Raw genomic sequence first — 72,089 nt, 5'->3', positions numbered from 1 at the left:
AGCAAATTCCTCCCTTCTCTGCTTTTTTTTCCAGTTCCCACTGGGGCGGCCTAACTCATAGAAAATTCCTTGTGTGGCCTGGACAGTGCAAGTCAAAACATGCAGTGAGAGGGTTAAAATTGTTCATTTTAAAGAACATCTTTCTCCCTACTCATTCAGAAAGGAACATCTGTTCCTTAAAAAAAAAAAAAAAAAAAAAAAAAAAAAAAAAAAAAAAAAAAAAAAAAAAAAAAAAAGATATAATTGTGGTAGATTCCACTAAATATATTTCAAAAATATTTATTATACCCTGGATTACTTCTGATGAGTTCCACTTGCACATGAGTGAATTTGTATGTGGAAAAGACTAACCAATGACTGGACAAAGAAACATTCACCACTAAAACAAATATATATATATTTATGTGCTTGTAGGCATATTTTTTTTATTTATAAATCAAATTATCTACATATCAGTTATCAATGAAAGCATCCTGTTTATATCAAACTCCTTTCCCATTTTCACTACCTTTGCCTTTATTGACTGAAAGATATATGAATATTTCCTCTGGATCTCTCCTCTGCAGACCCCAAACTTCCTGGATGACCTGCAACAGAGAACAATGTGCAGCATTTATTTATATATTTATATTTATATTTATATTTATAGTTATAGTTATAGTTATACTTATAGTTATAGTTATAGTTATAGTTATACTTATAATTTATATTTATTTATATGCATGTATATGTATAATATATATGGAGATATATATATGGAATACATATATATATGTATATCAAGGACAATCTGTAGCACTTAACAGAAAAGTGGAAGCAATGCAACACTATGTACACATAGTAAAATTTAAATATGAGCCAAATGTTCTTTACAATGTGATTTAAAATGTAATTCAAAATTATATTCTATGCAAAGGTGAGGACCTTATCTATTTAAAGACAAATAATAATTCAAGCAAAAATCCTTTGCACTTTTCCTGACTCAAAATTAATTTTTGAGTTTTTGAAGGTGTTTTTTTTTTTTCATGGCAATGATAACAGTATACGATTTAATTATTTGATTAAATTCAGAAAATATAAAAAGTAAATGTCCTATCACACATATCTGAAATACTAAACCATGGGACATCCTTAAGATTCCTGTTAGGCAAGAGCCACAAGCTTTCAGATGTCTCTCCACGCTGCAATCAAAAGGTGTGACTTCCAGCTGCATGCACAAAATAAATTCCCTTGCTCATCTTTGACTGGGATGAAACAGCCCAGAATGAGCAGAATAATTCGTCCATGAGAAATAAGATTGTCAGGAGCTGGAACCAAGCATGGAGAAAATGCTCCTTGTGAGGGAGAAAGTGACAGCCAAGCAAATTATGTTCCTGAGTGAGGAAAATCCCCCAAAGGGTTGTTGAGGGATTATCCCAGCTGGAGAGAGTGGGTCCAGGGGCTTCCTGTCAACAACATCAGGAAGCAAATGGAGCAAAGGAGGAGAAACTCTGCATTTTGTGAGTCAATTTTTGCATTGCAGCCACTCACCCTTAATCTCTTAGAATTCAAACAGACAAACAGGGCTTTTTCATCATTAAATCATATAAAATTAACCCCCCTCCACAAAGGCATCTGGGGATTAACTGAATTTCATGTTTCATGCCAAACTGTGACAATCACTCAAAATTAACTGTTGTGTATAACTTTTTCTTCAGAAGAGCGCAAATTTATAGTATCAAGGAAATTCTTAGCATGGGAAATTTTTCCATGTGTTCATTTCATGTAAGCTTCAGTTTCTAATTTCTTTTTTTATTCCTCATCAGTCAAAACAATATTTTCATACACAATAAATATATACCCATATACAATAAGTGAATTTCATTACACATTACATGAAATGTATTGCTGTATCACACGTTTTGAATTTTCTTTCAAGATATATGTTGCTGTAATGCTCTGAAACTTACACTGAAATACAATTTTGTATGGGCTCCTATCATTTATTTGCTAGGACAATTTGATGCCCACAATGCAAAATTTTGTGATCAAGTTATATGTAGAAATATATTATATTTGTTTATTAAAAATTTATGTTATATTATTATTTGCAATTAATATTTCTTTTTAAAGAATATTGTACATAATGTAGTAACTTTGTGTTCATGGTGCCAGAATGAGTATTATACATCTATATATAAATATTTGTTTTATAAACATATCTATAAATCTATATTTATATGTTTTAATATATACCTATATATGTATTACTTTAAAAATAATTCATGTGCATTGGAAATAATTTAAATATTATTAAGTTTGAAAGCTCTGCTTGCCTGAGCTGTTATTAGTTTTAACATATATTTTTGAGCTACACGTTCTGTTTACTTTGGAAGAAGAACACTCTTGGAACCTTTTGTCCCTTTAGAAACAGAAGGACTTTCATTGCTGTCTGGTTTTGTCCTTCTGTGTCATTTTTTTCCCCCTTTTGATGGGAACTGGAATGGACTCCCTAAATATTTATGACCCTCTGATCAGGCCTCCTGCTAGCACTGCATTTACCCTTTAGCACTTAATCAGGATGGACATATTTAAAGCATCAAGCCTGAATCTTGGCCTTCCTGTAGTCAAAAGATATTTTTCCACGGATTTAAACAAGCCCATGACTCCATCCTCTGGGGAAGGTACTTTGAAAAGTGTTTTTTTTTGTGTCACTTCTGAGCAGTTGGTTGCTACCCAGCATTTTGGATTCAGGGGAGTTACAAAGGACAGGGTAAACAATTCCAAAACTCTGCAAAGCAAGGCCAGGGTGACTTTTGTGTTGATTTCCTGATAGTCCTTTATGGGGTTTTTTTTGCAACTTTTAAAGTTTTGGTTTATTTTATATCACATTTCTCAACCTGCAAAAGTTTTTATCCTTACTTGGTTGAAAATAATCACTTCCATATTATTCTGCTATACCCAAAATTTACTTGGATTTTGATACTAAGACTGACTCTTCCTTACTTCTTTACTTGTTTTCTTGTAATCCCAGCACCACAGAATCATGGGCTTTTACATGAATTATGGAAAGATGAGGAATAGAGAAACGTAATTTTTGATAAATTAATTGCAAAGTATAATTCTTATGGTTATTGACAAGTGTCTTCTGATTTTATTAGCATTCTGAATTGTAGCCTTGAAAAATAGTACACAGTGATGGAGAGAAGGAAAAAAATTTGGAATGTCCTTTATATTAATTTTTTCATTTCAATTTGGTTTAAATTTTACTTCAGATCTTTGGTTTAGATAAAAGAAAGGTTTCTGAATCCTGGACTAGATCTTAAACTAGACAGAGTAATTTCACTCTTTCTGTTCAGGGTGTATCAATAGGATTTGATAGATACAAGACCAAAAGCAACATCTGGAATTAAAAAAAAAAAAAAAATAACAGATTTATCAGTCACTAAGACAAATTCACAGTTTGTTTCAAATTACTGCTCTATAAATTGGGTGAGCATTTTTTTCTTTATATTCCCCCTGTATAGAATTGTTGGGCAGCTTCATGTAATCAGATTTGGTTTCTCATTGATTCTAACCTGATATAAGTTAAATTTTAGCTTATCTGGTCCAGCTCTGTTTTTAAAAGCAGAAATGTCAGGTTACACAGCTCACTGGCAGCATGTGATTCAGTATGTTTAAAATAGGTTGTCATAAATACCTCCAGATACAAAAATATATGCAGATGGAGATATGCATGCATTCACTCCACCAAGTGAATAGCAACCGTATTTTTGGTGCACAAAGAGTGGATGCAGCAGTATTTGGCCTATTTTGGCCCAAAGGTGGGAAGAATGAGGCAAAGATATTTATTAATATCTTTGTTGTTAGTGGTCTGTGTGAGAGGAAAGTGAGAAAATAAAACCTGTGCCAATTTTAGCACAGAACGTGAATAGTCTTATAGAGCATTTTATAAACATGAATATAGATTTATAAATATATTTCTATTTTCACAGAAAATCTGCCTCTTGTAGTTCAGGGCAATAACTCAGCTAGGGGCATGGAGGGGGAGTTTATGAGTTCATAAGTTCCAAAATTTGGGTTATGTGAGGTATGCCCTCAGCCTCTGCGCTGCCCTAAGGGAAGATATCTCTCTGCCAGTAACTGAAGGGGCTAACCACTAATTAATCCAGAAAGATGAAAGGTTAAAGACCTCTGCAGACCTTCATACTGTTTGTTTGGTAAAAAAAAAAAGGACCAACACAAGTCTGCTTAAACAAGAAAGATTACTTTTCCTGCCATGAAATTATCATCCTTTCTGAGCAGAGGACCAAGAGAAATTTATTTTTATATTTGTGCTAAATTCTTCAAGGGTGGAAGTATATTGAAGCCCCATTAAAGTAAGGCTCTTAAAATAAGCATCATCATCAGATTTATTGTGAAATAAAATTTTACTATTATTTTCACAAGTGCAACTTTTATTTACAATATTTATAGCATTTTATATCCAGAACTTTCCCCAGAACTGTTATTAACATCTTCTGCCTAGAGCTTGTTCACAAATATCTTGGTATAGTCCTTTCTTTTAAATTCTGACTAGACAGCTATTAACTGAATGGAAGCAAAAGAGTTATACATAATATTATTTCTCTGCATATAATACTTCCATCGTAAGTCAATCGGTTATTTCAGGGGACTCAGCAAGGAAATTGTGTATGATTACTGTTCCTGGCCTCTAATTTTGGTCACTCTCTGCTTCCAAACTACCCACACGGAGGACTACCACATCTAGGAGCTCTCAGGTGCCCAGGATAGATGTTCTCACAAAGTTTTTTATTGATTCTTGTCAGACAGGAGGGTTGTAGTGTGTCATCACTACATTGGAGATGCTAAAAATCTGTCTGGGAAGGGTCCTTGGTGTCCCTGCTTGAGCACAGAGCTTGGGGCAGTGACCTCCAGAAGTCCCTTTCACCCTCAGCTATTCTGTGGCATTCCTTGTGACATCAGGGAGAGCTTGGGTCAAGGTCCTACTGTGACTTTTTTTTAGGTCCTTAAAGAAAACCCTAACATTTTCTTTGAAGTTTTTTAAATATAGAGTCTTAAAAGTAGGTTTCTGTACAGAGGCAGATTCCTTATTGCAGTTTCATTTCAATAATTTTATCCCTGCCTATGTATTCACCATGACTGATTTACAAATTAGTATATTAAGGTATATTCACAATTATCAATGTAACCAGAGCCTGAATAAGCCATATTATACATTCTGAATTTATGAGGGGAGAAAACAAAAAAGTATCCTTCCTGTCTCAGATTCTTCCTGAGGCCTAATCAAAATGCATCTCGTTGAAATTAAAATAGCTCTTCCTGAGAGAAAATAGTAAAACAGTTTCTGAAAATAACCTGGAAAAAAGGACTCTTCTATCTGACTACTAATATATGTTCTGAAGAGACACATCATCACATTAGATCTTACCATTCCCTATATTATCCCTAAATGCATGGCTTTCTCCATATTAATCCACTAGTAGCCTAGAAACATAAAAAGTTTTTTAAGAATTGAAAAATTTATGGACTGTGTAAGAAGTAACCACCAACTTTTACATAAATTACTTTTATGACATAATTTAGTATCCTATTATGTTGTATTTCTCTCCTGTTTTCCTTTCTGTCTTTTTTTACCTGGCATGAACCTCTCCCAGTGACTTTAAACTACTCAGTTCTGAGGGCCAGAATAATCAGAGGACTGGAAATAAAAACAAAAGATAGCTCTGTGGTAGGAGACATAATGAATTGAGAATCAAAATGGGCTCTCAAGTAAAAAGCAAAAACCAGCAGCAAAGCAGAGAGTCACTACAATGAGACAGCACAATGAAGAAAGCTAACAGGTTTTTTTTTTTGGGGTTTGTTTTTTTTTTGTTTGTTTTTTTTTTGTTTGTTTTTTTTTTTGTTTTGTTTTTTTTTTTTTTTTTTTGTTGTTGTTGTTGTTGTTTCCTTCCTCCAGGTAAAGCTCATGGTAATGGTGATGTCAGCACAAGGGTGAAGGTTGCACATTTCAACCAGAAAACTTCATTACTTGAGAGGTCAGCTCTACAGGAACTTGGAAATATGAATCAAGGTACACAGAACTTGGTCAGCTTAGCTAGCCAGCAGAGTCAATCAAGGGAAAAATACAGAAAACATTTACATTTTAATTTAAAGTATTATATATCAGCCTCAAGTGGGAAAAGCACTTCTTAGATTGCTTTGGGTGATGGAGGAGGTGCAGAGTCCTGGTGGGTCTTTAGTATTCTCTGTGGCTCTGTGAAAAGTCTCTCCATCTCACCTTAATGCCAGACATCTATAACATAGGCATTTAGATCTGAACTAGTTATCTGGATGTCTTTTACAATTGCCTGAGAAAAACAAGCACAATTTATTTAACCTGTTTTTAGACACCTATTTAAGGATAAAATTAATTGTGTCTCTACAGGTGCTCTCCCTTGGCTGAAGCAGATACGTGTGTTATCAGACACAAGTTAATATAGTTTTCAAAGCATGAACTGATAAATCCCACCTTGCCACCCACCACTCTCAGCCTTTTTCCACAGTTATCCATCTAAGCTCCAGGATTTCTGTGGCAACTCCTAAATTAATGTGGTGGTGTCTTGAATCGATCAACGAACTACCACGACAGCACCTTTGAACAAGCAAGGCCTTCTCCCACTTTTGAAATTGTTAATGTACTTGGAAATGCTTTCCTGACTTCGGAGTTAGGATAGTTTTATAAGTTCTGTGCCATAAAGAATCTCTTCATCTTGGATGGTTTCATGGAGGGACACACTTGGTGTCTGGTGCTGTTTACACACACAAAATCCTCAATTTCCCATTCATCACTGGCACTATCCAGCATTAATCCTTCCTACAGCTCCTGCAACAGGGTTTTGCTTCCTCAGACCACTCTTTTCTAAAAACCTAACAACCAGACTTTGCTATTTTTCACACGGCATAATCTCATTTTTGTGTCAGTAAAACATAACTGGGAAAACCCTTGCCTAAATTTTGCTCAATAAAATTCCCAAAAAGCATCAAAGTCGTGCCCACTGCTCAGAGATCTGGCTTTGTCTGGAGAAAAACCATTCAGAAGGTGAGGGAAATGTCACTATGAAAACAATTTGCAAAATCTAAAAAACAACGTAACTCTTTCAATTTGCAGTTTTAATTTCACTGTTTGCTTTTCTTACTTACCTTCTTCTGCTGTGGGGTCTGAGTCAATTGAGACTATTTTGGTTTCAGACAAACCGCCTTTTACAACAAAGAAGGAAAAAAAAAGAACTTGTGAGGCTTGCTCAGGCTGCAGCAACATGAAAGAGAGATAATGTTTTTATTTGATCCAGGAAAAATCAGAAAAGTAAAATTATTTCCATTTGCCTCAAGGGAGTGTTGACAATAATGACATTTTGCAGTTCTTCAAGAACATTGGGTTTGCAAACTGTGGCAGTGTAAATCACCTTGAGAGTTAGATTTTGGCCTTAAAACACATTTTATCATTTTCTTCAGTAACATGATTGCATTGGGACCTTTGTTACTACTGGAGAAATGTGACCAAAATGTTTTCTTAACGTCTGCAGTTGTGAAAATATCCTGTTATTTGCAGTGTACAACACTCTGGAAGGACAATCTTGCCTTTGCAGCTGAGTATACCATGCTCAGAGCTCAGTCACATTTATAGTGCTCATGTTTTGCAGAAATTTATACTGGAATTGTACAATACCAAAGGCAGTATTTGTTCTGCTTTCTGTGGGTTTTTTTCCACTTCCCTCCCCTGCCTGTTTATGGAAAAAACTTAACTCCTTGAAATTACTTTATATTGGAAATAAATAGAGCCTAAATTCTGCCCTCAGATGAGCATGAAGTTTTTGCTGATAGAAATAATAAATTTGACTCACATCCTCTTTATACCTCTGCAGAGAGTGCTTAGGAAAAGCAGATGCTATCTGCTTTTCAGAAGTTGTTCTGCCAGGCATAGTCACATTTACTTGTCAAGATGAAAATAATGAAAAATTAATCCATTTCGCATTAGTGGAAAAAGGATAAAACCTCTTAAACAAATGCATCCTATTAAAAAAAAAAAAAAAAAAAAAAAAAAAGCAAATAAACAAAAACTTTTAAAATATTGGACTTGTGTTTTGGCAGAGGGAACTCTTCAGGTACCTGGAAATATCTGGCAGTGTCTGCCCATGTCAGGACAGGGTGTGTTTTCCTCCCTGTTTGTTTTTTTCCCCCCTTACTGTATGTGTTCTGTGAAAAGAGATCTCCATCTGGCCTTTTCAGATGCTAAAATCAGATAAACATGAAGAAGGATTAGGTGGGAATGAGGAGTATCTGCAGACATTAAGGATAAAGAGATTAAAGTTGGTTCATATATGAAAAAAAACTCCTCATATGTTTAGAAAGGAATTTTTCAAAGATTTCTCAGTTTTTCATGATGGACAACCTGAAAATAAAGTGTAAAAAAAAAAAAAAAAAGGGTCTGTTTAAAAATATTTAAAAGTAGATAAGTAGATGCATTTTAATCATATGAATTACAATTAACAAAATTTCCATCAAATGTTGACAAGGTCTCTTTCAGTAAAACGGTGAATTAAAGTGTTCAGTCAAAACAGAAAATTCAGGTAGACTTGTAATGATGACTGCAACAACACTTTCTGCTAATGATGAGCAACTTGGGAAACATAGAAGTTAAATATAGTGCTGTACAAATAAGTTCCTAAACAGAAAAAAAGACAAAACCCCTGTGTAAACATACCTGAATTTCTGTCTATGTTTCCTTCCTGAGAGAGTTCTAGACATGTCTATAAGGATGGCAAAGCTCATCTATTTCATTTACTCCTGTTATTGTGTAAAGTGTCAGAGAGTAGAAATATGACCTTTTTAACTGCCCTGTATAAGAGAAGTGGAAAATATTGAAAGGGTGTCTGGGTTTCTCTTTATTCTGTTTTGATTTTGGCGGGTTTTTATCTGTCTAAAACTTGAACTTTGCGTTAAGAGGCCCTTAGAGAACAAAGAAATTTTTACAGGCATAAATAAATGTTAGAAAATTAATTTTCATTTTCATTATGACAAGAAAGGTCTTTACCAGAAAACAGAGAAAGACGAACTAATACCATCAAAGGGTGTTTGATCTCCTTCTTACATATTTTTTTGAGGAGTTTTCTTGAAAGTTTAACAGCTGGAGCCACTTAAAGTGACTTGATACTTGTGCAATTATGCATATTTTTGGAAGAAATTCTGAAGCAGGCTATTCTGTTGTCAATTATAAATTTAATATAAATATAAACATTGCAGCAGGATGACCCCAGCTAAGAGGGAGGAAAGGAATATGACAATCTTACAGACCTTTACAAGTTCCAAAGAAGTCTTACCATGCCTATTATTGACATCAGAAAATTATCATTGTAATCATTATTAAAGCTATCTTAAATTTCACATTAGCCTCAGTGAGATCAAGGACCTAATTCGTTGCTTTTTGAAGGAGGAATACCTGAGGTGGGAGCAGAAGAGAGGTGAAGTGCAATGAGGAAAGTGTTCAATACTGCAACATAAGAGCAAATTCTACCTAAACATAGCTTTTCAGGCATGTACTGTGACTATATGGAAAATACACCAGCCCTTATCTTATGTTTATTGTAATAAAGTGCCATACAGATAAAGCACACAGGGAAAATACCAGTATTTATTTAAGAACTTTCCCACCCACCTGTATCTCTCACAAAACACCCCATTGCAGTGCTGGCACGTAAATTTCAGAGCAAATGCCTGCACACAATATCCTGCAAATGGTGATAACAAAATATTCAATCTGCTTTGAAGGCAGGGGGTTAGCACAATGGCATCTGCTCCCATATCTGCTCTCACTGTCAGCATGCAAAATGCAAAGAAACCAGGAGATTGGGGAAAAAAAAAAAATCTGGTGTGTTTAGTACAAATGACAAATACTATAAGGAAACAATGTCTCCTAATTTATTATCATGCTGGGATCTGTTCCCTTTGTGTTTACAAATGAATTTAGTTTATAAGTGAAAACAGATTGCCTGGCTGTTTTAAGATAGAAATAAACAGATGCCAAACTGTTATGAGTAATAGGGGGAAATTCCTAAGAAATAGCTTCTCTTAGATCAATGACTCATCCTAACATATTTATTTATAATGCCTACATCAGTGAACAAGGGAAGGGCTGTAGATGTCATTTATCTGGATTTTTGTGCCCCACAACATCATTTTCTGTAAACTGGAGAGGCAGGGGTTTGATGGGTGGGCATTTATATGGGTAAGAAAGTGGTTGGATGGTCCCACCCAGAGGGTCGTGGCCAACAGGTGAGAGCACTGCTGGGTAAGCTCCACAGTCTTAATAGATACTCTATATATTAAAAAAAAAAAAAAAAAAAAATAGAAAGATAAATAAAGATTTTTCAGCAATAACAGGAGGGCACTTCAAGAAGGAGCATTTCACTTAAAAACTGAGGGTCATTGCACTCTGCTAGAAAGCTGATATGCTGTCCAAAGAAAGTTTGCCTCAACAGTTCGTTTTAGACCATGCTTTGAGGCAATGTTTTTTGTTAACTTTTTCTTGTGAAGCATCATAGCATAACAACCAGGCATGAGGAAAAACAAAACAAGACCATAAAAAAGGTAAAAAAAAAAAAAAAGGAGAAATAAAAAAACAATTTGCCTGCCAAATGTAGAAAAACAAAGATTAAATATATACTTTTTATTATATTTTTTTTATTATATTTTCCAAAGTAACTATTATTTTTTAAACAGTACATAATTCCCATACATGATTGTGCAGGTGGTATGCGCTACAAGATTTGTTTCCTTTTAATAAAAAAACCCCATTTCTTCAATAAGGAGATGGGAACCTGATGAGGAAAGCTAAAATAAGAACAGTTTCACATGAGCCATTATTAAGAGTTATAAAAGTTTTGTCATTAAGTGATGCTACTGTGCAGAAGATAAATACCACAAGCCCTTCTTCTCATTTAAGAGAGCTTGCAGCTAACTTACACAGGGAAAAAAAAGAAGAACAGACCAGCACTTAAAACCCGAGTATTTGATGGATATATTTTGTGCAGGGAGTTGTTTTGTTGTTTTTTTTTTTTTCCTCTGTATTTCTTCTCTCTAGGTATTTTTACCAGTAAATTAAACTATAAAAATAAATCTCAGCCTGAGCAGAATGACCCTCATATTTCTCCATGGTCAATCTGACACCTCCAGAGCGAATGCTAAATATTTTAAGCAGAAATTAATGAATTTTGCCACATTTCCAAACCCTTCTTTCACTTGGAGTCAGCAGAGCAGTCCAGTGTACTGCACTTTCTGCTTCACTGACCCTCTGTGCCCTGTGTTTCAGGCCCTGCTTGAGGCATGGCTTAAATTTTTGATGAGGAGGAGTTGGTGTCTGGATCTCAACAGCTCTGACTTCGGGGTTAAGGCAGTAAGTAATAAAGAAATTAAAATATCTGTATTACACTCAAAAATTAGTCATCCTTGCATCACTGAAGCATGTTTGAATGATTCAGAAATGTTAAGGATTACAGGAACCTGAGTGGAAAGAAAATTATTTGGATTTCTATGTAGCCCTTGATGGTATTACAGGACTTGACAAAAGTGCAAATTTTAAAAGGTATTTTTAAAACATGGGTATTATTTTGGCTTAGCCACAGAAATTTAGATGTGGTGGAGAATGATTAATGGAGAGTGAAAAGTTAATGCTGTTTGCACATCAGATGAGAAAATTGTGTCATCTGGCAACCCAGATAGAAATGGTTAATTACAATGAAGCACCATGGGGGAGAGATTTCTCCAAGAGAAAAAGAAGGAGAAAGGTAATGACTGAACAGAAGGGAAGGAGGTAGCAGAACATTGTCAAAAAATGAGCAGTTCAGAAAAACAAGGTGGATTTACAGACAGTTTTGGGAAAATCGCTGTGCTCTTCCTGCCATGTGGGTTGGAATTGTCCCATCTGCCAACGGCAGGATCCCAAAGAGGTTTTTTTGCTGCTTCTTCCTGGAGTAATGGTGCAAGTGGAGAAAAGCAAAGAAAGCTGAAAGCAAAACCAACCAACTGCAAAAAACAAACAAAACAAAACAAAACACCCCCCCAAAAAAAACCAAAACCAAAACCAAACCAAACCAAACCAAACCAAACCAAAAAAAAAAAAAAAAAACCAAAAACAAAACCAAAACAAAACCGAAACAAAAAAAAAAAAAAAAAAAAAAAAAAAAAAAAACAAAGCCACCAAAAAACCACTACAACAACAAAAAAAAAGCTACAGGAAATGAAAAATTGTTTAGAGATTTTGTCCTGATGCCATTGTCATGGAGGACTCAAAGGTGGTTTAGGATCCTTTGCATATTCATTTTTGCCACACCTTCCAGCCATGTGGAAAGGCCATCCGTCCCACCCTGGCTTCTTGCACCTATTTGAAGTCCCAAATTAAACTCCCAAAACCTCTGGGAGTTTATTTATGTATTTCCTGAACTGCTTCTTAATGATGGTGATAGCATGCACATTGGTGTATATAGAGCGCATGTAAAACACAGCAAAAACACTTAAATAATTTAAAAACATGACATACGTAATTTTTTTTGTTAAATTCCCCGTAGTGAGGAGAACTTAATTAAGCTAAGTCTTTTCTCTATTAAAAATGAAGTTCAGATCAAGACATTGCAGTAAGTACAATTAACACTGCTACAGCACAGCAAATTATAGAACAATAATTATATTTTGATGAATTCACCCTCATGTTATGCAAAAATCATGTGTTTCCTCACTGGTTAATTATTAAGCTTTTCTATAACAAAGAGCGCTAAGTAATATATTAGAATAGACAGTAAAATATCCTATATTTTCCTTTGTAATTAGAGCTGAATGGTGTTCCTAATTTTTGTGGCAAAGTGTTTCTATTAAGAATGAACCTATGCACAAAAATATGTATGTGATGAATACAGACAAAAGAAAAAAATGGTTCATGTCGAACTCCTCTCAACCTTTCCTGTGTTAAAGGCTGCATTACATTTTTGAACGCTTTCATCTCAGTAAAGTTTGGAAGTGTTTCTTCTTTATTATGTTTTTTTTTTTTTTTCACCAAAGAGACTCTGTAAAACAAATTTCATTCTCACAGGAATGGTTCTGTCTTCAGAGAAACTTCATGACTGTCAGCTTTTCTTTCCCCATAATTTCTGAATGCAACAGAAAAGAAAACAGGGCTTTCCTTTTTTCTGTCACCTTCTCCTATAAGAAAAGAAATAATTTTGTCCCACACCCAAGCTCTGAGAGCAGCTCACTCCCTTTCAGCACACAGAAAGGACTTCTCCTGAATGGCACAGGTACATAGGGCTACCCTTTTTAATAGATGCTCTTGAAAAATATTTACATTTGACTGCTCTGAATTGTTTAAATCCCCTTTACTTGGAACTGAAAGCCACTGCAGAACTTCACCAAAACAGCAGACCTGCACAGGGAAGGTTTCATGGAGACATTTAAACACAACACACACATGGAGGTATCACCCTCGTTCTCATTTTGACATGATTTATCATCAAGCAGGATTTCCTTCTCCCCTCCAGCCTCCACAGAGCTGATACAAATTTTTTCGCCACTGCCTCGTGGTATGACAAGCAGGAGGATTAATGACAGAGAACAAAAGTCCTCTTGCTACTTAACTGATAACTCCATCAGAGCAAAGTGTGTGTAAATCAATAACTCTGCCCTGCAGGGCCAGGGAACAGCTTGTCTCTGGGGCTCTGGCATGGTTGAAATTCTGGTGTGGCACCAAAGGTGTGTTGTTACATTTCCTCCCAGCTGGCATGAACACATTTATTCAGTGTGGGTCAGTGTGGATGAATATAATGATTGCTGTGAGGAAACAGCCCCTCCTCAGCCACGGTCAACACCTGCATATTATTTGCATCAATTTCCTTTTAGCATCCTATTGAAGTTAGATCAAAGACAAAAAAATATTTTCAGGCTTTTTTTTTTTTTTTTTTTTAATTTTTTAAATTGCTTTCTCAGCCAGCTACAAGATTGTACATTTCAAAATTCTTTCAGATTAAAGTGGTAGGGTAATTCCTGCACATCTTGTATTTGTAGAGTTATCAATGGTTAAATTAGCAATCTGATAAAAACTAGGGGTAAAAACTGTGATAAAAGGTAGGTTTGCACACTTGCTGTGTACTGATTCTGTGCGTATTTGTAATTATCTGAGCAGTCAATAACATGAAACAGTAGCTTTTTGTCAATTAATGGATTAAAATGTAATATCCATAGAATTTTTTTTCTGTCAAAATTAATACACTTATTTCATCAGTACAAAATGTCCCTCCTTAGTTCTAAGAACACTATCTATTTATATTGCTTTAAAAATGAAGTAAAGACATCTGAATGTCTTTGTCCCCCTTTTTTTTTCTTTCCCCCTGCATTTTCTACTATATGGCAAAACATTAAAATGATGAAACCCGTACTTGTTGTCAATGCCTTGCTGCATGGGAACTGCAGGTAGGAACAATTTCTGTAGAGACAGAAACAGTAACATGGTGTTACTGGCCCTGGGGCTCTCTTTAACAAGTGTACTGCCACTAAAGCCACTAAACACCTACTAAGCCTGTCCCCTTCAGAGATAAATGTGAGCAGAAATTTAAAACGTGTAGATGGGCACAGAAAGCTGCTTGGAGATGGTGAGAAATAATCTTGTCAATAACTCTCATAATTTTCCACTTAAACGACACACATCTGCATTAATACATGTTGTTTTTTGGGGTTTTTTTTTGCTTTTTTGTTGGTTTTTTTTTTTGTTGTTTCTTTTTTTGGTTTTTTTTTTGGTTTTTTTTTCCCAGTTCCTAGTAATTTATCCAAGGGGAATTAAAGACTGAACGAAAAAAAAAATGCTAAAAGGTGATTTACTGCCATGGGAACACCAACCCTTCGCTCAGGGCAGTGTCTGCGATTTTAAGTGCTGCTGATATTTGTCAAAATGTGTTTTCTCACCTGTAGCGCCTCTCCGCCTCTCTCCAAAATAATGATCCAAGTGTTTTGTTGCCATTTGAACAGTGCTGGGCAGGCTCAAGGCTGCTGGGGGAAGTGCTGCTCTCACAGCAGTGCTTTGGTGAAGTCTGCTCCCAAATGGGTTATTGCTGCAGCTGGAACCAGTCATGGCTAGGATCCCATTTTTTACAAACAATTTTTGTGACAGAAAATAGAAAAGGGCTTTCACAGGTTTAACAAGGAGGGCAATGTCCCTCCTGGTGACCCCTGCTGAAAGATGGGGTGCTTTAATCCTTGTTGATTTGGGCTTTCTCCATTGACCTGTCTTTTTCTCAACCCTAAACTTTTCTCACTTTTGCCTTTCCAAGGTCTCCCTCCAGCAAGTGGCTTTGTGGAGCTCATTTGCCTTCCAGGCTTAACCCACAACAAACAGAAAATAAATGCAAAAAAAATTTGGATATAGACCTTAAAAAAAGGGATTTGAGATCAGGAAACCTACACTCTAGCAAAATGGTTTAATGTATTCATTTGGTGAAGTGACAGCAGCAAAGACATCCTGCACATTTAAACATATATATATATATATATATATGGGTATTCACCATGAATTATTCAGCTTTTCAAGCTTCTGACAACTGACTTGAGGATTATGGAACAATTTTCCCTTTCCACTCACAAATTCTAGGTATTTTTCACTGCCAACACCTTACCTAGACTTTGGGCATATCTTTTGTTGGGCTGCTGAAAACTGCCAGCTTGGAAAACTTTTCTTGCCCCTCACAGCTGTGCACTCAGGGTGCTTTAATGGGTGATCATTTTCTCTTGTACATCTTCCTGTTTCACTGATTTTTTTTTTCACCCCTCTGTGAATATGAAGAAATTATCAAATACAAAAAAAAAAAAAAAAAAAACACCCGAAACACCAAAGCATGTCGTTTGGGAGGATGAACTGCATTGAGCCTCTTCATTAAAAAGCTGTGAAACTGCCAGGTGAGATGAAGAGAAGCCAGAAAAAGAGGTCTGATCACAGATGCCATTTAACAAATCTTCCTTTCATCTGTGTGAGTATTTACCTAAGACTTTGGTGACCTGAGCATGGTTGAGCAGGATGGGCTAAGAGTAAGGAAAGACAAAAATAAATTACTAGGATACAAAAGTTTGCACTTCTTTCTTGCTCCTTTAAACACACTTCAGGGTTTTGTTTCAGTTAATGCAGTTAATATTGCTTTCTGAGCAATAGTTTTTAAAGATTTATAGTATACTGATACATATAAGCAGAAGACTAAATCACTGTTCCAGCAATATTAGTTCCTCAATGATTAAATGGTAAAATAGCAACAACAACAACAAAAAAGTTTGGGTATTTAATAACTACAGATAGAAGCATAAAGTCAGGAGAATTGTAGATCTGGTTACATCAAGAGAAAAATCTTGGTTTCTTTTTGGAAATCTGCTCCCAGTTAGGCTATTATTGCAGTTGGAATGATGTTCATGACTAGGATCCCTTTCTTTCCAAACAGGTTTTTATGAAAGGAAATAGAAAAGACTTTTCACAACATTAATAAGATGGCAATATCCCTCTTGATGACCCATAAATATGCCACTTAATACAGTAAAATTGATCCTTAAGACTGCAAAAAAATCATACATTTCACTTCTGCTTTGAAAAGCAGGTATTTAAACAGATGTATTTATTAAAAAAATTGAATGTACTAAGATTATTCTAAATTTAGGAGCTAAAATGTGGATATGTTTATCAGCTTGTTCCACAAAAAATGCAGAAAAATTTTCGCATTCTTGGTTAAAAAGGGACTTTCTTTGGTTGTTCACCCAAAAGCAGTGAATTGTCTTAATCGCATCGCCAGTAAAATGGAAAGCCTTAAGGAGCGAGAGGAGGAGCCAGCTGTACTCCGAGTGCTGCAAAAACTTAAGGTGTTTTACACCTTTTGTCACAGCACCTGGAAACAGAGGGTGGCGAGGCGTCGTTTTCAGGGAGGGGAAAGTTGACACTGCTGTGAAGTTTAGAACCACACAGAAACCCCAATTCCTTCAAACTGCCAGCAGCCACCTACGTGTGTGCGCCCGCATCAGGAGTGAGCTGCTGACCTTCTGCCAAGGCAGCTTTGCCGTGGTTACAGCAAGAACCGCGAGATAAAGATCCCAGGTTTATTGCAAATTTCGGTGGAGACACACAAGCCCCCCCCAGTTACCAGTTACCTGCACTGTAACAAGCTTAATTTTGTGAGAAGGGGAGCAATCTGAGTGGATTTACATAAGAGAAAGCAGGGATGGAGAGGGGGGGGATGATAAAATTAAGCATTTTAGCAGATCAAGGTGATCAGGGTGCTGGAAATAGCCTGAGTGATAAGGACTCTGCAAATAAAATCAGCAGGGATTTGCAGCCTTCCAGCTAAAATTGCAATTTCTTACCAGGCATGCAGTGCATGGTTCCAGGAGCCAGTAGGCTCCCAGGTCAATCTCCGTCATGCACCTGGTCTGTTCTGTTGTGAGAACACCTTTAAAAATAAAACACAAACAAACAAACAAACAAAAAAAAAAAAAAAAAAAAAAAAACTGAAAACAAACCTGAAGAATGAAAAATCACGACCCCCAACAGCAACTTGAAAAAAAAAAAAACAAAAAAAAACAAAACCAAAAAAAAAGCAGCAGAAAACAAACAAACAAACAAACAAAAAAAACCCAATACAACCAAAAAAACCCCACCCACAAAGCAATCCAGGAATACCCATATTGACCAAAATTCAAGAAAATAATCAGCTTGTAATACACAAAGACAGAAAACTTAAAAATAATGGATTAGCTTCAAAGCTGGGGCAAGTAGAAATATCTGTCCAAGGATGGCCATCTTCTAAGCAATGGATTTTTAACACATGCATATTTGGCCTAAACATATTTTTATATATTTTTTAATATTTATATATGTACACACCTATATATACATATATGTACATATAGGTGTATATAATTATATATATATAATATATATATAAAAGGCGTATATATGTATATGTGTATATATATACATATGTGTCTATATATTTATAAAAATGTATTTATTACATGTAATGTATTTATCACATATGTATAATACATACATTATATAATAATAGATAGATATACTTATCTATATATGTAATATATATCTTACAATCTTAGCTATATCATATATATGAACCATATAAACTAAACCCCTCACTTTTATTTCAGTATTTTTAAACAAGCCAATTTTGTCATGATATATAAGATCTCAGTGCTGCGAGTTCTGATTGTTTCCTTTGAAGCTCTTGGCACCTGCTGATTTCAGAATTGAAGGTATTATAGAGGGAATGGAAGTGTCAACCACGTTAAAATTACATTAAGCAAGAAGGAAAATTTTTTTTAGGGTGAGCTTTGCTCTCCTAAAATGAGACATGCATAGTTTTATAGGTTCATGTGCATCCTGGAAGATGATCTACTATTTCTGGATTAACTCTGTAACCAACTGATATTTCTGAAGTTTAGAAATTTTATTAGTTTTAAGTATCACTTATGAGCCCAGATAAAAAGAAGAGAAGATGAAATACAGATGTAAAGAAGCTTTATGTAAGCATCTCAGTTCAGGTTTCTGGAAATTCCTCATTCCATTAGGATGCTCAGAGCTTACAGCAAGCATGAGCAGAGTCAGTGCACACCCAAATTTGAACTGATCAGAGCTTAGGCAGAAGAAAGTAAAGAACTTATTGTAACTCCTGATAGTAATAGGCCAAATGTACTGAGAATGTAAACAAATTAAATTCAATTAATGATCCATTAGTGGGCACAATTCTTTACAGTTGCACATTTAAGGGGTTTGATGTTATAAAACTAACAATTTATAGTCACTATGCGAAATAAATAAAACAGCAATTAAGGTGAAATGTCACCCATTATTTCATATAAATACTATCAAATGCCAATAACTCATCTATAGAGAGAAAATTTCACTTTCTTAACTGCAGGGGGAATTTGTTGAACTTCCCACACAGTTTCTTAAAATTGTTTGTTTAGATAATTTTTTTAATCCTAATATGACCATGTAACAAAACATTAAAGAAGGTATGTAATGAAAATGCCAGCATTTCTTATTAATAATTAACAAGATTCTAACAGTCAAGATTAATTATAAACCGTGGCTTAAATTGTCAGCCTTCCAAGAATTCCCCCACCCCAACATACCAGAGCTGGAGTTAGTCAAAGAAACTTCAGGACAACTTTGTCCCATCAAAGCTCCCTGTTCTAAAAACTTGAAGCATCCTTTGGGCTTTTAGGTGATCTCAGGATAATTTTAGTTTAGACTACATTTAGGAAGTGAAATTGAGGCAATATGAAATCCTTTACACAGAAATATTTTAATATCACCTCTCCTATTTGAGACTCCCCTTTTGGAATAAATTCCACTCTGATATTTTGTAATGGCATGTAGATCAAAAAGGAAACTTAAATTAGAAAAAAAAAATATTTGGACTGAACATTTCTGAAGAAAAATAAAATTTCCTTTTGAAAACTGAGCAAGGTGTTTTATGACAAATGGGTTTAGACTAGAAGAAAGCATTTGGAATGCACAAATTCTTCCATCAATTTAATTCCTATGTCCCCAAAGAGATCACCCATCCATGAAGGGAAGGTTCCCCATCCCAAGGGAAAGTTTAGGGGATGACCATGCAGCAACCCACCTCCTATCACTGCAGAGATTACTGAGTTTCTCTGGAAGCCCTCTGCTCAATTTTAATAAATCCAGTATTAAGCATTAAGCGGCCAAAGCCACTTTAGTGCTCCATTAAATTAGCTCTGCATTACAGTGGAACTCTTATGGCTGTTCCTGTGATGCTGAAATTAATTTTAAATGAGTTCATTGGTATTGAACTCTGCCACACTGGAGTGAATTTAGGGGACACTCAGAAAAATAAAAGATTTCCATTGAATGTTGAGTACAGTTAGTGCATTGTGTTTTTCAAGCTATTTTTCCATTTCTGTAGATTTTTGCAAACCTACACCACTCAGATGCATGAACATTTGAAGCTGAACAAGGGCCTTTTCACAAATCCTTAACAATGGTATGACCTGCCCTTTTTTCTCTTATGTATCTTCCAAGAGTTATTTTAAATTATCTTTTCAGCAGTTTGTGGCTCTCCTCCTACAACAGCTATCCTGTTTGAATTTATGAAGTGCAGACACTACCTCAGAAAACAAAATCTGCTTTCCCTGACGTGTCGCGCAGACAAACATTTCCACATCACGATGCCACTCTGATGAGGAGAAAAGCAGGATGAGTATTTTATAAGGGTCATTCTACCCTCTGTTGTACATAATTCCTTAAATGCTGCATTTCAGACCTGAATAACACAACGCAATTATGGTTTTTTGTCTCCTCAGCCTGCATTTATATCAGATTTTATTTCAAAGAAGGGATATCCTTGAGGTTCATGCGTAAAAGTACAGAGTTCCTATGAATTATATGAGAAACTTCTCCTCTGCAGTGTCAACGTGGTTTTCAAAAACGGCGGGAATTGTTTTCCGGTGATTCCCTGGAAGAGCTGGAGCACACTTTAAATGAGAAATCTGTGCCACGTGTCTAAAACTGACATTGTCCTGTCCCAGGTGTAGCATCACTCCACCCACACTTCAGAGTTAAATCTGAATTGTTCAGATGATAAGGACCTAACACAATGATGCTGTTTCTTCCTTTTCTGTGTATCCTTCAAAGGCAAAACTAATCAAAAAACATCTTTCAATTCCAAGTATCTCCAATCTTGGCAATTCGGAACATAAGTTTCCTAAAGTAAAGTTTTAGGGTAGCTTTAATTCATTAAAATATGTTGGTGTGATTGCTGCATATCTATAATATAAATAACCTTTATTTTTAGATGCATAAATGAAAAAAAAAATTAACCTTTTCCTCTCAAATTTGAACAGGATTATTTTAACAACACTGAAAAGTTTTCCGTTTTTAAATAGCAAATTGTTTTAAAATTACCCTTATTCATGGACATTTCCTAGTTTAGTTACAACACATAGTGAAAAGATTTTTCTAGAAACTCATAAGTGTCATATTCAAGTATTGTCATATTCAAACTAAGTAAACAGAGGGCTGCATAAGCTGCAGAGATAAAGTGAATAAGTATTTTTCCACCTCATTTTCTAGACACAGCACTTTCAAAGAGATGGTTATTCTCACAGCTGTGATTCAGAAGTCTGATTTAAGTTACCCAACCTTTTTTGTTCTTAACACGCGGTTTCATGCCAGACTGGAGAATTTTGGACTTCAATGCCTCAAAATAGAAAATGCAAGAATTTACTTGAACTACTATTGTACATAATAAGAAACAAACTATTTTTTCCAGATCTCATTAAATAATCCAACAGCAGGCCCACTAATTTTCCCCGATTTTCTTGTCATTCGCTCTTTGACACCTCTTAAAATAAACCTGCAAACATATTTTTGCCAAACTACTGCCATACAAATTCCTCAACAAACACAGCATAATTCTCAATATTCCAACTTGTTTCTTTTACAGGTTTATCCTTAACTGGGTCATGAACATTAAAAGTGAACAACCCTTGAAAGCCAAAATATAATCTCTGTTCCAGCCTGCAATAATTTGATATTCAGGAAAGAATTATATTTTTTTTAAATCTTGACCTCTTAATTTTATTATTATTATTATTATTATTATTATTATTATTATTATTATTATTACAATATGTTATTACCATTATCATGACAATAATAACTATTATTGTTATTATTATTATTATTATTATTATTATTATTATTATTATTATTATTATTCCACTATTCAAAGACATGCCTCCCTTTAAAAAACTTAATTATTCTGCATCTACAATTTGATGGGTTTCTTGACTCTAGACTCACACAGCCTTTTCATCTCTCTCTGTGGCCCTGTTCTCAATCACAAAAGGCTAAATATTACCTTGTTTATTTTTAATGGATGGAGAAAACTCTTAGATTTTCCAGGCAGTATGACTGGTACATGTATTTAAGATGTCTCCTGGTGGCTGCAGTCGTGATTCAACACTAATAGTGAAAAAAAGCACTTCAGACAGTTCCACTTCCAAGACTTGAAAGTTGCTGGATGTCTCACAACATGTATTTACTTTCAAAATACTTCCTCTGAAGTTTTAACCTGTATCCTCCTGTGGTGAAGAGATTAAACATTGCCTTCAAAGGGAAACAGGAGTCTTCAGTTAAATAAAACAAAGTGTAAATGAAAAACACTTTGCAAGGCGAAAAAAAATATTTTAAAAAATAGAAGAACATTCTCAAACAAACACGTTTGATGTTATTTGTTGCCTTCCTTAGATAAAAAAGGTTTATTTGTGTCTGTTATAAACCTGTTTCTTGGGCTCAGTGTAGCATATTGTATTTTGGGATTAGAATATGCCTTTTTTTTTTTTTTCTTTATCTTAGAATTGGGTGAGACAGCAATAAAATAAAACAAATAATTTCCTAATTTTTGTATAGGGTAGTACCAGTGTAACCTTACACTTCTGTAAATGCTCCCTTAAGTACTTTTGCACAGATTGTCTGAATAAAAATTAAGGTACTTTAATCAGCCATTGCTACATATTTGCCACTCTTTCTTCAAGACAGGGATTTAGAATTTTCGCACTAGAATTTCTAAAATGCTTGGGGGCCAAAAGCAAAAATATATCACTTTTTTGCTGCCTATTGCTATTTTCACACTGTTTGTCAATATTCACTTGGATTCCTAATTTTGCTTTACGTACCCACTATGTACATCAGTTATTCAGCAGCAGAAAATATTAACTGTGATTATTCTATTTTTCTATCCTTTACAACCATAGTCCACACACGGTAGTTAGCATGCAGCCATAAAAAAAAAAAAAAAAAGGCAAAAAGAAAGAAAGAAAAACAAAATACTGTTTCCAAGGGAAGTTTTCAGTGGTTGGAACCTCTGAGTGGTTTGTAGACTATGCTCTAGAATTGTAGAGATAATTCTACTTCACAAGATCACTGTCAAAAACAAAATGAACAGGACTGATGGATCAAAGCAAGAGATCAAATATCTCTCATTGTCTCTGATTTTTTTTTTTTCTTCCAAACCACATCAATTATGAAGGGGGCCAAACCAGAGGACCAAATGATACCATGGAAGACACAGAATTTTATTTGGAATTATTATGTGGAACCTTTGCTTCTTCTGATCTCCTTGAGCTGTCAATATCACCAAATATTTTATTCACCTACTTTTAAAATTATTTTCCTATGTCTGTAAAAAAACCCAAAACCCTCAATCAACCAAAAAAACCCAGCCGAAAACAAAACAAAAGAAAACCAGAAAAAATCCTGACCAATAAACCAAAGCAATTAAGCAAACCAACAAACCTACAATAAACAAATACTTTAGCTATTAAACCAATATTATGGATTTACTGAACCAAAACTATATAATATTATCTATAAGATACACATTCCCAATATTTTCCAATTGCAAGAATCAGGACATAAAACTTTTCTTGTTTAACTCCGGTTGTTAAGTTTCAAATTAATCTGCATTCTTGCAAGTTTTGCTTCACCATTAAATATACCAAACTTAAGTAGTTAAATTTTGAGCCATACTTGACTCAGAATCTCCCAGTTCTCAAAAAAAATTCTGTAGTTATTTGGTATCTTTAAATAAGCATTCATGAACAGAAATGCATTTTGGGAGGGAAAATGCCCACTTCATTTCTGTAAGAGGTGATACCCCGTATCACATCTCAGATTTTTTTTTTTTATCACATCTTAGACTTTTACTATTTATCTATAAAAATAATTTTCATATCAGGTCACAGGTGAAACATCTGATGGCAGCACTCAGCCAACCATACAGCTAATGCTTTCAGAGAAAATACAAAATTTATAATACTCTGTGTCCTTTAATCATCTTCCACATGTATTGAGCCATTGTTGAAGTGATGGAAGTGAATGGGATAAATAAATTTTGAAGAATAAACACATAAATGAAAAGCATGTTCATCATCTTTAAAAATGGTCCAGATGAAGTATTCTTCTCAGGAATCCCTTAAACAATGCATGATTCACAAAGAACAGAATCTTTTTCTCCCATTTCATTCTTTTCTTTCTCTGAGATGGAAATAGCCTCTGATGAATCTATGTCCTGAAGGCAAATTTTGCACTTCATCAACCAGATATTCCCTCTTATTCTTAATTATTTTGGATTATTTTTTCTCATATTTTATCCACAGGACTGGGAGAGGGAGACAAGAGGGGCAGCAAAGGCTGAGGACTAAAAGCTCAGAAAAAAACCCCATAAATATGGAGAAAACTGCTTCTTACATGCGTGTCATTTGATTACACCTTTGCTAAAAGCTGTCTGTATATATAATTATAGAGATAATAATAAGAATAAGCAGAAGGCTATTTCACTCATCTCAGTAAATTTTTGTGTTTGCTTATTAAAAAAAAAAAAAAAAAAAAAAAAAAAAAAAAAAAAAAAGCTCCTCTAGATCTAGGCATTTTTTTGTTTATTTAGGGTGTTATTTCAATGGATTGCCAAGTCCTCTGTCCCACTTCCCAATCCCCCCTAAAAGCAGCAGCAAGAGACATATTTTCAGGAAGTCTTGGCAGTGGCATTCATAAACCACTTAGCACAAGGAGAAAAGGGAATGGTGTGCCATAACCCTCAGTAAAATTGTTTTCAGTTCTTAATACATAGCATCTTTATTTCTGCTGAATCTGGAATTGTGCTACAGTGAAGAAAATAAATGGAAATCACAGGCATTGCCAAAGAAGAATGTAAACTTCATTACTACATCTTGAAAATATTGAAGTATTGAAAAAAAAAAAAAAAAGAAATAAAATTAACAGTAATTGAAATAATATGCCCATCATCATTTTTTTAGATATGTTCTTTTTATTTTCATTGACTTGGAAGAATCTCATTATCCAAAATATATGAAAATATAACAAATTTACCCAAGTCAATTAAGAAATTTTTCTACAAATTAGAATACTTTTTTATTGGTTGCCTTAGGATTTAGGGGCAGAATTTTTCCAATACAGGGTGAACTGGAAAATCAAATGGTAAATGTAAAATTTAATGAGTCTAATCTTGGTATTTCATGTCATTCCATACCATTATAACCTAGTAGTCTTAAAATTACTTTCAAATTCTGTGTATTGACTTCCTACTCCAGAGTTTTTACTTCTTGCTCAGGTTTCCTCAAGTTCAAACTGGTCTGCATTAACCAATGTATTAGCACACGTTATGTAACTTTATTATTTTTAACACCCATATTTAGTCCTTTCAACACACAGCAATATGGAAGATTTTCAGTCTTCATTATTTTGTTTATTTAGATTTACTTTAAAGTAGCACAGGAGTAACATTTACTATTCTATGATTTTTAACACGTTCTGCAACATATGAACCATTCCTTGACAGACTAATTAAGTAGCTCAATTTTTTTAAGTCCATTCTCACTCTGAGAATATTTTTATAGCATTCTCTTCAAGTTCCTCAAAAACAATACATATTTATAGAGTTTGAATATTTACAATTATTTTATTTGACTAAACATGCTGGTATTTATAATTTTACACATAAATTATGGTTATTTCTTTATCTGACTTTGTGGGTTCTATTTAATTAATGAGAGATCTGTGTCCTGCTTTCAGCACAAAGCTGTAACAAACTTTATCATTATTTTCAGACCTTTACCTGACACAAGCTGCACAACTGAGCAACCCACTTCATAATTATTGAACATTTTCTACATGTCAGTTTGTATTTATTTTGTATTTTTGTGTTAATGGATTTAGAACCCTGAAACATGAGTGGCTTGCATGCTATATTGACAAATATTATTTTTATAATTTATAAGCCAAATAAATTGATAATATCTTGGGTCATCTTACAGGTATATTTCAACATATGCACCTGGTTTTTACTTATGTTCTTGTATTGGATTGGACTTTCACAGTTTTGGGTTTGTTGTTTTTGTGGGTTTTTTTTTAATTAACTATATATTTTGAATAATGTCCTTTTCTTCTCTTACTTTTAAAGAAAATTTGAAAAATATTTCAAGAATGTGTCTATTAGGACTTACATGTGTCATGAGATGATTCTATCTTTTGAGAGACATCCTCACTGGTAATAATTTAACATTCTATTGTAACTTCAAACATAATGACAATATTTTTTTATATCTCTTCTTTCACTTATAATGTCAAAACCATATGCCAATCTCATTTATCTTGCCTGCCAGAAACGTAATAATGTGCATGAAAAAGATAAAATACCAGAACTAGTGTCCAAGTTTATTCTAATCAAGTTAATGGCTCTTTATAAAAGACAATAATGACAGATTCATGTACTAGAAGGAAACACTAAATAACCTCAAAAAGTTATTTTACAAATTAAAACATTCATCTCTCGAAACAGAGAGGATGAAAAAACATCATTCATGGGAGATGTCCTCTTAGAAGTCAAGGACTAGACATCAGTAAATCTTTGAGGTTTGCAATCATTCAAAAAAGTGAGAATGATATTTTTAGACTTCCCAGTATGTACCATAAAGAGCTGTGTGTAAACTGTCACGTAAATAACTTCAAGTTTTGTGGATGAAAGTACTTAGATCTTTAACTACAGGTGCAAATTTCTTCTAATTACCTGATGTTCGGCATACAAAAATAAAAGTTGGGCAGTAAAAATATACTTAAGATGTGCCTCAAATTCACACGGCAATTTCACAAAATGTTAGCAATCTGCCTATCAACTATTTATTTATTTATTGCAATTCCTAATAAAATGACAATAAATACAGCCCTATGAACAGCAAAGAAATGTCATGCCATAAATTGAAAGCTTCAAGATCCTTGGTGTGTTGAGTGATGCTGTGAGTTATTCCATTTTCATTTCTTACCATTTCAAGGCAGTGGTGGCTTAGGACCTCTTTTCCACAGTTACTCTGGCTATTCTCCCAAATGAAGGGAATATTAGACATGGTGAGTGTGAAGCCAGTGTTGAGCAGGACAGTTCTTTGTCACACATTTTTCATCTCAAATCTTGTCCAGCTCACAAGCTCATGTGATCAAATCCATGGGAATTTGATAACAGAGGCACCGTTCGTCTCTGCTTTCGGTATGTCACATTTAGGCAATCAGCCTTTTATATTTTACCTTTCTTCAGGAAGAACTCTGTCCATTCTCTGGGTAGAGTTTTAGGAGTTTTTGTATACAGACAAAGTTAAAGTGTGGATTTTTTTTTGTTGACATTTAGCCAGGCTGGGTGGTTTCATCTACTTATTTCAGTTATCTGGTTTGGAATGTGTTTGTCAAAGGCAATAAGATTGAATCCTCAAAAGCTCCCTTCTCCTTTGTTACATCCTTCTCCATAAAGTGTTCATAGTTTATTCACCAAATTTATGCCTAGATCAGCAAAGAATATTTAGACCACCCTTATGTTCAAGCTGATGCTTTGTAATTTTATACAGGCTCCTGAGTCTTGTTTATTCCCTTTTTACAATAATGTTGCTGTAATGTTCTGATATGTGGATTATATGGATTTATATCTTGTATTTCACAGCTGGATGTGTTATTCTAATATTTTTTTGGTTCTGATTCTTACTCTGCCCTGACAATTCACACATCTGTGATATTTATTTGATTCCTTGGCTGTACCAGTGTTGCAAGAGAGGACAAACACTTCTGTATATTATTGCTCATTCCCCTCTGTGAATATCTTACATTTACATTTACAATATTTTATAGGGTTTGAATGCTGAGACACAAATCTATCCAGGCCTTGCCAAGAGCTGTTTTTAGCTTTTCCTCCACTCTCAATTTTCTGCTAGGTGTATGTGACTGGAGTTTAGCCAAAGCATGAATTATGTTGCAAATAGCAGGTGTGATTTAGGAATGATGACCCCATTATTCTGTTATCAGTGATGGGCTCTACAGTCATATAAATCTCCCCACAAGAGCAACAGAAGACATAATGGGAATATGGCTGTCCTAACTATTATGCCATTAAAATATAGAATGAGAGGGTGTCTAGTGAAGAGGTGTTTTCTTTTGTGGAGATACCATGAATCAAATCCATCTTTTGCAGGTAAAAAACCAAAAAAAAAAAAAACAACAACACCACCAAAGTCACACCAGCCAAATCCTTTCCCTAGTTCAACAGGACTAGAATTTTAATAATGAAATTATCTTAGAGCTCTCTTCTGGCAGTTGTACCATGGAAATAATTTACACAGATGTTAATAAAATCTGCCTGGGTGGGACTTTTGCTGAGGAAGTCCAAGAGAACTGGTACTAGCAAAGGGTGCAACAGTTTCAGTTTGAGGAATGGGAATAACTTTATTATCTAGCACAAAAACTGACCAGAAAGATATTTGGCACTTCTTTCATGTATCAAGAGCTGCAACAGTGACTTGGTTTATTACTAGACTGTAAAAATTGTTTATTAGTGTGTGCCTGCAAATTTTCTCAACGTTCACCCGCCCCTTCTTCTTGCCATAGGATAAAAAAAAAAAAAAACTGTGTCTCTTTCATCCTTTTCCCTTTTGTCTTTTCTTCACGGCATAAAAAAAAAAAAAATAATTCAGTAACAGAATTTACCTGCCTCTCCTTCCAGTGCTCCTCTAATTCATCAACAGCAGAGATTTCACATGCACAGCCCGGTAATTTTCAGCTTTCTGGCACTGTGAAAATAAGACAGCTCTATACCCTGCTGCTGATTTACACAGCAAACACTACACATTCCCTCAAAACAGATTAAAGGGTGTGCAAGCCTCTTTGATGGGCAAGTTCAAAAGAAAAATAGGCTTAGTATATCTTCTTCACCTGATAGACTAGTATACTTACTCAGGCTAAATGGTTTAAATATGCTGATTTGTCAGAAGCTTTAAAGTTGAAAAGAAGCCGTGTTCAGCCATATTATGAGACTATAAACAGGGTTTATATATAGTATATTCCAACATGTTAGGCAGCTGTGAACTCATGAATCATCTCTGGTGCTATACAACTAATTAGCAGCCAGCAGGAGTGAGGTTTTTTTTTGCAAATCTGGAAGGTCCTTGTGTCATTTCTGAAGCAAATACACAAGCAGAACTTATAAATCTTTTAGGTCTATTTAGATAGCACTAAACTCTGCATAAACCAGAGGCTCGCCTGTTTCTTAGCTTCTCCTGCTTTCGGCACTCTTTGAGGTGAATGTCCTAAGCAAACACTTTAAAAGCTTATTTGATTTATTTTGCTGTTATAAAATGTGATGTTACACAATTTATTTAAGCAGCTTTAATTAATATTTTAATGAATATGGAAGATATCTGCAAGTTTTCACAAGACACTTAGAAGTCTGCCAGCCAACTCTCCTAGTTGATAAATTAATGTCATTTTCAGTACTCCCAGATTAAGGTAATTTTGACATTTCTTATCCAGATGATCATAAATTCTATTTCCAAAGTGCAGTCCTTATGACTCCATTAAAATGCAGATGTGTCAAATGGACAGTTACCGATAATAAACAACAAAGAACCATATAATTATTTAGATTGAAAAGAACTTTAAAGGCAAGCTAAAGGTTCCCTGTTGGCAGAGACAATACCTTTCCCAGGTGAACAGGCCACACATTGTGGCACATGATCACATAACAGAGGATGCCATATGTTATATTTTAAATATTTGAATTAATCTTGTGCCTCTGTTCTGATTTATTTCAAAGAAACGTAAAATAATGAATATTGGGACAGGTCAGATCAAGAAGAAATCTTTAAGATTTTAAAATATGTTATTAAATAATTAATGTTACTTGATATTAATTATTAATATTAAATATGATTATATTGTATTAAATAATTTTGAGCTGGATATTTCCAAAATATTGCTCCTTCATGGCTCTCTAGTTTTCATTTTAAGCCTTTGTGAGAAATACAATAGCATAGGTAAAATCTTGCAATTTTGATGTATTCTACCCAAACACAAAGCTCTTTAGCACTTTAAATAAATTACTGAGACACTTTCCTGTTGTCCCAAATAATATATTTGGTCAAGTGGTGGACAGAGAGGAGAATGAGCTGAGCATTTCCGTGGAGCTCCTTTTGATGACCAATAAAACCTGGAGAAATATTTAATTTCCTGCAGCTTGGCTTTAGGAATGGAGTTTCCCATTCTCATGTGCATGGGATCTTCCTGTCATCCATAGCTCTTTCATCCCACCTAAACTCTGACTGAAACTAAAACACCTGAGAGACACCAAAAGAGGATTTTCCTGCCAACAGAGTGGTGCTGGAATACCTAAAATTCCATGGGTTCTTCAGGGTGTTCTCATTTCCCTTAGAAAACTTCAGCTCCTGGGTCATTCTCCAGTTGAAGTAGGGAGAGCAGTTGACATTCATGCTTGGGAAACACAGTTAGAAAAATCATATTAAGATCATTATTGTGCACCCCGTCAGAACAAACTGACCCAAAGGCTTTACCCAGGAAGTCAGAAAACAATTTGTGGAAGACTTTAATGGAAGGATAAATTTTGTTTCCAGAAGGAAATTGTTGGAAAAAAAAAAAAACAAACAAACAAAAAAAAACACATAACTGGTATGCCAATTTGTATAAGAGATGGTCCTAATTAATGAGACTTTGCTGTGGGACTTGGGCTCAGCTGGAATGAGATGCTTTTTTCCTGGAAATCAAATGCAAGAATAATGATTCAGCCCTGAAAAATAAAGTATGGGGTTTGCCAGCAGGACAGCAGGATATGTAATGATATACTGCTCTGAAAAAAATAAACCTACTGTAACCCTGTTCTTAGTAAAAATCAATAATTTCATACTTGCATTATATATGCTGCAGAAATTAATATCTTGCACAAAGCACTGGACTTCTTGACTCCATTCAGTTAGCAGCCACTTATTCATTTTGAGGCAATTCATTGTGCTATGGAAATAAGCCATCAAAAAAGCACAGAAATTAATTTCTTTCATATTTTTCTTTCCCATAGCTTTGGAAATGGAACGAGTTTGCACCTGTTGTATGTTTGGTACTGATCTTGTGACACTTCTGTACATAATGCCTGAAGACAAATATCAATATTCAGTGAAATCAGGGAAGAAACATGCAACAAAATAAAATATTATTTTTTTAAAAAATCCTTAAAAAATAACAGTTTAATTGGCCAATATAGGCCAATATAGGCCAATATAGGCCAAAATTGGCCAATATAGGCCAATAAGGACTATGTGTACATGCAAAGGTTAACAAAGATCAGGATGTGGAACTCTATGAAAAACTTTCAAGACACTCTTTGGAGAGCCAACAGCTGTGAAATACAAGATATAAATCCATATAATACACATATCAGAACATTACAGCAACATTATTGTAAAAAGGGAATAAACAAGACTCAGGAGCCTGTATATAATTACAAAGCATCAGCTTGAACATAAGGGTGGTCTAAATATTCTTTCCTTTCCTCCACCACACAGTACAGAGAATGAAGTAATGAAACGAGATATATGGTACTGAACATAAAAACTGAGGCATGACTTCCTTCCAAATGTAATTTATCACACAGCCACAGTAAGAACAAATCTTTGTATCACGAGAGATAAATAAAACAGCGAGAATAAAATGAGTCTTAGATCCCAATTTATTTCTGGCTTGCAGTTAGAGTTTATGAAATAGAGTTCCAGGCTTTCTTGGGTAAATTGTGGAGAAATGTTATTAGGCCACTGAAATTGTTCAAGGGCTGGGGAATAGACTGAAATCCACACACGGGATCACATTTGCATTCAAAGTTTGAACATTCAGACTCCGGGTACCTCATCTTCCCAGAAATGTTGCCCTGTTTTCCTCCTTTGAAATGGTCTCAAAGTTTTCTGCTACAACCACTGCAGCTTCCAAACCCATGTGATGGTTTACTTGGTCCTGCAGAATTCCTGATGTGTGAGGGGAGGCCAGGACACCATGACTTTTGCTAAGTGAAAGCTCTCCAAGAGATTTTGCTGCAGAGAAGAGAAAAAGTTTAAAAAAATCACTCCACGACAGAAGATACGAAGAGAATTTTTATGCAAAAAGTCCCTTTTGTAGGGGAAAACCTCCTTGTCTTTCAGAAGTATTAACAGATGCTGGGTGAAGACCTAAATCTGCTCCTATTCAGAGGAACCTTCAGTAAGGAAATTTTTGCAGAAGGGCATACTGGAAATGCCTGACTGCAATTTGAAGTGGCCTCCAGGTCCTGTCTGAGCACCTGTAAACCTGAGCAGTGGGAAATTTTCTACACTGACCCTCCTCCCAGTGCCATCCACTGATGCCAATGACCAGAGCATCTCCATTAGCCCAGTCCCTCAGGCAAGCAGAAAAATTACTTTCTCCTTTTTTTTCTTCTTCTTCTTCTTCGTATATTCCTTCTTCTATCTGTTTTTGCCACTCCTGTATCATGTAATTATTTTTAACACATCATTTTCACATCCAAATCGAAAAGCAAATCTGCATTATATTGCCATGCCTTAACTTGAATGCAACCTGAAATATTAAGATTTTTGTTGGTAATAAAACCTTGTGGAAATCTTATAATAAAACCTTAAGGAAATTGTACAGAGAAACTGTTTGTTCTAGTGATTCTCAGACCGCTGTAATTCTGCTACATTAAGATAAATATCCATCTAAATGTCACTTCTGAATGGTTTAAAATTATTCCCATCCATCATTTCTGGTATACTTACAGCAATTTCAAGTGAGAGTTTTCATAGCAAACACTTTCTTGAATCATTAAAAAATGCCCACATTTCTGTGTATTATATGATATTGTTAGATAAAGCTTGCTTCTATGTTATGGACTGCATAAGAAATTATTTTTGTCATCTGCAATGAAATACTTTCCTTAAAACACCATTTTTTAATAACATTTGTCTCTTTGCATTTTAATTTTTCCACTGATTGTTACGAGGTCATGAATATAAATTACAGTGAACCAAGAATAGTGAATTCACAGATTCATGTTCTTCATGCTTTTTTTCCTGCAAAAGGCAATATTAATGTCAAAATTCGTTGTCAAACAATGATGGGTTTTTAAAGCACAAGGGAAGAGAGAATACAGGGCCTTCTGAGAATGTTGGTTTTTTTTGGTTCAGGCAGAGTTTTAGCTGTGATTGGTGAAGGATATGTAGGGGTTTTTTTCTTTCTTTAGCAAAAGAATCAGGCATTTGTTCACCAAATCCCTCAAATCATATTTACTTTACAGGGCAAAAATTAGCAGAGTGGAAATGACCCTGTGTGCAAGTGTACACAGATTTTCTTAAAAAACTCATTTTCAGGAAAAATACTCAAATTTTCAGGAAAATTTGAAAGGAATTGTGGATTGGAAGACAATCTAAAACCTCTAGCATTTTATATAAAATTTGTCAAAACTAGCATATTTACCATTGACTTTTTTTAATCACTTTTCCCCAAACTTTTACCAAGGTGCATACACCCACCCTTAGAGAGCAAACCCTGCACATTCACTTTGGAACATCTTGAGAAATATTTAAAATATATGTTTTAACCATATTTAATTTCCCACACACGTACTTAACAACAGGTCATTCTCACCTCAGTCCAGACATCTTGGTGAAGGCACTTCTGTCTCATCTAGAGTCAAGATAAAACAGCAGCTTTACACACCTGAGGTCTGACTAAGAAAATTTTTACCTGTACTGCCTGGTCACAAAGGATAATGAGATAACTGTGCAGTTAACTTCACAGGTAAAGACAGAGTGAAAAATAAGAGTCACAACCATTATAGATTCTGCCACTTAACTCTCTAATGGTTGTACAGTAAAAACAATTTACTTTTCTATTAAGAGGCATCCGTGTTATACATTGTGAAAAGTAAATTAGGAGGGAAAAGCTGAAGGGTCCCTCAGAAAATTCTGACGTGAAAATACATTTGGGTTATATGAAACAGTTTGTTAAAATTCCAATTTTAACAAATATTATATTATATTATATTATATTATATTATTATATTATATTATATTATATTATATTATATTATATTATATTGTATTGTATTATATTATATTATATTATATTATATTATATTATATTATATTATATTATATATTAGCATATATTGTATAATATATATTATATGATATATATATTATATAATAATATAATATAATATATTGTTAATTAAAATAATATATTTTAATATATGTTATTATAATGTTTATTATGTGTTGTAATACATTATTTGTTAAAACTGAAATTTTTATTTTGGAAGTTTAAATTGAAAAGATTGAAATTGAAATTGCTATTTTGTTATTAATATAATATGCTGCCCTTAAAAATAAAGAGGTAAAAAGAGAACTTTCCATGACAGGTGACCATAACCAAACATGCTCAGAAATATTTAGACACGTTTATACCTCTTTACTAGTCTTCCAAATAGCAAAAAATGGGTAATCTAAGCATATATCTCACATCTGTCTTCCAGCTCTTTTCACACTTTTGGCAAAAAATCACAACCTTTGCGTGCAGAATATTAGAAGAATTTTTAAATGGGATCACGATGCATCAAAGGAAAACCAGTAATGGTTGAAAGGCAAAAAAGCCCTTGGAGATGGTCGGGGATGAAGTCAGAAGAAGCTGCTAATAGAATCACAGGAACACAGAATGGTTTGGTTTGGGAGGGACCTTAAATTCCACCCAGTGCCACCCCAGCCATGGCAGGGACCCCTCCCACTGTCCCAGGTGCTCCCAGCCCCAGTGTCCAGCCTGGCCTTGGGCACTGCCAGGGATCCAGGGGCAGCCCCAGCTGTGCCAGGGCCTGCCCACCCTGCCAGGGAACAATTCCTGACTGCCAATGTCCCATCCAGCCCTGCCCTGTGGCAGTGGGAGCCATTCCCTGTGTGCTGTCCCTGCAGCCCTTGGCAATTGTCTCTGTCCATCTTTGCTGCAGCCCCTTCAGGCCCTGCAAGGCCCCCCTGAGCTCAGCCCAAAGCTTCTCCTGCCCGGCTGAGCAATGGCAGCCGTGCCAGCCTTTCCTGCCAGCAGAGCTGCTGCATCCCTCTGCTCATCCTGGAGCCTCCTCTGGCCTGCCTGCAGCAGCTCCAGCTCCTCCCTGTGCTGGCCCAGGGCTGGGGCAGCTCTGCAGGTGGGCTCTGAGCTGAGGGGCAGAGGGGCAGAATCCCCCCTGCCCTGCTGCCCCCGCTGGGCTCAGCCCAGCTCAGGCTCTGGGCTCTGGGCTCAGCCCAGCTCAGGCTTTGGGCTCAGCCCAGCTCAGGCTCTGGGCTCTGGGCTCAGCCCAGCTCAGGCTTTGGGCTCTGGGCTCAGCCCAGCTCAGGCTTTGGGCTCTGGGCTCAGCCCAGCTCAGGCTCTGGGCTCTGGGCTCAGCCCAGCTCAGGCTTTGGGCTCTGGGCTCAGCCCAGCTCAGGCTTTGGGCTCTGGGCTCAGCCCAGCTCAGGCTTTGGGCTCTGGGCTCAGCCCAGTGCAGGCTTTGGGGTCCCAGCTGTGCCTCACCAAATTCTGTCCTCTCTGATGGGCTCTCACTCTACTTTTGGGTCCTTACCTCATTAACTGCAGAATTTGGGTGGAAAGTTCTGGCAAACAGACAAAATGAACAGATCTGCCTCGGGGCAATGTGGTTTTGACCCAAATCTAGAGTACAGGGTGGCCCTGTACCATCCCTAGACGCTGTTTGCTGTGATGGACTGTGAGGATTTATTGGATGAGTCCAATAGTGTTGGTGATTCCATTAATTAGCATATATGTTCTGTTACTTCAGTGAGTAGAAATGCAGAAATGTCTTTCTACACTGATAATTGTAAGCAATTGTATAGTAATAAGCAGTTAAGTAAGCAATCTATAATAGCGCACGTTAATTTGTACTAATTGATGCACTTGCCTCACATATCCACAAAGATTTATTCTTAAATCTAAGATGAACTTATACATTGTTTATTACCACTACATTAATTTCAAAAGATGGAAATTGGGAAAGAAAAAAAAAAAAGAAAAAAACACCAAAAAACCCAAAAAAATACACATTTGAAACAGAAGCTTTGCAAAGGTTTTCAAATACTTATATAGGAATAAAACAATTTGAATAGGAAAGTATTCTCTTTAAATTGGGAATATTCAAGTTTGTAAGTCAAGCATTATGATTTCAAGAATACTCCTCCTCCTCTTCCTACAACTACTGAAATAAATAACCCTAACCTTCTTTAACCTGATAATTATGAAGATTTAGTGGTTTATCTTTCACTAAATCCTTATTACTTACCTCCCATATAATCATTTTATTTCCCAGAACTGCCCTTCTTGGTTAATAAAACTGAGGTTATTATCTTTATGAATCTCACATTATTTTAAGCAGTACCTCTACAGTCATTAACTCTTTCATTCACCTTCAGTAAATATATTTTTTTAAAAAACCTTTTGTAGATATTTCATAATCTTTTCATGTTTTATTGAAACATAATGGAAACAAATTGAAACAGAATGGAAAAAATATTGAAACAAAATGTCTCAGAGCTTTTTTTAATTTAAATTTTAATCTTTAGGTATTAAAAATATGCCAACCTTCACTTGTTTTATACTGAAAAGGTGTGAAACATTGATTTGTGTTCTCTACTTTATAAATCTGTCAGCTTTTATTTTAAGGGTGTTAAACAGCTGCCAGTCCTATCTAAACTGTTTGATAGGTTACCTAAATGATGTTATTCCTCAAATCTCTTTCTAGGGTATGTCAATATCTCTATTTTTGTTGGTTTGAAGGTTACGGAAGGGGAAACTGCTTTTATTTTTTTTTACAAGTATCCATTGTCCCCCTTTTTTGATCCTCATGAACCTTTCCATTTTAATTTTGCTGAAATTATATTTCAGAATAAAATAGTTAAGAATTTATTGTCCTTTCACTGAACATTACAGTCTAGGTTATAAATGCAGTAGGATATCACAGCTGCAATGGTGGATTAAAAAATACAGGCAAAGGCGAAATAAACTTGGAGATTATTAACAGATTACTTGAACAGACAAAGAAACAAACAAAAAAGAACCATCTGAAGTATCTTTTTAACTTTTGATATTTTGTCCTTTGAGAAAATTTAGGATTCAATTAAACTTCTTAGTGGAGATGGCCTCCAATCCATTCTGTTTCAATAACTAAAATAACCTTTTCTCACAGGGGACAATTGAGAAATTTTTCAAGTTTGCATTTTTTTTTTTTAAGACATATTTTCTTGCCACCACTTCAAGACTAAGAAAGGAAACTTCATATTCTCTCTCATTAAAGCAGCTTCATTATTGCATGGTGCAGAACAGTCATGGCTACATCAAATAGGCAAGCAGGTTCTTGGCTAGTGCAAAACAGATAAGCAAGCACTGAAAACAGTTTTTCTTTCAAGTTACAGCTGTTTTAATGTTTAAAAATTTCTCCACATAAAGCAAAAGAAGGCTTGCATTGATTTTGAATGCTCAAAGCTGGGGTTAAAAGTAAGCCACTAGAAAAGTTTGGGTCTGGGAGTCTCAACAGCCTCTATTTCCATGAATAATGTCCCTAGTGATAGCAAATAACAATATTTTAAGCAGAAAGCGGCAATATTTGACATTGCCTATCTACACAGACATATCCGTCTGAAATAATTCTGCAGGCAATCTGGGAAATGCCACCACACTAAAGGTTAATTAAGCAGTAAGACATGACAAATCATGACACAGTGCAAATCTGTACATACCTCAGGAAGACAATGAGGCAGAAGGTAAAGCAAAATGCCTCTGGTGCACCAAAACTATTTATTTATGAGAATTAATGCCTATATATATTAAAAAAAAAAAATTGAAAAAAGGCTTTCAATCATCCGTTTGAAGGATATAAATGCGTAGGTAAAAGGTTGGAGGAAAATTTAAGCAAACATCTCAAGTGGGTTAGAGTACAATTCTGACATGATACCACCATGGGCTATAGAAGCAACAGGATCTTGGGCAAAAGGACAGTGCAGAAATGCTTCAGGTGGTGGAAAATATGCTCCATATTAATGGCAAATTTCACTGGTTTTCCTTTCTCTTAAATCACAGGAACTACCCTGTGCCCTTACAGCTAAAATCAACAGCAGAAGCATTCACTGGAGTAACACTGGCCCTAGTCCTGGAGTGATGAGATGGCACAGAAATATTGTCAAATAGTCCTAGAGGAGGAAGGCAAAAATCAAACCAGTTTCCTTGTTTCAGACTGCAAATGAAATTTTCCAGCACTCGATCACTTGTGACATAATGGTTTGATATTTTTTTTTTAATACAGATTTTGATTGCAAAGCCATTCTCCGCTCTAAACAACCTCGTGTGATGTTTTAATTTTAATTAAAAGGTACTCAATTACAATCATAATCCACCACCCATGGTTTCATGCTAAGAAAAAAGAATTTGTCAGTCAGAAAGAGCAGGCTAAACCAGAAATCCTGTGGTGAAGCTGGTACAGCAAAACTTAGCCAGATGCAGTTATTTTAAATGGTTCTAAATTATTTCAATTTGTTTATAACTAATTTAAAACTCATTCTCAGTGGTAATTGTATTTTATATGATTATACCACAGCAAATTAGTATGTATTAAATCTCTCTCAATTCCAGAACAGCTGAGTGGTTGTTTGAGAACAACTGTAAGGATGTGTAGAAAGGAATTTGTTATTTTAAGCTCTGAAAATGAGAGAACCAAAGTGTCTTTCAAAGGATGGGCAAGTGATGAAAACAAAAGGTAGGGAACCCCTGCCAACAGTTTTTTTTGTGGACTCTGACCAAATCATATAAACATTTATTCTACCACCTGTGCATCATGAAAAAATCTGGTTTTCACACCCTTTAATTTTCTATGTATTTGGAAACTACTCAGTGTTTCAACTTGTTTCCATTCTCAATCCAACAAAACATAATAAAACAGGTTTTTTTTTTTTTTACCAGAATAAAATTATTTTTATGTTTACTGAATATGTGTGTTTCTGTAAAAGCAGATTTTGGTTCAGTTCAATAGCTTTGTGTTTTTTGTTTTTTTGTTTTTGTTTTTTCTTTAATACCAATGTATGTTTTGAGGATGAAAAGTTATTTAAAACCAGCCATAGATCTTCATAATAAAATTGTCACCTGGGATGATATATCATAATCAAAACTGTTCAGTTAAAGGCATGGCCTTTAACAGAATTTAATCAAAAGAGATGCTTTCTGAATTATATATATTTATAGGAAGTTTAGTATCTCTAAACACAGTGTAATATGCTTAAGTGCATCTTCCAATAAAATTCCTTCTCCTTCTCTCATCTAAAATAACAATGAGTTTTTGAGAAGGTAAATTAATTTGTCTTCAGAGACTGAGTCATGTTTTACGCCGTACTCTTGTCTGAAGAATATTTGAAAATATATTTTCCACTTTTGTTGGACAGGAGCCTTGTTTGCAGCCTGTGTCGTGTTGGGAGAGAAACATAAGTTGACTAGGGATAAAATCTGGACTCTGCAAGAAAAGGATGATGAAAGTGGGTTGGTGTTGCATAGAGAATTTTAAAAGCCATTGGCACAGGGTGCCCAGAGCAGCTGTGGCTGCCCCTGGATCCCTGGCAGTGCCCAAGGCCAGGCTGGACACTGGGGCTGGGAGCACCTGGGGCAGTGGGAGGTGTCCCTGCCATGGCTGGGGTGGCACTGGGTGGAATTTAAGGTCCCTCCCAAACCAAACCATTCTGTGTTCCTATGATTCTATTAGCAGCTTCTTCTGACTTCATCCCAGACCATCTCCAAGGGCTTTTTGCCTTTCAGCCATTACTGGTTATCCTTTGATGCGTCCTGATCCCATTTAATAATGCCCATCCCAAACCATTCTGGGATTCTATAGTTTTATACAAAGTGATTTATGGGGTCTTGTGTGAATCTACGACATGTCGATTCCTAAGATCTAAAAGTCTGTGTTAAACTTGTGTCTCCTTAGACATTCACCATTTTGAAAGGCCTGGCAATTTCCTGCCACAGCTTTTTAAAGGTGTGACTTTTCAAAGGTCTTCTTTAAACAAATGCCTGCTTGTAGGGCTTTTCTCTTCCTACCTTTTGCTAGTTTGTCTCACAAAGATTATTTGCTTTTCTGGTAGTATTATGAATTTAGGAATTCTCAGGAGCTGCCCTGCCCTTTTCCAACCAGGATATTTCTGCTGATTTCAGCACAAGCTCAGTAGCTGCTGAAGACAGTCACAGACTCACTGGAATGCCTTTTCCACCATCTGTCATTTGTAATTTCCAGAGTTTAGTGTTTCCCTGAAGAAAAATGCTTTCTACAGAGTCCTGCACTTTGAAACCATTTTTAGTCATGTAGGGAATCATCCTCGATCCCCCCTAAGCTTTCAAAAGATCTGCATCCATTCCGACAGAAAACTGCACTTTTTAACCACTGCTGTCATTCCTCAGCAAAAGCCTTGGAGAACTTTATGAAGCACAGAGCAAGAATCATCTTCCTTCCCAACCCATCCTTAGCACCATTTTTACATCCAAAGAGCAGTGATGCCTTCAGTAGAAAAGGGCATCCCACCAGGACAATTTAGAACAAGAGAAAGACAGTTCCTTTTCTGCTTTTTATCAGGATAAATAACTACGTGCAGCAGAGGAAACACTTCCTCTGATCCAAATTATTTTAAAAAGCAAGCACTCACGTTTAAACACCCTGCCTGGCATTCACTGATGCTGTTGCACGAATTTCTACACCACCAAAATGGCTTCATTTTCATGGACTGAGTTCTGCACTTCAGAAAATCTGTGATTTACCCAAAAAAAAAAAAAAAAAAAAAAAAAAAAAAAAATAAAAAAAAAAAAAATTAAAGAACTTAAAAAAAAAAAAAGAACAACCTCAAAACCCCTCAAATAACCCTCAACCCCCCCCCCCAAAAAAAACCAAACAAAAAACAAACAAAAACAAACAAACAAAACCACAAAACCATGAAGGTGTGAGAAATTGTTTGCTAAAGGCTTAATACACTTTTGAGGGATGTCAGGCAGGAGATGCCTGAAAATGAAGGAATCATTGTTTTTCAAAGTAAACAGGTAAGAAAAACTAATATCACTGAATCTGATGCTGCATAGATACGTGCAATAAATGAGCTGTCACCATTTATTTCAAAATATATTAAATCTCTGTATTTATTCTATCCACTGCACATTCTGGTACCAAACTTTAGGAACACTGCTTTATGTTATTATTAGAAAAATAAATTATACCTTACTGACAGGTAGATTTGATCACAGGACCAGTCCCTGTGGCAGGTGGATGCCATTGCCATTCTCGCCCATCAGAGCAGAAATTGGCTCAAACACAAGTGAGAAATGAAAGGTTAGCACGGAAAGACCTGTTCTTTGTGTCAAATTTGTGAAAAACAGACCAATCTTTCTACTATTTCTTGCTTTGCCTGATTGAGAAAAAAAAAAAAAAAAAAAAAATTAAAATCCTGCGAGCCTTCTCCCTTGTATCTTTTGTGCTCTGATGATTCCAGCTGTCTCTAATTATTCTGCTCTCAGTTTTATTTCTTGGCTATGCCATAAGAAGTTTGTAATCTCTTGCTTTGCAACACAAATTTAAAGTCAATTTTAGCTAATGGCAGAGTGCCAATAAGCCTATGATGATACATTTCTATAACCAGGAAACCATTAAAAAATAACAAGAAAAGAGTGCAAAAATTCAAGCCGAAGAAGGCAGATCCCAAGCAAAAATTTAAGTGTTAGGAACTTCAAGGGAATTAAATAAATAAAATAGCTATTCAGAAATTTGAGCATCAGCATTCTCTGGAAACTTCCACACAAAAGTGATTTGGAGAAGAAATTTTTAGTTGCCACAGTCAGCAAAATAAAAGTTGGCTACAAAGTAATTACAGAGGGATTTCAAGTTTCTGATTTAATTAAATCTGACTAAATTCTGTGTTGATAATTTAAAATTATTTACATAGGGAAAACCCAAACTTCTAGGTAGTTAAGGGATCTGATTAACCTACTGCTCCTGATGAAATATAAAATCGAGTTTAAGTAGGTAATCCTATGAAAATGTCACCTGAATGTAAATATATATAAAACTTATTAAGAATTTAAGGAGAGAGAGCACTACATGAGGTAATTTATCTGCATCTTGGGCCTCAACATGAACTTCACTTCTTGAAATGAATAAATACTCCCTAAACTTGGTTTATTTCCAAACACAGCTTTGCATAATTACCTGTTTTCACGGTGTTATCCTCCTACTCCTCCCAAGTTATTTATGGAAAATGAAAACTAGCCAACCAGAAAGCTTCATCCTTCATTTCACTACAAGAAATATACACTTACTTTTCAATGGGGAAAAAACAAACAAACAGTTAAAAAGAGTAATTCCTCTTTTCATGTCTATATTCTGTCCCCAGACCAGGCTTTTCAGCTCAGATTTTTATTGGTTTTGTCATAGCTATAAAAACAGGCTCTTTGGACCAAATCTTGCCTTTTAATTACATCTTAAATCAACTATGAAGATAATTTTATACTCTAGCCAGCATTAGCTATGAGAACAAATATTTCAGGTTGCTAAGATTTACCTAGTTAATAGTTGTTAATATAATAATATACATTAGCTACCTATCACTGGCAAATTAATAGGTAAAAATATAATTAGGGACAAGACATTTTTATTTACATAGCAAATATAAAGAACAAACATTAGTTGTCTACTTTTCTACAAGTTTTTCTCCTTAGCAAGCTGTCCCAAAGTTTTCATTAAAATAAATGAAAAATGAAGGGGAAAAAAAAAAAATCTGTCCAGGATCCAGATTTCATGCTACAAAAAAAAAAAAACAACGAAAAATACAGAATGTGTCATATATTGTTATTCTTTACAAACAAACAGCGTTTTGATCTGTAGCCAAAATGAGTTTACAGGCAGGACATCTTGTCTCTTTCATATGATCTGTGACCTTCTTATGGAAAATTCAGTCTTCAAAATTCTAGAACTGAAGTTTAGAATAAACTGCCTTTTTATTTAAAATAAAAAAATAATTCTACTGCACTTCCTTCACTGTGCACTGGCTACTGGAGAATGTACAAGTGTTGTGTAAATCTAATTTTTCAAAATGTTGAGATCAGAACAATGAGTCTAATGTTCCTTAAGTTCTAGAGTGGTTGGGTTGGAGAGTTGTCAAAACATAAGCACAGCAGAGAAAGACATTTTTTCCTGGCAAATTTGGGATTTTAGGCAATTTCGCCTTCTGGAGTCAAGGAGTTAAAGATGTTTCCAATATTCCAACTAAATGCAAGCATGTAAGTTTGATACTGACTTTTCTTCTCCTAAGCAAAAGTAAATGTTACATTTGCTGCTGCTTGATCTGCCAAGAACTGCAAACACTTGTTCAAGACTACATTTTAAGCTTTACTGCCTAAATACCCCATGGTTTTCCCCTCATGATCCAGGTCAAATTCAGCCAAAGATTCTTCAAGGTTTTTTTTACAAGATCTCTCACAGAGCATAGTGAAGAATTAGAGACCTATTTTTTTTTCTCTTTTTTTTTTCCTGTTATATGGGGTAATATCCTGTTAAAGGGGGAAAAGTTGTGTTTTATCGTTCACCTTGAAATACAGGTGCAAGTCCAGAAAAAAATAAAATCTGTGCATAGTTAAGGTTAATTTGCTTTTCAAAATTTAGCTCTTTTAGGCCCACATCCAGAGAGCAATTCTTCATTTTCCATACAATGCATTTATACAGGGATTCTAATAAATAAATTTTTAAAAAGTCTCCACATTCAGACCCTATTTTTGATGTGAATTTTATGTCTCTAAGTAACATTTACTTTCTGCAAAAGGTGTCCTGCTTTTGACAGACAACTGACAGGAATATTAATGTAGCATTTAAACCTACTATTCTGTCCCCAAAAAGCACTGTGGCAGTATGTTTGTGGAATCACTGCAGGGAAAAACTCCCTTAATTACATTACTGGGATGCAATTACATAAACAATTACACAGTTAGTCACGAATCCATTAAGACTTCAAAAAGCAGACACAATGACACTGGGCAACCAGCAGTGGTGAAAGGTGCCCAAGAAGAATAAACTCCACATATTTTTGTGTTTAGAAACTTAGGCAAGGTCCTCCTGCAACCTCCTGAAGGCATTGGAGCATCTTCCTCCATCTGGCCCCCACTGTGATGCTTTTAAAATCTTCACTGACTGACCCTTAAAACTTCCCCTGACTGCTTTAAACTGCCTTTTACTCTTCACTAAGGAGGCACAAGCCCAGCCATGGTTAAAGCAATAATATCTACACCGTGAAAATGAAGATTTCAGTGCCCATCTGAGCGTTTTTTTTTTTTTTTTTTTTTGTGAATCCTCGTGGTCCTGCAGGGCTACATTTTCTCTAGGATGTTTGGTTCATTGTGTTTCATAACTCTCAGTAGAACTCAATTTTTCTGACACCAGGTTTTATATCTGGGAAGATTTATGTACATAAGCTTTGAGTTAGTCACTTAAGTTAGGAAAAAAAAAAAAAAAAAAAAAGGTTTGAAATCAACATTATAAAAATAAACTTCTTTCTTTTCAAAAAACCCAACCAATATGTAGTGTGTAACAAACAAACAAACAAACAAAAAATGTAAAAATAAGAGCTAAATCTAATGAAAACTGAGAGCTAAAAGAAATTTTTGAAAATTGCAAATCTAATACATTATGGTTTTTCTGGACAGATTTTCAACCCTACTTCCTGCACGAAACCTGTATTTTCTGTGTTGTCAAAATGAAGTCCCAGGTGCTATGGAAATATTATTGCAATCCTTACACATAGTATGACTTTTGGAAAAGAGTTGGGCTATTTATTGATCCCGCTGTCCTTTTATGTCCTAACAGCTGACAGAAATGACAGTGATACTATAAATTAGATCAGTAATCCCAGAGGAGAGGATTACCTAGGACCCACAGTTAGTTCCAGCCTTTCTTCTGCCTCACTGCTACCTAAGAATGTTCTGTGGCAATTTAATCAGCATTTCTTGTGGTAAAAAAAAAAAAAAAAAATGGGCTGAATTGAGAATAAGTGTTTTTAATATCATTATTTACTTTGCAATCATTACCGAAAAGCAAAAAAAAAATTTCATTACAAGACATCTATTAGCATGGAACATAAGTGCAGGGAAGATGGGAGAAAGAGCATTCTGTTCAATAAAAGAGAATTATGGCCCTGCACTTTATCAGTCCAAATCAAAAAGTTTTGCTGCCTCTAAAAACTCAGATCAGTAGAATGATTTATTTAGGTTACATTTTAGTTTCCTCCAAATTTCTGTTCTTCTTGTTCCTGATTCTCTGGAGACCTGGAGAGTAGACAAAAAGAAAAAAAAAAAAACTCAAAAAACTTAAGCATGGTATAAAACTCTATTTTAATCTCAGTAATATCATATTATACAATGTTAGACATCAATAATGAAGGTGTTACATTAAGAAAGCCACTATAAATGAAAATACCATGGTCCATCTCTCAGAATCACTTACCCAGCTCCCGTGCAAATGAGCAATTTGTTTAATTTCCTCTTGCTGGCGAGCAAAACAAAAATGCTCACATAATATCAAACATAATTCAAAGCCCTGACTTTCATTTAGTTGTAGTGTGTTTTCCTTTCTTTCTTTTGAGTACAAGCCCCCTTCCCAGAGCCTAAATATTCCCATTAATCCCACAATATTGACATGTGGCAGATGCAACTGCCCAATTCCTCATTTTCTCAGCTCTGGAAGAGAAATTCACTCCTTTGAGAGAAGGACAAACACGTAGAAAGAACTTCACCACCTAAACTAGATTCTTTAAGGTGGGTTTGGATACTTAGGATCAGAGTCACCATTTTCTGAGGCCTGCTCAGTTTACCTCTGTCTGTCTTTACTAGTGATGCGTAATTGCACATGTAAAGTGCACTTAGAAACACCCTCTCCTTCAAAGTGTGTCCAGCTCCTATCCAGAAAGCAGACAGCACCTTGTTGACAAAACCTTTAACCCACAAAGCTTAATATGCAGCACAGAATTTATCTCAAAATGCAATTATCTACGGCCTGGCGTTGTCAAAAAAATTACTGTGATGTCTGCATGACAGTTTCAAGAGCAGAACTCTTCCTTGCATGATAAACCTTGATTCCAGTCCTGAAAAAGCCTGACAGTACCCATTTCCTGACACTCAGAAAAACATTTCTAGCACTCAAGGCTATGCTAAATGTTAGAAGTAACATTTACAGCATTGACCACAGCACTGTGTGGGCTGCACCAGACTGAGTCAGCTCAGTGCTGCTTTGAATAACACAGGTGTGCCCTGAGGTTTCAGCAGGATTTCTTTAATAGGTATATAAGTCCTAAAGTCAGGCATTTACTAATAATAGGGCTTTAGCACCTACAAATCTGTTTTAGCAGTAGCAGAACATAGCTAATATTGGATAATTTACTCCATACCCACAAATATTTCATTACTCTTCATTTTCTGCATTTCCCACTCAGGGCCAAGTCACATCAACTGAACAAACAGCTTTGGAGGGTTGATTTTCTGAGCTGAGCTTTCAGAATTCCCGTGCTAGAGCAGGACAGACTGAGATGAGAAGGTAAATGCTGTATGCTCCATTAACAGGAAAGCTCAAATCCTTTAGCAGAAAAAAATGTTTGCATCCTTCCACACCCTCAGCACACCCTCTATACCTACACTGACTCCCTACAACTTGCACATAATTCATAATTTTATCAACTTAAAATTCTTCTAATTACTTATACAATTTTATTGTTTGTTTTTTTTTTTTAATTTATATTATTTATTTGTATTATTTTAACTGCTATTGTTACATATGGGTACCTTCAGCCATCAGCCACGGAAAAATATCACTTCTTACAGCCATGGAATATTATCCTAATTTTAGGAAAGAAAGATGGAAAAGCAGAGAAATTAATCACTTGTCTAAATCAGACAGAAAATCCATGAATGGCAGAGAACTGAAGCTGTATTTCTGGGGTTATAATAATAAGAACATCTTTTATATTTATCTAGAGGGCACACACTGAGGTTTTATATGAGGCTATGAAAAACCGACACAGACTTCCTTGGATGTTGAGTCTAAATCTTCTCTGGAGACCACAAATTTCAAAACCTCATTAGCTATGCCCTGCATTTAGAAATACAAAAAAAAAAAAAAAAAAAAAAAAAAAAGAGAAAAGAAAAAAAAAATTCAAATTCAAATTTTAAAATTATAATTAACAGACCTTGTAAAAGTCAGCTGACAGAAGCATACTGTACAGTAATTAAAATTGACTTTATTTCTGCCTTGTCAAGTTTCAAAATTAATTGCCTGTCCAAAGGTGTCTGCAAGACAGCTATTGTGTTATGGAGATCGATTTAAGAGTAGCCACTATCTGAAATGGGAGACAGCTTAACATACAGCACTTCAATACATGCCAAACTAAAATCAGAGAGATTTATGGTTTTATTTTTAAAGCATTACAAAGTTTTCACTCTTGGGTCTCCTAGGAATGATTTCCTGCAATAAAGAGATCTCCATAATCTGGTTATCTGCGCCATGGGATTCATGAGAACACACTGTGGTTCCCACTCTTCCTTTCAGGAAAATTTTGAAAATCCCAGTGTCATCTGATTGGTTGTAAGAGGTGCTTCTCATCTCTTTCAGTAATAATTTACATTAATGTAAATAATATGTGCAGTATTTTCACAATAATCCTAAAAACAGAGGCATATACAACTGTTCTGAGCAACAGCTCTAGAGGAGATCTCAGTTTTACTGGACAACTTTTGTCTGATTCCAACTTCTCCAGAGCCCTGAAATATAAGAAAACCAGGGGGGGGAAAAAAAGGATGTCAAGGTAGAAAGAACCTAATATGTTGTGAGAACAGCAAATTAAATAGAAATTCAAGGGTGTAAGTGCTGCTCTTGTAGCGGAGATCTCTGTGACTGGGAAGGTGAACAAAGCACATACAGAACAGAAAACTGGTGTGAATTTATAAAGGGAAACCTTGCTTAACAGGCTTGAGGAAAATCACTGAAGAATAATGAGAGCTGACAGTAGTCACACTGAGGAGTTTACTTAAATTTCAGGAAGGATCCCCTAAAAGAATGTTACACGTGATTAACAAGTGCTGCGTGGCTTGTGACATGCTAAAGGGGTAGAGAGAAAAAACAAACAAACAAACAAACAACAAAAAAAAAAAAAGAAAAAAAAAGAAAAAAAAAAGAAAAAGTAAAATATACTAAAATCAGAACAATTCTGTTATTCAGTGGCACAAGTGATCACCTCTGAGACACACTAATGAGGGGACACTGAGGGACTCCATTTTGCATCTTTTTTCAAAAGGTGTGACTTTGCAAGAGCATGTATCAGGTTACTTCTAAAGCACAAGTCCCCAGACAGCTCTGAAATATTTCAGATAATTAGTAAAGGTAAAAATACTCCTGCAAAAATCAGTTGTTCTCTTCAGCATAATTATCCAGTTGGTCTAATGTTTCCTCTTTCACAGAGGTGGTGTTTAATATTTACCATTATACATTTATCAAGTGCAACACTGTCATTTTCTTTATGTCAGCATAAATGACAGTGGTTTATTTTCTATAAAATAAAGTAATTCTAAAATATAAAATTCTAAATCTGAATATAAATTCTAAAATAATTCTATAATATAAATGTCAGCACTTTATTTTCTATAAATACATTTCCCACACAGCACTGTTTCTGAAGAGTTCAGGTTTTAGCTTAATTCTCCTGGCCAAGTGACTTCTCCCTGAGTTTTTTTTTTTTGAAGTGGTCACAGTATTCTGTCCAAAATACAGTCTAATGTTGTAATGTGGTATTACAATAAAATATTTTGGGGACAAAGACTCCTCATTTTTGTTGCACTGGTCTCTGCATTCAGTTTATAAAACTCTGAAGCCCTTTCTCAATGTAGAAGCTATATAAATGTAAATCACTTTAATCATTTTTGCTACAACATAAGCATCTCATAGTACTCATAAAATATGTTTCAGAATTATTTGGCTGTTATTTTCAACTTTCTTCAGCAGAAGACTTTCCTCGTATAACTTCAGGGTCAGAGCCCATCAAGCAAACATGATGCAAGTACCTGATAAATTTCACCATGTCATTTGCAAGACATTTTTCATCCATATTCAAGTCAGAAATTGTTTTCATTTTCCAAGCGTTTATTCATCTCGTAACATCACACACAGATTCATTGTCTTCTTTCCATTTCCTGGAAGAAACTCATATTTTAACAGCATTAATTCTAGAAAACTTCATTTGTAAAAACCGTATACTCATGTTAAGACAAATGGCCTAGAGCTTGAATCTCCATTTCAAATGCAAATACAAATGGTTTTTTTGAAGAGCAGCAGTTTCCACCAGATTCTTTATGTTTCTTTATCTACAAAGCTCATAAAAAAAAAAAGAAATAATAAATTTCAAAACCGCAGCTTTGGTGCTGAAGAAAGTCATCAGCCTCATTAAAAAATGCAGACACATGCCCTGAACTCTGCTTCGCTATTTTTCTGCATAACTTAACATCTGAAAGAGTAAGACAAATTTAAATTCCTCATGTATCAAAGTAAGTTATTAAGTACAAAACTTGAATACTGGAAGAGGTTGCCTCGTGAATGCAGCTCTGAATTCAAATATGGCATGCATACGTGATTACCAGGGCTTCAGCTGGGCCCATCCTTGGTTTTAATGAATTGTTCCTTAGAAATCTACAACAAAAAGGCTCTTGGGTGGAATAGAGGAAAATGGAACTATGAGCAGCCTAGGATCTTGGTGGGAAAGAGTTACAGAGTCACTGACTGGTTGTGGCTGGAAGGGACCTTAAATATCATCTCCTTCCCCCACCACCCCCCCCTGCCAAGGATTGATTCTGTTTCTGAGAAATATTCACATATGTCAGAGAAAAGAGAGGAAGTTGTTACTAACATAAACACTGCAGGGCAACTAACATTATTTACAGCTGTTTACTGAGTCTTTCTGAATAATGCCAAAAAAATATCTGCAGCCCTGAAGACTAAACAGGGAATGAAATATAATATTTAACAGCAAATTCAATGAACTATTGGCAATTTGATTAAGGAAATAACATTGCTGTAAGTCAAAAAGGAAATCCATTACTGTAAGAAAGCATCTGACTCATATACAACAGTGAAGTTTGATACACTGATTTTTTTTTTTTTTTTTTTTTTTAAGACCCTGCAGGTCTGTAATCAAATTACACAAAAAAATCACCAATATAACTGCACTGAGTTTGTGTGTCCAGGTTTTGTTATTGAGGGGGCTACAGGGGTGGCTCCTGTGAGAAGCTGATGGAAGCTTCCCCCATGTCCAGCAGAGCCAACCCACCACAGCAGGAGATCAGAAATTGTGGCTGATTGATCAGAATAATTTATCAGAATTTATGCATTCATTATGTGAATCTTCTCCTGATAGATAAGCAAGGGCAGGCAGCATTCTTCCCTAATATGGGAACTTTCCAGGAGCCACCTACATGGTGATTAATCACCAGAATGACCCAGTTTGTGTTTATGTTATCCCATTGATTGAGCAGACAAGGATAAATTGGATATCAAGAAACTGGAAGGACACTGTTGCTATCACAGTATCCATTATGTGATTATTAGCATTCAATTAAAAAAAAAAAAAAAAAAAAAAAAAAAAAAAAAAAAAAAAAAAAACCAAAAACCAACCATCCAAAAAAAAAAAAAAAAAAACAAAACAAAAAAAAAACAACCAAACACTTGTCTGATAAGATGTACAGGATCTGAAACTCTGCTCAGCACTGGATGAAGTACCTTGCCTGCAGTACAATATTTTCCACTCATTTTCCCTGTTTATGACCTCCTATGGAAGGCTTCATTTGCCATTCCACCAAGTCCTTCTCATGTGAAAAGAAAATTTTCCAAATCACACAGTAGACTCAAATATCAGCCCACAGAAAAGAAATCAGATTCATTACTTTTACCAGAAAGGTTCAATACCTAAAAAGCACAAAAATGAATTGAACCAATAAGCTGCACTGTTCCATCAGCTTAGACCTGTGGGCATTTTGCTACTTATACACAATTAATGAAAAAGTGAGTACTGACTCTCTGTACGTTAATTCTCTAACTAAATATGGGCTGCTAACAGCCCTGACATACTTATTTTAGACAGGTTTTTAACCTCACATTTTGCTAATCCTCATTTAGTCTTTAAAAAGTGCTGTAAGAAGGTTGTAAGTGAAGGAAATTGGACCCTGTATAGAGTAATTTTAGAATAATTTAAATGTTGAGCTCATTTATTAAAAGCTCAATACTTTTTCCTCCATTCCCTCTACAGTCATAGCTGTTTTACTAATTAGTATGCATTCCATAATGAGTACAGTATTCAGTATTCATTTCAGTTACATTTGTTTTTTTCCCAAATCCGGTTTTAAATGTTCTTTATAGGGTTTTTTAAACATTATTTGATGGACACTTGAATCTTATAATTACGCTGGTGTTGCAGTAGCTAGACTAAACCAATGTGCTCACTTTCAGTTGCTTAAAATATTGATTTACAATCATTATTGTCATCCATTCATTTAAGAAGCATATTGTGATACAAAGTAGCATCAAAAAAATTAAATGTGCTTGGGGTTTTTTTTTTCAAAATATTATGGATATCACTTTATCAAGTATAAGCTGCATATTTTGCACAGTGTTATCAAAAGATGGATTTTCTGATGAGGTAAATTGTCACAGCAACAATGAAGTCGTGGCCTGTGACCATTTAAGCATCTGATCCCAGCTGTCAAAGATGAGTTACTTAAATCTGGGTTTGAGTCACAGGAATTAAAGCATTTGGTCCATAAACCTTGTAAAATAAATCAGTAGAAAATTTGTGGCCATGAAGAACTTTAGGGAAGTGCAACCACAGGTATAGCTGGTTGCTAAACATTTTCACACTCATAGAAAATCCCCATAACTGAAATAAAATGTGTAAAGTCTGATTTGCACAAAACTTTCTCTGTCCTTTAGGTCAATGGGCTGTCCTACTGAATACATTTCTCTGTTGCTAAAGTCAACAATCACCCACAAATAGTAGGAAGATATTTCACAAGTGAAGATAGAAAGTAAACATCTGACAGAAAATAACATTGGAAAAGAAGAAAAACAATTTTCATTTTCTGATCTCTCCTGTTAGAAACATTTTGTTTTAGAGCCCACTGCAAGGTAAGATTACTATTTTTTTTTTTTTTTCCCCCCCTCAGGAATGCCAGAGGTAAAGCATCCAGGCATTGCAGTAGAGTCAATGCAACTGTTTTGGTGGAAATAATGGTTAATGCTATTGTACATTCTGATTCTGCAATCAGAAAGCATTGTTCCATAAATAATTAATGACATGCTTTGCAGAAGAAAACCCATGCTGCTGTCGTTTCTGCATGGGCAAGGAAAGACCCTTGGACAGTTTCATTTTCCCACAGGGCATTCAGTTCAGCTGCATGTTCAAAGTTGATGACTTGGGGCTGCTTTTTTTGGTCACATTTCTGCAGGTCTGCTTCTAGGAAAGAAGGGAGTTAGAAGTTTCTCTTCAAAGTATAATTCCATTGAATTTTGAGTATTTTGCTCCAGATAGATCAAGTTTAACAAGCATTTGGTATATAAAACATGGGATTCTCATGGCTCTTTGTGTGAATTTATGATTAATCCTGCTTCAGAGCACAGGCCAGTCCTTACATTAGGAGAGTTTCAATGTTGAGAAACTAAGATTTCCTAGTTCTGGTATAGCATATGGTGAGATATTAAAAAAAAAAAATAATGCTTAGTACCTTCTAATTCCACTTCTAATATGCTTATAGTAAAGGTTCCTAGTACAAATAAAAAAAAAAAAAATCAACACCCCCCAAAAAAAAAAAACGAAAAGCTGTTAGACACTTAAGGAGAAGGCAATTAGGCTGTTAAAGAATCACAAATTTTGACTGCTTATACATCAATCAGAGTCTGTTAATTATCAAATTTACCAAATTTGGTAAGTGATTATCTAAATTATCATTTGGATACGTCATTACCAAATTATCATTTGGTAATGATAATTAGCAAATTTATCAAATTTGTAGGCACGTTGCAAACAGAAGCTTAAAACTATCTTTGTGCAGTGTAAAATTAAAGTGTAAAACTCCAGAGAAATGTGAGAGAGAATGGAAAGGTGTCTCTTGAGAGTTTGATAAATGGGCCGTGAAGATTTGGATATTTGAGGAAAGAAGTGGAATCTCTGCAGCATCTAGTGGTACAGGTAGATCTCACTCATGCTTAGCAAAATTCTCTGTGATAATTTTAATAAATGAAGCCAATATTCATATGTCATTCAGTGTGATTTTACAGATGATTGTAGCACAAACCTGAAATATCATTTTACCTCACACTGGATGGACATATTACGCTTGAATCTTAAATTAGGAGGGGGGGAAAGGCATTCCAAAAGGAGCAATTCCAGTCTGGAAGCACTTGTGGTATGTAAATTGTGTCTCTTTGATTTTAGCCTTTACTGTAGCTCTTTCTGTTTGTTTATCTGTTTAAGCCTGTATACCAAGTTTCTGTCTGAATTAATAGACAGAGAATCACACTTTTCACTTGGTCAGCAAAGCTGCTCATATTTAGAACACGAGAACACATTTGTCAGTAAAAATGCACACTCTGCCTCGTGTAAACTCCAGTTACTCAGATGTTTTATGGAAATAACTCTGTCATTATACAGACAGCAGGCTTCTACAGCTAAAGACAGAGCAGCAAAGACATAACTGGGGGAATAAAAACAGAGCAGAGAGGCAGGAAAAACCCCAGGCCAAAGCCAAAGCCACTCCAAGTGACCACGAGCAAATGACTTGAATAATAAATAATAAAATAAATCTAATTTACCATATTTTTTTTAATTTGCTCAAGCCCTCCTGTCCCTTAAAATTTGTATACTGGGGTCTTCCTGAGACTGAGGGAATGTCATGTATTTAACTTTTTTTTATATTCTTTGGTAGAATTTGTATCTGTTAATTCTCCTTTTCTAATCTTGAACACAGCTAGGCCACTGCTGTTCTGCAACAAGTATTGCTGCTTAAACAATGCCAAAATTATGTTTGAAGCTGCCTGCTGATAGCTCTGATGCCCTTCAGGTCTTCTATCAGAGGAAAGAGGGAAAGAGCGACCAAGTGATGCCTTCTCCATGCTGCTCCTGCTTTCATCTATGTCCACCAGACCTCTTATTAATTTATTTTTTTAAACTAAAGAGTCCTAGTCTGCTCAATCATTCCAAGTAAAGAGGCCCCTTTATAATTTTTATCATGCATGTCTCTGTTGCTGTTAAATCAGTGAATTCAGGGTGCATATTCCTTCAAAGCCTTGAGAAAATATTTTTTTTAGCTATGAGCAATCACACTGTTTCAATAAGAACCCTCACTAGGGTTCTGAAGACAAAGATAAAATTATGATGAGGAGGAATACTTTCAGAACTGAAGCAAATCAGTTGTTTTTCTGCAAGGGATGAATGGAAAGACCACATTAATTATGAAGAAATTAACTCTCTCACTCTTAACTGTAGCAGTTATCATATAAAAAAGCATTATGATATTGCTCATGGCTCCTGGCTTGAAAAGTTCATTTTTGTACAGATAAAATAACTTTTTTTTTTTTTCCCACCTGTACTTCTCTTGACTATTTGGCTTTTGGGTTTTCTGGAAAAGGAGCATCTGTTTCATGAACATTGTGCCATACTCTGCCTTCATTTCCAGCCTAGGGACAATGTGATCCCCTAAATAAAGGAAATGAAGAGTTGTGGGCCAAATTACTGACCAATAATAATTATTATAATTATCATCATCATCATCATCAAAAACTTGATTTGTTCTTACTTAACTTGCTTTGGTACCTGATTTATTTCACTTCACTGTTTTCTTTGAGAATTCATTCAATGCTTTTCCATGAATATGTCATATTTCTTATTTCTCTGCATTTCTCCTTGGCCATTTATGGCTTTTTATGTTGTGCTCTGAATTAATTTTAATTTCTTTCTTTCCTTCTTTTTTTTTTTTTTTTGTTTTTTTTTTTTTGTTTCTTTGGTTTTTGTTTGTTTGTTTGTTTGTTTGTTTGTAAAAAAGCCATAAGTATGTTCCTATTCTGATAAAGTATCTGCATGGTGCCAAATAGTCTTTTTAAAAACTCAGAAATATATCTTTTGGGATCATAAATCTTAGGGCCTGTAGAAGACAAAATCACATAATCAAATCCCCATTGATGGAAGTTTTAAAGATGAGACTGGGAAGGGGGCAAGAAAATCCCACCTGAGCTGCCTTTCTTGTGAAATTTTGGATCAGGTGATCTTTCAAGATTCTTTCCAAACTGGGTTGATCTGTGGTTTTATTTTCTCTGTCTGGGTTCTTTTAGCCCAGGACAGCTGCAGTCAGGTTTCACCTGCACTTCTCAGATATTTCAGTGAGGGTTTTTTTTTTTTTTGTTTTTGTTTTTTTGTTTTGTTTTGTTTTGTTTTTTTTTTCTTATCTCACAGCACAAGACTGAGACAAAATCAGAAATGGGAAAAAAACTTGAAGTCTATGTTGGATCACGAGTGTCCATTTGTGCTCCAAATGTTTTCAGATTTACTTTTTAGACTTTTCCTAAAGTCATCATGAATTTTGGAGGCAAGGGCAAATTAATTTGGTTTTCTTTAGAAACCCTTCAAACAGTTTAACAAGGTCAACACAATTTTGGAATGTTTTTGAAATATGTCTTGGCATAGAAAATACCAGGGAAAACAACTTTCATGAAAACAGACAGGCAGAGGAAAAAAAACCAGAAAATAACCCTGATTTTCTCTGGATTCCAGGAAAACTCTATCTCAGTGAGAAAGCACCTCTTACAGTGGGAAAAGGATTGAGAAGTGTTCTGTTTGCTGAAAAAAATTCACCACGTGCAAAGCCCAGGATGTTCACAGTGCATTACAACAATATTGAGTGAGAGAGTTAATTGAAACTCCCAGCAGTTTGTGTAAAAGAGACAGCACTACAGAAAAGAAAACTAATTCTTTTCATTTGATTCTGTGTCCAAACAGATTATAACCAAAGCCAAGAACAAGGGGGTTTTTATGATTAATTAATGATGGGCTAATTTGCTTTAGGCCATCAATGCTTTCCATCCATTCATTACTCTCAGAAAATGCCACAGGCTACAATTGTTACTGTTTAATTAAAAAGTATGTCACAGTTGCAAAGCTTTAGAAAGCTGTAAATATTTTCTTTTGCCAAGCATTTACATATCCAGGATAATCTGAAGTCAAAGGGAGAAGTGCAAGAGGAAGGCAGAGCCCAGCACCAGATGCTTTAGGCTGAGGTAACCTATTTTCTGTCTCTGTGATTAGACAGCTCTGAATTTATACATTTTTGCAGCCTCTTTCAGCAGCAGTTTTTCATCTCTGTGGCTGATTATTTATGATTCTATGAGCCTCAAGTAAAGCCAAAAGAAAGACTTCTGTTACCTTTCGTGAGGGATTGGTTCTGCCCAGACAGCCATGAAGTTAAGGCACAATTTACCCTCTAAACTTCAAGAGAGGAAGATGTCAGAATATAAACCAAGTGTTTTAAAAATATTTCTGCAGCATTTAGGACTCTCAAAAGCTTCTTTCTGAACAGAAGATAATGCAGTCCTGGTACTAATGCAGTACCTGGAAAGTAGCATATCTATGATCTTTATAAGAAAAAGAGAGAGAGAATCATGCTCTTAAAATATAGAGATTGTTTACCTTATAAGTCTGCAATAAAATCAATTTCTTTTTTTTTTTCCTTTTTCTTCTTTTTCTTCTTCCTTTTTTCTCTTTTTCTTTCTTTCCTTTTTCTTTTTTCTTTTTTTTTTTTTTCTTTGAGAGGCATGCCTGTAGACACAAGACTGTAGAAATCTGAAAGTTGAAGTGACTAAATTTTTGTTATCAGACTGGAAGTTTTCTTACATTAAATTGTTACCAAGTGAAGAAATGTGACAGTTCTAAGTCCCAGTTGCTAAAAATTAATTTAGAAATAAGATTTAGACCTAAAGAAAAATCTCTGGTTTCATTTACATCTATTTCTTCAATGAATAAAAATTCTGAGACAATTGAAATGGGTCCTGTATTTCATTATAATCTTGTTATTAGAACGGAGATCTAATAATATTAAGATAAAAGGTGTTGGAAAAGCAATTATTTTGTATAAAACTGCAACAACAAAAATGCAAAATGTGTATAAATTTGTACAAACTCTGTTTTCTGAAACATCAAGCAGACACAGCCTGGCACTTCACCGTGAAAGCCACCACCACCAGCCTAAGGACCATCTGTCCTGAACCTTCTTTTGTGCCAGCAGAATTGAAGGTCTTGCAGCATCCTTTTCAGAGATCATATCCTTCTCATGGAATTAATCTGGGACGTGAAAAGTCGGGGCAGGGCTGACCCCACTGGCCCCAGGCTGCTGCATGTGGCAGCTCCTGTCTGGGATCAGAGGGACACGGGGATTTGACAGAACTCTGTGGATGGAGGCAATGAAAGCAGGAGATTTCTGTTAAAGTAGAGAATTTTTTTTTTTCCCTTGAAAAGAGACCAAGGCCCTTTGGTAAGGGCCCCTCAGTTTGCACTTGGATGGACCATGACTCCATAAGGGTTTTCCTGCTGCAAATTCTAAAGCTGCTACCACCAAAAAAAAAAAAAAAAAAAAAAAAAAGGCAAGTTGGAGGGGTAACTGTGGAAAAATTAGGTAGCAAAACTTCACACTTATTTTCTTCTTAATGAGCCTTTATATAGAATTAGCCAGATTAATAGACTCTGGCAACCTTTTTTTAGCCTCTGTCTCTTGACTTTGGTGTCATCCTCATGGAGGTATAGAGGAAATATGTATCACAGGCATCTAAAGCTCTTTGTGGATAAATTACAATGAGGTGCTTCTTGACTCACCCAGGGGCATCTTTAGATCTGACTCTTAAAGCTTTTCCTGAAGCCTAGGCAGACAGTTTGGACAGACTATTTTGTCTTTTCGTTTACTGCAACTTCTTTTTGTTGTTTTGTTGGTTGTTTTTTTCCTTAAAACCTCCTCTCACATTGATTACTTGTTTGTGTAGTGATCTCCAGCACTCCATTTCTTATGTTTTCCTCTGTGCTGACTTTTCCTTATCTCTGTTTTTTTTTTTTTTTTTTTTGGGCTCTTTTTTTTTTTTTTTGTCTTTTTTTTTTTTTTTTGTCATTTTTTACTTTGGTCAGGTTGCTGCATCCTTATCTTCAGCAAACCATTTTTTTTTTTTAATCTCTTTTGATCTTTCTCTTCTGGATATTGGGCTGTCATTTTCTGTGCTTTTCCCCTTCTGTCTGTGTGTATGTCTGTGTGTTTGTGACTAGCTTATGATATTTTCTGATCCCTAAGAAGAGATTTCCTTTGTGTTCTTTCCTTTATTTTTAATGTTTCTGTGGTTACTTTTGTTCGACTGTTTTTCTTAGTCTGTGCCATTTTTTTTACTTCTTCCCAAATCTTAGCACTTTCCTTTCCCCCTTCTGGGTAATCTCATGGTGTTCTCTATTTTATTTTTCTTTATGTGTTTTTTTGTGCTGGCTTCTTTATTTGAGTGTTTTTAGAGAATTTCACTTCTGATGCTGTTCCTAAAGTAACTATATATAGAGAGAGAAACACACATACCTTTTCTTTAATTTCATTGTGCTGCATGAATAGCAGGAAAGAATTTAAACACCTTCTTGTGCCCAATTCTTCACTTTTCTTTTCTGCCTTGACTTTATTTTGGAAGAAAACAAGTGTGCCACAGAGAACAGCAACACATTTTTAGTTTTCTGGCCACTCACCTGACACTATAGCCCCTTTCTGCTGCTGTGGCAGCAAACAGGGTGCCCATGGAAAATGAAAAAAAACATGTTTGACCTGTCTCAGCCTTGACCTAAACATCTAACCAGCAATTAGCGATGAAGTAGATACCACTGATTGATTTTCACTTTTCTGATTAAATTGCTGACAAATAGAACACTGTGCCTCTAGGAAATAAAGAATGTCAGTGGTTGAAATGGACTTCAGTTGCACACTTGGTGTGCAAGTCTTGGATGTTTTGGAATAATACTGAGGGTGACATGTTAACATGGCTGGTGCCTCAGTCATGTGCAGAAATAGATTTTATTTTCTGCAGTAGGGATTTTTAAGCTTTTTTTTAAAACCTCTGCAGGTTTTTTTAAAAACCTTTCCTGCTTTTCAGGCTTACATCCCAGAATTCTTTTTAAGGGGGAAGAGGAGGAGGATGGCTGCATACCTAAAAAACCAAGTGCATTCATCTCCTCTTCTCGAGGGCTATCTCTGCATTTCATGTCTGACGTTAAACACTATGTACATAATCACTCCTTGAAATTAAAACTTGAATTGCCCTTTCCCAAGGGAAGTTGTTAAAATCCATGTTACAAGCTCCTACTCCCTCTGGTCCCTTTTTTGCCCTTTGCTATTGAATTAGAAACTTTACCAGTCTTTGTGGGTTTTTTGTTTGGTTTTTTGGGGTTTTTTTATTGTTATTCCATCCCCAGCCTCAGACTGTTACAGCAGAGACTCACAGAGCCTGGTGCTCTGCAGAATCCTGGGAGCAAGAGTTACGGTTTCAATAACCTAATGACAGGAAGATAATTGTGTCTGATCCCACTGCTCCTTGAGTCAGGGCTTGACACTTCGGCCAAGGTGGCAGGATTTTCCTACTGCACTTGAGAAGAGAACTGAAGAATTGTTATCTCCCCTCTTCCTTTGCTGTGAATAGTCTCCCAAAATAGTTCCAAATCATGTTCCACTGGACCTGATGGAGGTGGAAGGAATAAATTCTTCCTCCTCCTCATAGTTCACCATTTTTTTCTGTAAATACTGCAGACAGATCTCATTAAGGCCTTTCAAGTGAGACAGAAAAAGGGGCCTCCACACCACAGATTTTGATAGTGAGTGGAAATACAGGAGGTACTCAACTAACCAAAGGTGAAAAGGCTATCTCTGTGTAAGCACAGAGATGCCAAAACACTGAAAACACTGAGGGAGTGGGGTAGGAAGTTGCCCTTTAATATCCATTTCTCTCTTTTTCCATAGCATATTCCATTCCTCACTTTTCCTGCTACTAACTAGCCTTTACTGCTCTTTGATTTTGTCTGTCACTTACTAGTCCTTCATATTTTGTCTTTTCTGATCTATTGCAAACAACCCAGCTGTGTTGTCAATTGCAAAAGTAGCAGCTTAGTTTTTCCATAGAAATTGTACTCATTGGAGAGCATTGACCTTGACACACTGAAGTCAAATTATGCTACAAAAAAATTTGTATTAAAAAAATCTATTCACAAATCAACAGTCTAAAGCAGTGTGATTTTTTTTTCCTCTCCACTGCCCAGCAATTATTTAAAAATCAGATTGACTAGGATCTATCCAGGCTTTTTCAGATTTTTTTGGAGGTATCAGGGTGGTACTCCTGGTGGCATAAACCTCCTGATATTGCTACTACAAAGCCCCACTCCTGTTTGGGAAAGTTTGAGAAATGTAGATTTTTGTGAAGAGCTTATTGACCTACAGGGAACTATTATTATTACTACTACTACTACTACTACTACTACTACTACTACTACTACTACCACCATAGTAAGAATAATTTTTCTACTTACCAGGATGCTTTGAAACAATAATCAATTTGCACGCTGCCCCTTTTCAGTTCTGGCAGTTATTTCTATGATGGTTAGAACAAAATCTACTTTTAATAGCTTACTGCAAATCTGGTAGTGAAGTCTACAGATCTGACCAAAATTAAACATTAGATTATGAACTGTGCTGGTTTTGCCTGGAGTGGAGTTATTCTTCCTAGTGGCTGTTATGGGGTTCTGGTTTGGATTTGTGATGAACACAGACTTGGAAATTTAGAAATGTTTTTTTTTACTGTTGATGAGCAGGGATTGCAGAGAGCCAAAGCGTTTTTTTACTCCTCTTTCTGGTGGTACCAAATCCTCCAAAATCATTGGGTTAAACGAACCATTTTAACACCGCATTTTTAGTGTCAGTAAGTCAGACATTGTTTGTACATTACTTTGGGGGTACTTTGGCATTACCTTGGGGGCTTGTCTTTGTGAGTAGCAAAATTCTGGCCTCCACACAGATGCAGACACAAAACTTTGTCACTTATTTAGACGTTTTTCTCAAACAATTAAAATAATGTTTGATGGTTGTAAATTACATAATCCTCATTAATCAGTATTCTCTGCTCTATCAGTTATTGATTTCTCACTTCTTATGCTAATGAGTCAATATTTTTATTCTTTTTTCATCTTTTTTTTTTCTGGTTTGGGTTTTCCAATGCATATACTGAGTCTTTTTTGGTCTCTTTTTTTTCCTCCAGTTCCTGCAGAATGCCTTTGTGGCCCACAGATTCTGCATTCCAGATGTCCAACCTCAACAATACATTTCTCTCTCTCCCAGGCTTTGCTCATTGAAGCATATGAGAGTTAGTTTATCAAAACTTTAAGTTTCAGTAATTTTCCCAAGCTGTGCTCCTGCAAAAGTAGCTCATGACAACTTTGATAAATGCTGGCTAAGAATAACACACAGTCATAATTAGTATATATACATTGGTTATGATTCATTAAAACAATTAATTTAGGAGTTAATTAAAACCATTAACTGAAATTATTAAAAAGTTCTATCATTTCCAACACTGCCACACTGGTGAGGAGGCTGGGGGTGCCTGAGAGGTTTGGAGGGGACACAGCCAGGACAGGTGACCCAGACTGACCCAAGGGATGTTCCAGGCCATGTGACATCGTGCTCAGTATGGAAATTGGGGGCAGAAGTGGGAAGGGGATGTTTGGAATGATGGTGTTTGTTTTCCAAGTCATTGCTCTGCAGGATGTGACCCTGCCCTGCTGCAGGTGCTCACGACCTGCTCGTCTGTGGGAAACAGGGAAACAGGGAATTGATTCCTTGCGGTTTTATTGCTGGTGCTGTCTTGGTTTGAAAAGACAGGTGTCTGCTGAGGGAGGCTGGAGCCTTCCTTGAAATGGAAAATGTAAACCTCCTCCCTCCAAATTGTTATGATTTTGAGATTAAGGGGTTCTCAGGCAAAAATATGGGAATAGGAATAACAGTTCTTTACTTGGAAAATTAAAAATACAAATGAAATAGTAAAAAAAAAAAAAAAACAAAAAAAAAAAAAAACAAAAAACCAAAAAAAAAAAAAAAAAAAAAAAAAAAAAAAAAAAACAAAAACCACTGCCAGACACCCTGTGGGTCAGGGTGGTGGCAGCGGTGCCATTCCATGGTGGCACTGCAGTGCCAGCTGTGCTTCTGCTGGAGTAGGATCCTGGACAAGGCTGGAGTTTTCCTCTGGAGTTCCAGGGCTGCTGGAGATGAGCCTGGGCTCCCTCTGGGAATGCAGTGGGGAAGAAAGCTGCTCCTCTGGGAATGCAGTGGCAAAGGCTGCTGTGGTGCCCCAAAACTCAGATTGTATCCAGGTAGGAATGCTTGGCTCCTCCCCCTGTGCAGAGCCTCTCCCCATGGGATGATGGAATTTTATCAGCCATGCAGGGACACTCACTGGCCCATGAACAGGAGATAATTAATAATTCATGGCACACTAACAGAAGAGATCTCCTGGAGGGGGGATTGGTTGTGGAAGAGATAAAGAAAGCTGCCCAGTGATCAGAAGAGAACTGCCCACCTCTGACAGATGGTGATAGAATACACACTTATCTTACAACCCGGGACAGGTGCACAGGCTTTTTCTTTCCCTTTTAATCTGTCCTGGTCTCAATCCATGAATTCTCCAGCTTTTACCCTCCCAGTTCTCTCCCCAACCGCTCTGGTGGGACAGTGAGTGAGCAGCTGCCTGGGGCTGGGGGCTGGCCAAGCTTTGAATCAAAACAGGTAGCAAATTTGGGGATTTATCACTGAATTCAGTGTGTGGAATGCTGAGTGGTACAGATTAGCAAATCCATGAAAGCAGAAACCTAAATGTATTAGAATAAAGACAGATGTTATTTGCACAAATCTGAGTGATCATAGGGGTGCAGGGGAAAATTTTTAAGAGCCAGATTACCAGTTGATACAAAACAGCACTTCCCTAAACAAGTTCCCCAATGTTCAAAAGCATTCCTAGGTTTTACTTTGTTTAAACCACCATCAGACTGGAAGATTAGACAATAACAATATTTCTAAGCAAATATCAGCAAAGCATTGTCAGTTTCAGATTCCTAGTGAAAGAAAACCATAAGGAGCAACATTGTGAAGGGATGTTTCTGTTCAAGTTAATACACAAGGAGATGTCACTTTAAAATACACATTTTGGATACATGAATTCTAAGGAACATCATTACTGAACAAAACCACATCATCATTTAAATTAAAGTTCTAGGTCCTGAGAAAAGAATAATAAAAATAAAAGGAGGATCCAATGCAATTTCACGTTTCCTTTGAGGTTGTTTGCTGTAGCAAATGTACAGGAAAAACTTTCACATTCCCAGTGGATCTCAAAAGCTTGAAATTAATGTAATTTTAATGCCATCATCATATGTTCAGGGAAAAGTCTAGTCCTTTCCAACCAGTTCCTCCTTACTTATGTACAAAGGATGAAAGTGGCAGAGCTATGAGGGAGAAATAAATGGCAGGGAAATTACAGAGCTAGAGACACACAGGATAAAACAGCAAAAAATTTGCCATTTGAAATACTTATGTGACAGCACCAGAGATAGGAAAAGGTGAGGAGGAAAAACAAACCCACAACCTTTTAGCAAACCAGAGCCTTTGAAGTATTTTAGGGGCCTCTCTGAGATGTGATGTGAAAGTGCTGGAGAGTTGAACCCAGCCCATGCTGAACGAAGCTCCTGATAAATATTGCAACGAGGGCTATTTATGCAATCAGAGGACAGGAGGGGAAGGATGCTGCTGCACTAGGAGAACTCCATAAAGTTCAGGAAGGTCTGCAGCTGCCATCAAACTCTGCAGGCGGGAGGCATATTTATTTACATAAAAGTCAGACGATACATTAGACTCTGCCTGCCTAGACTCAGATAGATGAAAGGAGTCAGAGCTCCAAATGAATATTAATCCACTGCTATGGCTAATTTTAACAGCTTGAAAGTCAACAAACACATTTGTCTTGGGTCCGAAAGGAATAGATGTGCTTTTGAAGTGTAGTGATGAAATTATTGCAGGAAATAAAAAGCTAACTATTGTAGCAAGTGTTAGGAAAATGAAACAGTGTCTTGTCAGGTGTCTAAAGAGAAATGAATGCAGATAAATTATAATTAAATGTGAGCATTACAACAATTTTTAATGCTTCAAAGCTATGCATTACACCTCATTTATCTTCACTTGTTCACTGTTATTAATGGGCAAAATTGGCTCTTACTAGTTGTGACTCTCTATGTTATGAAGATGTTCTTTTTTTCCTCTATGTGTCAAAGCTCATCTCACAAAAATGTTGTCACTGACCTAATGTCATTAGTGCCTGAATGGCTGATGGAACTCAACAGGAAGCAGCAAACAAGGACTGAGTTTCCTCTTCCGTTCCTACTAAACTCATTGGAAGCTGAAATTGGCTCCTAAACCAGTTTTATCACGGCATGCTTGGACTTACTACTTTCTTCCTGATTTTTGGCTGTAAAGGAGAGAATTTTAAATTTTTAAGTTTTTAAATTTCTTGTAATTAATTTGAATTTTTTCTTGTCCCAAGCAGCTTTTCAAACAGAATTTAAATGTGCATGAGAGCAACCTGATAAATAACATTCCACACTTGAAAAAGAAAGTGCAGTCAAGTACAGAAAATTATGAAAGAAAAACTTCAGAGGAACAATCAGGAGAGAATTTGGCAGAGCAGAGCTAAGGTTTGAAGTCAGGTTCAGATCACCACTTACAGGGGCCTTAACACCAAGGACATCAGATTGGAGCACTCTGTTATTATGGCATGTGATGGTGTAAAATGTAGCCTTAAACACCTTGAATTTCTTTTGGAACAGTAATGCACTCTAGAATTCATTATAACATACCAAATATCTATGGATTTCTTAGTTATCATATATTTCCACAAGAAAATATGGTTTCTGTGAGCCAAAAAAGCACTCTGGGGGATCCTGTGTATGAACTCCTTATGATCAGTGTGATAACATCTTCCATGAACTCTCTGAAATGTGATAATTATCAAAGAAAACAATATATTTCAAATGTATATTTAAAGAAAAAATAACTCTCACTATGATATTTTTCAAATAATGGGCAAGAAACGTCTTCAGCCCAGTCACTTACGTATATTTGACACCCACATTTGAACATTTTTTAATGTTATCCTCATTCTGTTGCAAGAGCGTGTACCTCTGTTTTGTTAAAAATAAATGTGTGCATTCTACATAACTAATCATAATTCCTACAGATCGTCTTTTACAAATGTCTGAGGGTCATCTACATTGATGAGATGGATTTTTTTTTTTTCTTTTTTTCTTTTTTTTAACGTCCTGAAGCTAAGGTTTGCTACACTCCAGTGATTTGGTTCACATCCTTTAAGGCAACTGAACACAATTCAATGCGGAATCTGTCGTTATTTGGTTCAAAAGACGTTGCATTTTTAATGAGCTGTCATGTCCTTTTCTGATTCAGAGGAGTCCATTCTGCACAGCCTTATCTGACCCTTTAGGACTCTACCCAGGCAGACCATGTGCTTTAGGAGATCATTTTTGTGTTGAAAATGGGAACAAGTTAAAAACCATTGTGGGAGGGGCCCCTGCACTGTCATGGAAGGTGACAGAAGTCTAAGGAGATCCTGCTCACCAAATGTTGTACCCTCCCTTGGTAATGTCAATCAGTATTTAATCTACTCCCCTGTTCTAGTAAGTTCTTGGTTTCTGTTACCTTCATTGGCTCCCTCTGTAAGACCACTCCTTCCCCGTGCCCTCATTGGTTTTGTGTATGTCAGCCCATCCCTGCTCCTCCCCTTATCCCTTTCCCGACTGGACTGTTTGTACCCTAACCACTCCCACTCCTCCACAGTTATAAACCCAGCCTTGCCTTCCCTCGGGGCTCTCAGAGCCTGCTCCCTTCCTGAGTGGCTGTCTTCCTGCACCTTTCTCTTCTCCCTCATCCTCTGCCTTACCCCCAATAAACTCTCGAGGATCATAGCAGCCTGAGTGTCCTCTCGTATTCTTGGTGGAGCTATCCGTACCCCATCGCGCCCACCGCGGACCGGCCAGTCGAGGATTTCCCCCGCCGGACCGGAGCCGCGGCAGCGGCGCCGAATACAACCATCTCTTTTTTTTTAGTCCTTGGTCTTTGTTCCTGCTTCTTTCACTTCCAGAACCGAGTTTTCCAAGGACACTGTTCACACTCTACCTTTACTCCTTTAACTTTGCACTCCTCAGAGTGGCAATATTTCCGTAAGACATTTTGGACTCTTTTTTTCTGACCATGGATTCTTCACATTCATGTTAAACCTCCACTGTGCTCACACCCTGACTCCCAACCCCTGGAAAGAACTGCCAGACAGTGAAGAAAATGTGTTTTCATTTATCCCTCTGTAACCCCCATCTTCCCAGCATTACAACATCAAAGTGGCATATAAATTTTTCAAAACTGGATATCACCTTTCAGCATGTAGCCATCAAAGTGAGCTAACACTGTTTCTCAACTTTACTTGAACTTAAATTTCCCCTGCATGTTACAGGGAGTTACATCAACTTTGTTCATTTTTAAGAGTTGCTCAGGGTCAGCAGCAGCTCAGAAGCAGATCTCACCTGGAAAAAAAAAATAGATGTCTGGTCTTTATAATGGTATTTATCTTTTCAGAACAACTCTTTAATGTTGTGGATGAAAAGCCTTCTGAAAAACACAGACCATGATTAAAAAAAAAAAAGAAGAAAAAGCAGGATTTATTGGGCAAAGTGCTGAAACTGCGCAGAATCAGTTAAGGAATGATGGATTCAGAGAATCTTGGATTCATAGACTCAGGGAATAATAAGAGTCACAGAAACGTGAAACCATAAAATCAAGCAATCATAGAATCATAGTATCAAAGGATTGTGAAATTATTTATTCAAAGGATCATAAAATCATGGAGTCACTGAGCCACATACTGATGTAATCATAGAATCATGGAATATTTGCATCATTACATCAGGGAATCAAAGAATCATTGCATCACAGTAATGGAGTTAAAGAATAGTGGGATCATTACAATTGCATCACAAGAGTCATGGAATCATACAAGCACAAAATCAGAAAATAATCCAGAATAGAATCAGGGAATTGTAGAGTCATAAAAACATGGAATCATTGTATCATAGACATAGACATGAAATCATGGATGCAAGCACTCATAGACTCAGGGAATTACAGGGTCTTAGAGTCATGGATTCATTGCAGCATACAGAGATGGATTCACAGACTCATAGAGCCAAGGCATCATAGAGATATGGAATCATGGAATCATAGAATCTTGGCATCAAAGAATCGTGGAATCAGACAATTATAAAAACATGAAATCATAGAGTCATGGGATTGTGGAGTCACAGAACCATTGCATCAAAGACTAATGCAATCAAAGAATGAGGAAACAGTGGAAAAATTGCATCATAGAAGCATGGAAGCCTACACTCAGATAAGCAGAATAATTCAATAATAAATCAGGATCAGGGAGTCATAGAGTCATGGAATCAATGCATCATGGACCCAAAAAACCATACAATTACAGAATCACAGAATAATTGAATACTTAAATAATGTAATCAGGGAATCATGGATCTCAGAATCATGGAGTCATAGACTCAGAAGCAGTGAATCACAGGATCATAGAATAGTAGAAAAGCTATATCAGATAATGGTAGAATAATTGAATAATTAAATCAGAATCAGGAAATCATAGTGTCATAGACTAATAGAGGCCTATAATAAGAGAATTATGGAATGATGGAATCACTAAATGGTAGAGTAATGGCATCATAGAATCCTAGAATCAAAGAATCATGGAGGCACAGAATTGGAGAATTATGGAATCCTTGCATCCTGAATTGTATTCCCAGTGTCCCCCCACACAAGGCTGACCACTGGTACCACATTCACTTAAAGCTGCAATAACTAAGCAGGAAAATTAGTCACTTATATTTTTTTAAAACCCTGAAGAGAACTCTCCTTTACTGCAAAGACAACAAAAATACCCGTTTTATCTTTGAGTTTATAGATGTGATTTTGTGAACCCCAAAACATTCCACTTTTAGCTATACAACTTCTTTCTCAACAAAGGCATTTTGTAGAATTGTCTCTGAGGCTTTTGAGGGAACTGGAGATATTTTTTCTAGTAATTATGGTTACTTAGAAGAACCAGAATATCATTATTTCACACTGAGTTTTCAAACATACCTTTTCACTCTGCACAAGAGTAAAACATGTTTGGGTTTTTTTCCCATTTTTTATTTATTAACAGTTTCTAATGCCACAAGTAAAACAGATAGATTCTAGTTTGCTTTTTTAAAAAAATTTTTTCCAGTAATTTTGAAATTCCCTGGAACAATAGGAATAAAGGGAAGGACTTGAGAATGAGAATAGAACTAGAAAAAGATAATGAGAATGACACCACACTGCCAGCATTCAAGTGCAAGGTGGTGACAGAGCAGCATGAGAAAGATATAAGAGGAAAAAACATAACAAGGGAGGAAAATATAAAAAGTATTTTTATAGAGTCATAAAAATACAGAATCATTTTATCATAGACATCTCAGATATTTTCTCACTGTCATTTAACGTTATGTCTCGTCACTAATTCTTGTTGACTAATTTCTACTGACTTCAAGGGGGCTTGTGCTTCTTTCGTGGGGTTTTTTGGGTTTGGTTTGTTTGGTTTTGTTGGTTTTGGTTTTTTTTTGTTTGTTTGGTTGGTTTTTTTTGGTTTTTTTTTGTTTTTTTTTGTCCCTTATCAAGGTATCAGCAGCGTTTTTTGTAGAAATTGCTAAATGAAATAACAGCACATCAAGTAATTATCTCATATGCACATATATTTTGGACTTAACAAACACTTTCAGTATGGTTAGCCCCAAGTCATACTCTTCCCTGCTTCTTTTAGTCAGGGAAATTTGAACTGGGATTCAATTAATCAGACTCAGCTTTGATTTGTCCCCACATTAAGTCTGAACCTAAAACTCTTTTTCAGGCCTTGCATTTGCAGTCAATGCTTTTTGAGCCCCATCTCATTTTCAACAGCCTCAACAGGCAAAGACCTCTGCCCATCAGAATGTGTGGGGCTCTCCAGCTCCTCAGGAGCCCCTGGCTATTTATTGTGCCCATGGCTCAAATGATTCTTCCTCTTCATAGTCCATTTCTGGAATGTTGAAGGAGCTTCTAATCCCTTGGATTCCAATCCAATAAAACAATGCTTTACTTTTATGCCCCTTAAACCATAATTTGGAGTTCCAAGTGCGATTAGATTTCTTTGCTTCCTATAAATTTCAGCCTGGGGAGTATTTCTTGCTCTCAATCTGTGCAAATCCCAGAAGGTTACCAGAAGTTTTGTTTCCACGTGTTCAGGTTAAGTAGCATGGGACTGAAGAAGTTATATACCTGCATGATTTAATGACAAAAAACCACAGATGACAGATTAGAATTACTGCATTTTAAATCACAGCACTTTTGGGGAGTTTTGGATTTGCCAGAATGTTTTCATTAGCAGAAGGCAGCATTCCTGGGTTCAGGACAGTTGCAGCTATGAAGATGGAGACAAGCCTCAGGTGAGAATCAGTACTGACAAGGAGGTGGCAATCCAGCTCTCCAATCCCAGTCCCAGATTTCAGAGGAGAAAAGTGTTCACCACACGGAACAAACAAACAAAATATATACACAGGATAGCAGGATTCAGCTGAAAATGTCAGGGAGGGAACAGAAGAAATAAAGCTGGCAAATAAATTAGAGGCTGAATCAAAGAATATTTAAAAAAAAAAAAAAAAGTAGCTTAACAGATTGCAATTAATTATGGTAAGAAACAAATCCTTATTTTTGCAATATACTTCAGTAATTCTGATGTTTGTAGATCACCAAATGTTTACACAAATAACAGCAATAAACAAGTTCATGAACATACCACCTTCTGCATAGAGCATGAAAACATATTACCAAAGCAAAAAGAAAATTCCATTAAAAATACACAACAGAACAACATTTTTTGGGTATAAGAGCTTGAATTACATGTTAGTCTTCAAAACTACAGTATTAGCTGCATGTCTGTAAATCACCTTTAATTAGTACAGTTATTCAATTTTAGAAGCATTCAGTACTTGTAAAAGTACATGGTCATGTACATTATATCAGTTTTCCCCTTATAACTTGAATTTCATGTAAGTGTTTGAAAGTTCTCTGGTTTTTGTTGGATTTTTTATAGGTTTTGGGTGTTTTTTTGGAGGGGGATGGTGGTGGCAAGGGACAAGAATGAAAATGAAACACATATTCAAGACACCCTGTGGTTACCTAGAACAGTGGTACAAAAAAAAAAAAAAAAAAGAAAAGGAAAATGTTACACTTTCACATATTGATGTTTTTCCATTTTCTTTCTCCTTCCTATTTGGAAAATGAGGAAGGGATGAGCAAAGAGGTTCCTCTTTTCCTACTGGAAAGCTGTAAATAGTCAATCTCTCTGACTTGATATCCAGCTTCATCCATTAGCAGATAGCAAAGGGGTGCAAGAATCTCAGGCACAATCTAAATCGAGAAAACACACGGCCCTTCAGATTCTTGCAATATTTTCCTTAATAGAATGGGTGAATCTGAAGTGCATTAATATTGTCTACTAACTACTGCTATTACATTCACTATAAATTTTTTGGAAAATGCCTTCTGAAAAAAATTCTTCACCAAGTTGAGTATATTTACAGCACCACATGAACATTATATGATTCTGATTTCTTTACTTAAAACAGAGAGCAAAAAGATTCTTAATTCCCTAGGCATAGGAAACAAAATAAATTCACAAGGCTGGTTTGAATAAAAGGGAAAAAACTAACTCAAAGACACCAGAAAAGGGCTTATGTCCAAAAATTTGTTCATATTTGAATAAAAATGCAAAATGTTTCAAAATAAGTGTTGCCTAACATACAAGCTTGTACTTACAGGTTCTAGTTTACAGGTCTTTTTCTTTTTCCTCCAGCTTATGTTAAGACCTTTAACATGACATTTCAAGACCGTGCTGTACTACAGAAAACTAATCAAAATAATTCAGTCTCTTCTGAAATAAAGGCTGGCAAATAATATACTGCTTTGCCTAGCACATTGTAATAGCTGACCTCTAACATTTCCCTGGAAGATCTCATTTATCTTGGATTATAGCACAAAGAGCTTTCCCTTGATTTTCAGTGTTCCTCTTTAGTAAAAGTGATTACCTTATGTGTGTGAAAATTACAGGGATTTAACAAGATAGAATTAAAGTGAAAGCAGTTTCATCACATAAACAGCCAGGATCTCTATGAAAGACTGGAAACAGAGCTGCTAAAAGGAGAAAACTTAAAAGTGTAAAATAAGCAAATGGCCATTTTAAAGACACCTGAAAATCCTTCCCCAAACTGTTGTTCAGGGTGTTGTTCAGATGTTGGCTGCCAGGCTAAGGGGGCTGAGAACTGGCACACACATGGGAAATTTTCCAAGATTTACCTCAGACTTCTGTTAAAGCTGATCTCGCCCTCCTCCCAATTTCAGTGCTCATTATTTAGCCCCAAATGGAGATATAGGCTTATGCCAGACATGATCAAAAAAAACCAAAGCCTTTTGCCACCCTTTTAATTCTAACTGAGGTTGGAATTCTAAAAAAATATGCAGGAGATGGGATAGGAACTCAAAAAACATTGTCTCATTTTTCTTGTTTGCTTGTTTATGAAAGTAAAACTTGTCAGCAGGTGCAGTTGGTGCTACTGATGACATTGAAAATCTGACAAAAACTATGTTTCAGGGAAAACAGTGCCCTCTGGATACAGGGATGAAATTTTATTTTATATTATGTAGCTTGTCTTACTTGAACTTAACCTTCTGCTCCTCAGTGGCTTGGTTTGCCTGAGGTTTTTCCTCTGTTCCTTCCTGTTCAAGGTACCTGATATTCCAG

This window comes from Vidua macroura, chromosome Z (genome assembly GCF_024509145.1).
Source record: "Vidua macroura isolate BioBank_ID:100142 chromosome Z, ASM2450914v1, whole genome shotgun sequence".
NCBI classification, from domain to species: domain Eukaryota; kingdom Metazoa; phylum Chordata; class Aves; order Passeriformes; family Viduidae; genus Vidua; species Vidua macroura.
Note: the sequence above shows the minus strand (reverse complement) of the source record.